Source organism: Sciurus carolinensis, chromosome 16, assembly GCF_902686445.1.
Source record: "Sciurus carolinensis chromosome 16, mSciCar1.2, whole genome shotgun sequence".
NCBI classification, from domain to species: Eukaryota; Metazoa; Chordata; class Mammalia; order Rodentia; family Sciuridae; genus Sciurus; species Sciurus carolinensis.
This window is the reverse complement of record NC_062228.1, coordinates 63,723,374-63,790,091: the sequence shown is the minus strand read 5'-3', so window position 1 is coordinate 63,790,091 and position 66,718 is coordinate 63,723,374. Positions and strand designations below refer to the sequence as shown.

At 49.4% G+C, this 66,718-nt stretch overlaps 1 protein-coding gene and 1 pseudogene across 7 annotated transcripts; both read left to right on the top strand.

The window, feature by feature from the left end:
• The first annotated feature begins 26,726 nt into the window (after positions 1 to 26,726).
• LOC124966219 (olfactory receptor 6C75-like) lies at positions 26,727 to 28,151 on the top strand (annotated as a pseudogene).
• An 11,974-nt stretch (positions 28,152 to 40,125) lies between these two features.
• On the top strand, positions 40,126 to 65,817 carry Nlrp12 (NLR family pyrin domain containing 12). 7 transcript variants are annotated; one of them, XR_007105533.1, is made up of 10 exons: positions 40,126 to 40,520; positions 43,129 to 43,209; positions 51,023 to 52,724; positions 56,367 to 56,537; positions 58,255 to 58,425; positions 59,556 to 59,726; positions 60,858 to 61,028; positions 63,243 to 63,413; positions 64,558 to 64,738; positions 65,535 to 65,817. XR_007105533.1 is itself a non-coding variant. In XM_047529762.1 (10 exons), exons 1-10 carry the CDS (start codon positions 40,232 to 40,234, stop codon positions 64,643 to 64,645), a joined length of 3,186 nt encoding a protein of 1,061 aa, XP_047385718.1. In that variant the 5' UTR covers positions 40,126 to 40,231; the 3' UTR covers positions 64,646 to 65,817. The 7 variants fall into 7 exon arrangements, 4 of the variants coding, with proteins under 4 accessions (XP_047385718.1, XP_047385715.1, XP_047385716.1 ...); XR_007105534.1 differs by having other exon boundaries at positions 64,558 to 64,749; XM_047529762.1 differs by adding an exon at positions 62,675 to 62,845 and having other exon boundaries at positions 64,558 to 65,817.
• Positions 65,818 to 66,718: the final 901 nt, after the last annotated feature.

Sequence of the window (66,718 nt, the reverse complement as noted above, 5' to 3'; positions counted from 1 at the left end):
GTTACCATCCTTCTCTGCTTCCATGAGTTCAGCAGTTTCCGATTCCACGTGGGTGAAATTATGCAGTATTTTTCTTTCTGTTGCCGGGCCTCTTTCAGTTGGTATAATGTCCTTCAGGTCGTCCATGCTGTAGCAAATGACAGGGTTCCTCCTTCCTTTTTCTTTTCTTTACTTTTCAGTACTGGGGATGGAACCCAGGGCACATGATAGGCAGGCACTCTACCACCGAGCTACAACCCCAGCCCTCTATGTTACTTTGAGGCAGGGTCTAGCTAAGTTGCCAAGGCTAGCTTTGAACTTGTGATCTTCCTGCCCCTGCCTTCAGAATAGGTGGGATTACAGGCGTGTACTGCTGCACCCAACTCTTTTTTTCTTTTTTGTGGTGCTGGGGAATGGAACCCAGGACTTTGCTCATGCTAGGTAAGCACTCTACCACTGAGCTACACTCCCTGCCCATTTTTTTAAGACTGAATAATATTTCATTGTGAATATATGCCACATTTTTCTGATGTATGTTTAGATTGTTTCCCTGTCTGGTGATTGAGAATAATTCTGCAATAAACAAGGGCGCAGACATCTCTTCAACATACCGACTTCATTTCCTTTGGATATGTATCCAAGATTCAGATCATTGGATCATATGGTAGTTCTATTTTTAATTTTTCAAGAATCCTGAGATGATAACATTTAAACTGAGAACTGAAGGAGGAGGAAGAGCCAGTCACCCAAAGATCCCAACAAAGGCTGGACATCTCAAACCCAGGGAAGAGCTAGCATAAGGGCCTACATAAGGGAATCTGTTTAAGTGCATGACAAGGCCCAACAGTTAATGGAGTTGGGGAGAGAAGGAGAGGGAGGGGAGAGGAATGACGGATGATGTAATGGGAGGTAAGAAACGAATCCAGCAGGAGCTGGATCGTGAAGGCATTTTAGGACATGGTAGAGAATCTGGCTTTTGTTCTAAGTGGAAAGGAAAGCAATTAGAGGCCTTTAAGCTGGAAATGACATAATCTGATTTCTGTTTTTGAAAGGATCTTGCTGGGTAGAGGAAAGATAGCAAAGAAGAAAGCATAAAGACAGGAAGTCCAAGCCCTGCTCAGTGGTGCACACCTGTAATGCCGGCTACTTGGGAGGCTCAGGAAGGAGGATGCCAAATTCAAGTCCAGCCTGGGCAATTTAGTGAGACCCCGTCAAGAGTAACAAATAAACCGGTCATGGTAGTGCATGCCTGTAATCCCAGCAGCTCAGGAAGCTGAGGAAGGAGGATCACGAATTCCAGACCAGCCTCAGCAACTCAGCGAGAGAGACCCTGTTTCAAAATAAAAATAAAAAGGGTTGGCGATGTGGCTCAATGGTTAGGCACCCCCGGGTTCAACCCCCAGTACCACCACAACTCCTCCTCCTCCTAATACGATGGCACTTTTGTGTTCTTTCGAAGGCACTGCCCACAGGGGCTCCTGAGACTTCGAGGGAAGAGGGTGCACCGCATGATGTCAGGCAGGGGTGTGAGCAACGAAGAAGGAAATCAGGGCACAAAAACCAGAGCCTCCGGACGCAGTTCCAGGCAGGGTGGGCAGGGAAGGCCCCTCTGAGGATGAGGCTTGACGTGGGGCCTCAGGGCCTCCGATGCCTGGAGGCAGAAGCGTGTGCGGCTCATTCTAGAAGCAGGACAATGGGCACGATGAGAAGAGTGAACTAGGGAAGAGGAGGAAGAAAGGAGGTCCGCGTTCCAGTGACGTCTGGGGAGTGGGGAAGAAACATTTGGAGAAAAGATCCCACAGGATTGGATTACGGAACCTGGCTGGGCTGTCCACAGGCAACGGTGTGGCCTGCTGCAAGTTCATCGACGGCTCTCACCCAGGTTACCAACAGCAAGGTCCCCTCACTCATGGCCTTCTTAATTTGTGGGGTTTTTCTTTCCCCTCTCCTTTTTTAGAAATACAAGTGTACACACACACACACACACACACACACACACACACACACTCAGTCTGATTAGAGGAGATTAGTATTAGTATTGGGAGTGCCAGGGGGATTAGTATTATCTAACATCTCCGTGAAATTCATATGTGGCAGCCTAATCCCCAAGTGATAGTATTAGGTGAGTAAGTCACTGTGAACCGTAGTCCATCCAGGGTTTATGGGTTGGGGTCATCTGAAGGACCCATTGACTCCAACACTTGGCTGGGAGAGACAGTCCTACATGTCATCACTGGATATACCAGGAACACTAGGCCCTGCCACTCCTTACCTGGCTGATTCTCAGGGTGGAGTCTGCCATCAGCAACCTTGATAGATGAGAGGAAGTCTCCCCCAGGGCAGAGAGGGTGGATTCTCCAGACTGTTCTGCTGTGATGCAAATCCCTGCGTGCAGGGAACCCCTCTGTGCCTCTCTGTGTTGCCCAGGTGAGACTTGGGGACGAGGGAGACAGACCCAGACACATGATACTCATGCTGCCCGATCTGCTGTGAGCTCTGACGTCCTTTGTCTCGGACCCAGGAGTCGCATCTTCTGCCAGCCTCCAGGGAACATGAACAGGATGACTTCTTAGTACACATGTACTATAAAGCCCAGACCTGATGAATGTGCCCTTGAGGGACAGACAGGCTGCTCATCACTCCAAGGTCTCTGACACTCTGAATTCCAGACTTGGAGAAATAGAACTGGTTCCCACTCGGGCTTCAGAGCTTGGTCTCTCAAAGGACTTGGAAGTAAAATGTTAAGGGAAAGTAACTGTCCTGAGAGTTCTTGCATTGCTATTATGGGGCATGCAGATGCATCCTGTAAGAGGAAGAAGCACTCATCTGGAATATTCTGTGAGGCCAATGAGCATATCCAGAGGATTTGGGCCCAGGTGCTCTGGGAGGCAGATGAATTTATTTGGGGATTTGGCTACTCACACTCAGAGGGGCTGCTTAGCTGGTGGTCGTGGCTAACAGGATGATGATTTCTGTCTACCTCCACTAAATGGAGAGTCCCAGGAGAAGGGACTGAAGATACTTGTCTTTGTCCTCAGAGCCCATCACAGAGTGTGGGACATGCTGGAGTGAAAGAATGCTGAGTCAGTGAAGCGATGGTTGAGAGAAGGGATGGGAGAAAACGAGAGGAAGGAGCAAGTGCAGGAGGAAAAGAGAAAGTAAAGGAGCATGTACAGAGCATAAACGGAAAGATGGAAATGTGTTCTCCTTATCTAAGTATTTCATTTATCTAATAATTTGTGTCTTGAAAACCATGGGTCAGCCCTGTACCTGTTGGTAAAGACACCATAAGAGGACAGAAAAATGATCCCTGCTGTCATGGAGCTTAGAGTCTAGTGGGGAAAACAGGCAAGAGTAAAAATTATGCAAACAAGTAGGGAAGCCTTGTTGGGAAAGAGGCGGCAGAGGCTGATCTGCAGGGCGGGAAGGGTTGATGGAAAGACTTGGAGGGAGGAAGGAGAAAGAAGACCCTGGCACAGACCAGGTCCCAGGCCCTGCACGTCTAGCTCAGGACCCCCACCTGCTGTACTGGGGAATACCAACACAAGTGCTTACAGAAAAGAGGCATTTCCTTTTTTTTTTTTTTTTTTTTTTTTTGGTGCTGGGGATTTGAACCCAGGGCTTTGTGCTTCCGAGGCAAGCACTCTACCAACTGAGCTATATCCCCAACCTGAAAAGAAGCATTTCTAATAATCTGGGGGCAAGACCGGGATTCAATGGTCTCTGGCCCTCATGCCCTTAGTGTGCATGATGGTTCTTCCATCAAAATGCAACATTCAATTTCCAAAACTTGCTAGCTCTTAGGAAACAATGGTATAGAATTGTTTGTGTGTGTGTGTTGCGGGGTGCTGACATTTCTTACATCCTGGCTCAAACTTGCCCCCAAAGAAGTGGGGTTTGACCAACCTAGATGAGGAGAAGGAATAGACCAGTCAAGGTTCTAGCAGAGAGGTAGTCCCACCCCGACGGAAACACAGATTTCCGTGGGAATCAGACCACAGCGGTCAGGGGAGCCACCCGCCCTCTGTGCAAGGCTGTTTGGCAGGTGGTGTTGGACATGCAGTGTCCAGGGCCGGCTACCAGGAGGAGGGGTGCACCTTACCTGGGGGAGGTGAAAATGAAATGGAACCAGCCCGCTGGGTGTGGGTCAGGGGCGGAGCACTTGCCGATCTGTGTGAGGCCCTGGGTTCCACCCCCAGCACCACAAAAAAAGGAAGGGGTTTGTGTCTCACTGCCTCTAAAAGATGTGGGCTGCTGGGTGACTTAATCACTCAAGGCACCAGAGTCCTCAGGTCACTGCCCAGCCTTTGGTAGCCCTGGAGACACTGCGGCCCTGTGATCATTCAGCCTGGAGACCCTGAGACCCTCTGGCCGGTCTCACCTCCAACACCACATGCTGCCACCTGGGGGCTCCTGGCCGCCAGGAAAATGGGAATCAAGACCAGATACCTAGCTTTAGTCAAAATTATAGTCAAGACCTGAGTCCAGCTCCAACATGCAGGGAAGAGGAGAAAACGCTAGGGCAAGCATTTTTGAGGAAATAATTACTGAAATTTCTATTTGGTATAAATACAAAGAAAATCACGCTCTGGTCTGTCACAGTCAAGATGCTGGTGACCAAAAATAAAGAGAAAACCTTGAAAGCCGGCAGAGCTAGGAAAGGCAGCCCTTCTGAGCCATGACTTGGATCACCTCTCACCGTGTGTGTGTGTGTGTGTGTGTGTGTGTGTGTGTGTGTGTTTTCCCTCTCCCACTGCTGGGGATCCAGCCCAGGGCTTCAGGCATGCTGGGTAAGTGTTCTACCACTGAGCTGCATCCCCAGCCTTTTTAATTTTATTTTGAGATAGAGCCTTGCTAAAATGCCCAGGTCAGTCTCAAATTTGTGGTCCTCCTGCCTCAGTCTCACAAGTCACTGGAATTATGGGCATGTGTCACCGTGCATGGTCCAGATGACATTTTTAATCTGCTGAAAGGTAAAACAAAAATCCAGCCAGGTGAGGTGGCCCATGCCTGCAACCCAACCACTCAGGAGGCTGAGGCAGGAGGATTGCAAATGTGAGGCCAGCCACAGCAGTTTAGCAAGACCCCTCTCAAAGTAAAAAATAAAAAGGACTGGGGATGTGGCTCAGTGGTAAAACACCCCTGGATTCCACCCCTAGCACGAGAGAGAGAGAAAGAGAGAAAAAGAGAGAGAGAGAGAGAGAGAGAGAGAGAGAGAATGAGAATTTGTGACTCACAGAGCCCAGGGGGATGGGCATACCCTGTAGGTTCCCCAGGAGGCAGAGGGAGCCAAGGAAATAAAGCAGACTGTCGTTTTCTTGGGAAGAAATGGGACCTGCAGGGCAAGCAGGGTCAGGATCGCTGGCTGGAATGATTTTAGGCCGCTGTGGGACATGGGGTTGCCCAGAGTTGTCCTGGTCTGCCCTGGGGACATGGGACGGTGAACGGGGCCCAGAGCATGAGAACCTGATGGAGGAGGTGTCTGGCTCTGGGCTCTGGATTGTCTGGCCTGCATAGGAGAGGCTCCTCTGTGGAAGGGGCCACCTCTAGGAACTGACCAGCCCTGGGAGGGATGCTCCCCCCACAAGAGTAAGGCCCCAGGGGTCAAAGCACAAAGCAGAACAGAAAGACATGACAAGTCCACCCTCCCAGGGGACCCCGCCACACCTCCAGACACTGTGTGGTCACCACAGGGGGAGGTGAGGTAGTGCTGTGGGGATCCAGTGAGCAGCCAGCAGGCGGGATGCTGCTCAAGGTCAGCAACACACAGGACAGGACGGAACCAAGGCTTAGAACCAAACTCAAAACCTCACTTCTTGATCCAGTCGATTTACTAGTTTCCTGATCCAGTAGACTTCCTGTGCTGGAACACCCTAGCCAACTCAGTGGTTGGGCCTGGGCCACGCCTTAGAGACTCCAACCCCATCTCTAATATAATTAACTGCTGACTCCTGACCCTCCCTCCCTCTTTCTTTCCTTCCCTCTTCCTATTTATTTACTAATTGACCCTGGGAATTGAACCCAGGGGTGTTCTACCACTGAGCTCCAACCCTCTTTATTTGGAGACAGGGTCTTGCTAAATTACTGAGGCTGGCCTCAAACTTGTTTTCCTCCTGCCTCAGCCTCCCCAGTAGCTGGGATTATAGGTGTGCACTGCCATGCTTGGCTCCATCCTTATTTTTTAAATAAAGAAGTTAATGTACATGTATGTACATTATGTACATATATGTACATGTATGATTACACGAATGGTGTGAATCTACATTGTGTACAACCATAGAAATGAAAAGTTGTAACCCATTTTTGTACAATGAATCAAAATGCAGTCTGTAAAAATAAAAAAAAATTAAAAAGAAGAAGTTAATGCAGGCTGACTGGAGTGTCACTCAGTGGTAGAGTGCTTGTCTAGTCTGCGTTGAGGGCCTGGGTTCCACCCCCAGCACTGAAAGTAGAAACAAACAAACAAACAAAAACAGGTGGCTTGCCCTGCCTGTGAATGTCCGTTTCACCTGGTAGCACTGAAAACTGCCAGCTACCTTGGCAGAGCTGAATCACTCCGCGAATGTTTGCTGAATAAAGCTTGCGGAAGTTTGTGTGGTGGATCAGCCCTGAGGATCTTAGAACGGGAGACATATCAGTTTCCCAGGCGGCCCCGCCCTTTGCCCTGGCTTGCTCTGGGCTGGCCATCACTCGCTCATAACAATCAGGAGGATTTCCTTTCCCTCCAAGAACAATGGCACCCTTGATTTGCATTTTCAGTGCTTTATTAGGTTTTCTGAACACTTGGCCATGTGTCTCGGTGGCCCTGCCCTCCTCCCCTCCCTGGCCCCTCCCTGCTGACTGAGGTGCCGCCTACCTGCCCTCCTCCCCTCCCTGGCCCCTCCCTGCTGACTGAGGTGCCGCCTACCTGCCCTCCGCCCCTCCCTGGCCCCGCCCTGCTGACTGAGGTGCCGCCTACCTGCCCTCCGCCCCTCCCTGGCCCCGCCCTGCTGACTGAGGTGCCTCCTACCTGCCCTCCTCTCTTCCCTGGCCCCTCCCTGCTGACTGAGGTGCCTCCTACCTGCCCTCCTCCCCTCCCTGGCCCCGCCCTATCGGCTGAGGTGCCTCCTACCTGCCCTCCTCTCTTCTCTGGCCCCGCCCTGCTGACTGAGGTGCCTCCTACCTGCCCTCCTCTCTTCCCTGGCCCCGCCCTGCTGACTGAGGTGCCTCCTACCTGCCCTCCTCTCTTCCCTGGCCCCGCCCTGCTGACTGAGGTGCCGCCTACCTGCCCTCCGCCCCCCCGGCCCCGCCCTGCTGACTGAGGTGCCGCCTACCTGCCCTCCGCCCCTCCCTGGCCCCGCCCTGCTGACTGAGGTGCCTCCTACCTGCCCTCCGCCCCCCCCCCCCCGGCCCCGCCCTGCTGACTGAGGTGCCTCCTACCTGCCCTCCTCCCCTCCCTGGCCCCTCCCTGCTGACTGAGGTGCCGCCTACCTGCCCTCCGCCCCCCCTGGCCCCGCCCTGCCGGCTGAGGTGCCGCCTACCTGCCCTCCTCCCCTCCTGAGGTGAGTCATTGCAGTTCGTGGTGTAATGCTTCCTGGCCACTTCCCCTGTTCAGTCTCCCTTCCGGTCTCAGCTCCCTCTGTGGGTGCCCACGATCCTCTGCGGTCACCGGCCAGCCCTGACTGAGAAACGTATGAGGCCCGTCTGGAAGACAATCAGGGTGCTTCTCCTTGTCCTACAAGAAAATAACTCCAGTTTGGATGGTCACCATCCACAAAAGGCCCACTGGAAGACCAATGTCTTTTTTCCTAATTGACTACCGAGCACTTACTCTTAAGATTAAAAGTGTTCATGATTTGCAGCTGCTGTGTATGAACAGGCTGAACGAAATCACTTGCCCAGACTGGGGCTCTGTCCATGTGAAGCCCAGATAAAGAACAAGCTACAGGCTGGGGCTGCGGCTCGGTGGTAGGGGGCCTGCCTAGCACATGTGAGGCCTAGCCTCAGAACTGAAAAAAGAAAAAACAAAACAAAACAACAACAACAACAAAAAAACAAAACCAACACTCTGGTTAAGACAAGATGATCTGATACTTTTAAGGAAGTCTAGAAGCCGAGCACACTGGTGCCCACTTATAATCCCACTGACTCAGGAGGCCAATTTGGGAGGATTGCAAGTGTGAGGCCAACCTCAGCAATTAGCAAGATCCTAAGCACCATAGTGAGACCCTGTCTCAAAATAAAAAATAAAAAGGACTGGTAGTGTAGCTCAACAGTAAAGACCCCTGAGTTCAACCCCCAGTACCAAAAAAAAAAAAAAAAAAAAAGTCTGAAATGTGTATTTATGGCATTAACTATTGTTTTCTTATCTGTATTTATGGCATTAACTATTGTTTTCTTATCTGTTGGGCTCCAGTGATACCGACGCTTATTTATTTATTTTTGTTTAGCCACTTGTCCTGTCTTTAGAAACCACAAAAATTCTGATTGATTTAGGGAGGAAGGAGGAGTATGAATCCTAGAGCAGGGAAATCGTAACATAAGCATGACTCCATGGCCCAGGGTTTGCTGCTTTACAGGTATCCAGTCTTCAGGGAGTTCTAGCATCTTTCCTTTTTCTTTCTTTCCTTCATTCTATCTTTTCAATTCTGGGGATCAATACATGATCTTTTCTAAAATATACATTTATGCACTCTTTGTACTTATTTATTTATATTGGTACCAGGGATTGAACCCAGGGGTGCTGAACCACTGAGCCACATCTCCAGCCCCTTTTTAAATTTTTTTATTTAGAGACAAGTTCTCACTAAGTTCCTTAGGGCCCTCCTACATTGCTGAGGCTGGCCTTGAACTTGCAGTCTTCCTGCCTCAGCCCCCTGAGCCACTGGAATTACAGGTCTTTTTATTATTATTGAAACCAAGTTGTCTTGTGATTGACAGCATGTTGCGCTGGTGTTAGCCAGGGGTGGCTGGGTCACAGCTGTCAGCGTCCATACAGGAGTGGACTTGCTCAGAGCTACTCATATTCTTGCACTGGGGACATAACACCTCGTTGAATGCTTTAAGAATATTTTCAATTTTTATTGATGCACAATAATTTCATATATTTATGGGGTACAGTGTGACATTTCAATACACAACATGTAATGATCAGATCAGGGCAATATATATACTCACCATTACCATCTCTTTGTGTTGGGAACATTCCAAATCCTCTCTACTAGCTATTCTGAAGTATCCAGTTAAGTGTTATCAACCATAGTTACCCTACTGTGCTATAGATGTTTAGAAGTTGTTCCTCCTGGGCCCAGGTGTAGCTCAGTGGAGAGCATGTGTTTAGCATGTGCAAGGCCCTGGGTTCAATCCCCAGCACTGCAAAAGACAACAAAAGTTATTCCTCTTATCCAACCATACCCCCATACTTGTTAACCACCCTCTCCATCCCTTACTACCCAACCCCATCTAATCAAATTTAATTGCTGTTTACCAATGTTTTCCAACAGAACATAATGCATGCTACATGTATCATAATTTTAAAATTTCTGGTAATTATCAAGTAGAGAGAAACAGATGAAAATAATTTCAATAATGTATTTTATTTAAAATCCAAAATATTATCTATTTTTTTTTTTCTTGGTGGAATTGGAATTGAACTCAAGATTTCTTGTATGCTAGGCAACTGTTCTACCGTTGAACTACATCCCTAGCCTTTTTTGTTTTTTATTTTGAGATAGGGTCTCTCTAAGTTGCCCAGGCTGGTCTTGAACTTGGGAATCTCTTGCCTCAGACTCCTGGTTAGCTGGGATTACAGGTGTGTGCCACCGTGCCCAGACGACATATTATCATTTCGACATGTAACAGATACAAAAATGTATTAATGAAACTTGTCACATTTTTCATACCAAATATTTGCCATCAGGGGTGTGTTTTACACTCACAGCATACCTTCCTTCAGACTTGCTACATTTCAGGTGCCCAATAGCTACTTGTGGTTGTGGCTGTTGTGTAGGACTATTGTTGTTGGGGAAATGGTAGCCTTGAAACCCAAATGTAGTCAGATCTGCTTATAATATTTTGCAAGTGCTCTGCTAAAACACAATCTATTTTCCCTTTTCAAATGGAACAACTCTATTTAACAAATGCCGGGTCCTCCCCCAACACCCCCAATACACAGCAAGCCAGTGCACTTGCTCCTCCAAGCTGGCTCTTCCCTCCCTGCTCTGTGCTCGCTCCTCTCTGTTCCCCAACTCTATATCTGGGGTCCTGGGGTCCATCTGCATGGTGCCTTTAACCCACACCCCCACACTTCTTCCTACTCCCCAATTGACTTTCTACCCAACAGACTTTATACCCAGCTGTGTGGTCCCAACATGCCCACGTTCTGCTTCTCTGTGAAGTTCCCTTCCTCACTAGCTACGTCCCTCTTTACCCAGCCAGATGCTCTTCCTCCCACAACCTTTCCCTGCTCTCCCTCTTTTCTGCCTCCTGTTCCTTGCTCTTTGCCTACCCCCCATTTGTCCTGGAACTAGCTCCTTCTCTCCTTGGCCAACACTGTGTCTTTCTTTTTGCATGCTTACTCTTTCCCTTACTCAGTCCTCTCTCCTCCCTGACTTATTATTCACACACTCTTTTTGCCCCCTTTTCTGCCAGATCCCAGGTAAGAAAAACGGAGCTGATCAGGTTCCCTCACCAAGAAAGCAATGACTGTCTTATGTAAGTCAGGAACAAAGAGCATGCACATTGTTATATAACCACATATCATGTCTGGCGTGCGGCTGGCTTGTTGTAATTCTGTATATAAGCTGAACAGGGGCTTCCTTTAGCATGGATTGGATAAAGGCATGCCATTGAATAAAGGCACGTCCGACCTCCCTACAGCTCTGCATATCTTCTTTAGGCTGCCCACAACTATGCACGACAGTTGGAATGGTTGGCAGGATTAGCAGCCGCCTGTCATGGTATCCTCTGCACCCGTGGAGGGCAGTATTGAGGAGTGGCCAGCCACAAGCATGTGGTATTTGGTTGTGAGCTTCCTGGCTACCTGGGCCCCTCCCCAAGAATGGGCAGAGGTTGGTGCTTCCCCCTCGGGGTTGGGAAAAGTGTTATGTCAGGTGGGAGAGAACCTGGAAAACAGGAGCGTATGGGCAGCTGCTCTGAGAGCAGAAACCACAGCAGCTGTACTGGAGGCTCCAGGGTGTGAGAGTTGCAAGACAAGGAAGAAGCTGTGGAGGCCAGAGATGGCCACTGGAGTAGGACCTGGGCAAAGGAAAGTGGGGGTGTCCCCATAACCGTAAGTCAGTGGCAGTCATATGCACACCTGGTCCAGGTACTGCACGAGCCTCGGGTGAGTCAGGCCATGCCTAACCTGTGTATTCACGGGTCAGGTGGTGAACGGTTTACAGCTGGCACGAGGACCTTGTGTTACAGAATGCCCCACCAACATCTTTTGGGTCCTGCATGCCCATCTAACTTCTTATGTGGGCTGCTGTATTACTGAGGTAACCACGGTGGTGGCCAGCCTCAGGGACAGGGGACAGATGCCAATGAAAGGGGGTCCAAGCCACCACTAAGGCCACTCCAGCAGTGTCTTCTCTGGTGAGAGAGACCCATTAAGGTCACAAGGACCCAAATGTGGATACACCTTTTGGGAGTGGGGGTCAATAGAATTAAAATAGATGACAAGCCAAAGCTGCATGTGAAGAGAGGCATGCTCCTGTGTCTGGAGGATCGTTGAGTCTCCTAAGGCATTGTGGGAGAAGAGGATAGTACCGTCTTCAAGTCTGAATAGGGAGCAGGTCAAGGCACCTGTCGGCCAGGGAAAGGCGGGGTCCAGAGGCCCCTGAGGGACTGACTGTCCTCTGGTCCCCCGCCATCTGGTAGACACTGGGCTGAGCGTACTCCGTTGTATGGTGACCTGGATAAGTCCCGGGGCCTGACACAGCGGGATGCAGAGGCTGCAGAGCTAAAGTGCCAGCCGTGCGAGGTTTTCACGGTGTCCTGCGGACTGGAGGAGGTCGCGTTCCACTGCTCCCTGGAGTGAAAGGAAGAAAGCAGACAGGCAGCCGCTCAAGGGGGCTGAACAACAACAACAAATCAGGGGTGCCTTACTGGAATTTAAAACTGGACATTCCAAGCAGACAAGGGGCTCAGGAGGTTGGATATAATAAAATAAGGAAGAAGTCCCCAGCGGCACAGCCACTGCCTCACAGGCGGAAGCACCAGCCAGAGAGGCCCCTCCGTGAGCATAGGAGAGGGATGAGGGAATTAAAGGAATCCACATTTCTGGGAGGCCCCTGTGCAGAGCTGCCGTCCCTCCAGGCAGCCTGTGGAAGACAAAGGAAGGAATCATTCTGAAGCTGCATGGGGGCAGACAGCTGAGGGGCCAGTTCCTGACAAACTGGAGTTTGGCCCAAAATACACACACTGCATGACACAGAGTGTGCTTAAGTGACCAGGAGAAAACCAAGCATGGAGGGAGGTTACGCCGGGGACAACTAGTCATGGAAAGCCACCCAGCTCTACCCCTCCCGCTCCAGTCCCCTGCTTGCAGGACCGGTTGGGAGAGACACATCTGGCCAGGGACTTGGAAGGCAGGGGTGGGAGAGACTGTTTGGAGACTGAACTGGAGACCAGGAAACTTGGGGACTGTAGGTAATGTGGGGGACTAAGAATTGGCTGCCCCACCACATGAGTGGAACCCAGGGGAGATCCCTGGGGCACAGTCTTCCAGCTGGACCAGCAAGCACTGGGCACTGGAGGTGCCTGATTAACATCTCCAGACCCACTGGCAATCAGCAAAGAGCCTGGAGCCTCCTCGCCTACACCCTGCCTCCAGTAACTCCGCCTAATGGATTACTCTCTGGCTCCGCTCCAGACAACCCCACCTAAAACTGCTGAGAAGAGACGGTTAGAGTATTTTGAACACCAAAGGAAAGAATTCTGTAACTTTTCAAGATTTTTTTAAAAATTGTTTTTCTCTGCTTAATTATGACCTTAATGGTACATAGACATTTATACATATTTATATTTGCTTTCTTCTAATTTCTAGCATTTCTGAAGCCATTTTTCATGGATTAGTTTTTTTTTTTTTTTTTTTTTTTGTGAACTAGAACATTTGGTATATTTTAATTTTGTGTTCTTTTATTTTTATTTTTGATGTTTAAAAATTTTTACTTTATATATAGTTTTTCTCCTACCTGTTTCCCTTGATTCTCTCTTTTCTTCTGCCAATCTCTATTGTTCTCCCTTTCACTCTTCCTTTAAGTTTTCACTTCTTCTCTCCTCCCGCCTCATAATCATCACATCCTATATCACTTCTCTTCTCTCCTGCCCACCATTTGAAATTCTAAACCATTTTGCAAACTTGCTGTTTTTATTGTAGGCAGTAACTGTAATGTATAAAGCTGCTCCCCCGCCCATCAGGTGCAGTAATTTTGCCCGCCTCCCAACCACTTGTCAATCTGTGAACATCCTGGCTAGCTATTGGTTCATCAGTCAGCTTGCAAGTATCCTTCTCCACTATTGGTCCCCTGTTAGCCCTGCGGAATTCAACTGTTTACTATAGCTTCCCCGCCATCTTTTCCATTCTTCTGTCTGTCCTACACACTTTTCTCTCCTCCTGGCTTTCCACTCTCTCTAGCGCACGCCCTTTCTTTTCCTTTCTCTCTTCCTCTCATTTTCTCTCTTACCCTGCAGGGAGACACTGTTTGCTTAATAAATTCTCTTATGTGATTTCCCATGTCCAGCGTGGTTTCGTGGAAATTCCCTTACAGTAACTGATCATATCATTTCTATTTATTGTGATAATTAACATTGTAGATGTCATAGTAGGAACAATTTGATTTAATGCTGTATATTGTGTTATTATTTGTCTCCCCCTAAACAATGAAGTACTGGAAACCTTCAGGGACACTATAAGTCTACAGAATAAAAACTCTATTGGCTCAGATCCATACTGTTAAATGGGTAGAAACACAAACAACATGAAAAAGCAAGGGAATAAATTACCCAAAACAAACCAAGATACTCTATCATATCCATGGTGGAAGAAATGTCTGAGAAGGAGTTTAGAATGTACATAGTCAAACTGACCTGCAAAGTAAAGGATTGTGTAAGAAATTAAATCAGAGAGAAAATACAGGAAGTGAAAGATCACTTCAATGATCTGGAGGGAAAAAAAACAAGTAGAAATCCTCAAAATGAAGGAAACAATAAACCAAACTTAAAATTCAACAGAAAGCATCACCAACAGACTAGACCACTTGGAAGACAGAACTTCAGGCAATCAGGACAAAATACATAATCTTGAAAATAGAGTTGACCATGGAGAAAAGATGTTAAGAAACCATAAACAGAACTTGCAAGAACTATGGGACAACATGAAAAGACCAAATTTAAGATTTATTTGGATAAATGAAGGCATGGAGATACAAACCAAAGGAATGCACAATCTTTTCAATGAAATAATATCAGAAAAATTTCCAAACCTAAAGAATGAAGTGGAAAATTAAATACAACAGGCTTACAGGATCCCAAATGTACAAAATTACAGCAGACCCACACCATGGTACATTATAATGAGAATGACTGACATATAGAATAAAGATAGAATTTTAAAGGCTGTGAGAAAAAAAAATCAAATTACATATAGGGAGAAACCAATTCAGAGCTCAGCTGATTTATCAACCCAGACTCTCAAAACTAGTAGGTCCTGGAATAACATATACCAAGTTCTGAAAGAAAATGGATGCCAACCAAGAATCCTATATCCAGCAAAATTAATCTTCAAATTTGAAGATGAAATAAAAACCTTCCATGATAAAAGTTGAAAAGAATTTGCAACTAGAAATCTTGCACTACAGAACATTCTCAGCAAAATATTCCATGAGAAGGAAATTTTTAAAAAATGAAAATCAGCAAAGAGAGAAACTATGCTAAAGGAATAGTAAATCAAAGGAGAAACTAATTCAAATTAAAACTAGAAATAAACCAAAATGACTGGGAATACAAATCATACCTCAATAATAACCTTGAACATTATTGGCCTGAACTTATCAATTGAAAGACACAGACTGGCAGATTGGATTAAAAAACAAGACCCAACAATATGCTGTCTCCAAGAGATTCACCTCATAGGCAAAGACTTCCACAGACTGAAGGTGACAGGTTTGGAAAAAACATATCACTCACATGGACTGTGTAAACAAGCAGGGGTTTCTATCCTTATATCAGATAAAGTGAACTTCAAGCCAAAGTTAATCAGAAGGGACAAAGAAGGACATTTCCTACTGCTTAAGGGAATATACATCAACAAGACATAAATCACAAATATTTGTGCCCCCCAAAATGGAGCATCTACGTAGATCAAACAAACTCTTCTCAGTTTTAAGACTCAAATAGACCACAACACATATATATTAACGTGCCTCTGTCACCACTGGATAGATCCTCCAAACAAAAAATAAAGAAGCTATAGAAGTAAAAAATACAGCTGATAATATAGACTTAACAGACATATAGAATATTTCATCCATCAATGACTGAATACATTTTCTTCCCAGCAGCACATGGATCATTCTCTAATATAGACCATGTTATGTGAGCTATCACATAAGTTGGCATGAAATTGTATTATTACCTTAATATATTTCTAGCATCTGTAGGGTTACTTTGGTAGCTTCCTTTCCATTGATATTAATTTTTGAGTTTTTGCTTTTTTCTTGATTAGACCTATTTTTTAATCAAATTTTAGCTCATATTTTTTTCTATTGCATGTATTTCTGTTCCTACTCTTATTTTTTCCTTCCTCCTACATAATTTGAAAATAATTAGATTGTTACTCTAGTTTCTTTCTGCTACAAGTACTTTATTATAAATATTCATCTGAGTACTGTTTCATCCCAGAGATCCTGATACTTTAAACTTTTATTTACACTTAGTTCAGAGCAGTTTTTATTTACATTTCTTGTGCTTTCTTCCTTGACCCCTGAGATATTTATGTGTGCCATTTAATTTGAAATAGTTGACATGGGGGATGGTTATGCATCTCAAGGTGATTGATTTCTCATGTAATAAATCATGCAGGAGACAGTCTACGTGGTTTCAAATTTTAAAAAAAGTAATGGAAATGTTTTTTATATTGATTGTATTGGTTACATATGTGTCAAAACTGATCAAATTGCATACTTCAAATATGTGCTTCAATTTTACCTCAGTAAAGCTACAGGGAAAAAAAGAAAAAAGAACTGTGAGCCGCGTGGACGTCCTCCAAGGCCTACGGTTGCAGCAACAGCAGGAGAGCCTCACCTGCGAATCTGAGCCCTAGAGACTGCGGTGGGGGCAGCGAGCATCCTGTGGTGCCGCAGGGCCACTGCCAGACACACCACCAACGCCAAGCAGTGCCACCTGCCTGGAGGCATGGAGACAGCTGCGGCCATGGTGGAGCTGGAGGTGGGACACAGTGCCCCCTGCCCATGGTGGCTTCAGCTCCCCAGTGTGGCTGCTGAAGGAACCGGAGAGACCCAGGAGAATGACCGTGGACTACTGTGGGCTTAGAAAAGTGGCTCCCCCAGTTCATGCTGCCGTTCCTGGGGTGGCTGACCCGATGGACCTGTTGACTAGCGATTTTCAGACCTTCCGTTATGATTTAGCTAACACCTTCTTTCCCAAAGGCATTGCTGCTGGTGGCCGAGACCAATTTGCTTTTGCATGGGACGGGTGGCAATGGACCATGGCCGTGCTGCCTCAGGGTTATTGGCATAACCCAACTGTGTGCGGTGGTCCTGTAGCCTCTGACTTGGCCCGTGGCCTAAGCCATCCACTGTGGTCTAGTCTGATTGGTGGTTTGTTACCAGGGATTCTTTTGCAGATGTGCTGTGTTGAAATTGCTAGTCCATCTGGCAACACGTGGTTGGTCTCTAAGTAGCACAAGTCACAAGGACCTGGATTGTCTGTCAAATTCTTGGGCGTTGTCTGACCCGGTAAGACAAAAGTCATTCCTGATACAGTTATTGATAGGACCCAGGCTTACCCTATTTCCACAACCATAAAGCAATGACAGACCCTGTAGGGATTGTCAGGGTTTTGGAGGGGTTTTTACCCGCTCTGGGCCAAATGACCCAGCCCCTTATGCCCTAGTAAAGAAGGGAGCAAAGTGGGACTGGACTACAGAAAGTGCCGAGGTGCTCCAGGGGGCCCAACAGACTGTGCAGAGTGCCCAGGGTCCCCATGTCATCACCCAGCAACAAGCTCTGCCTGGACCTGGAACATCATGACCCTTGGTGGACTCTACGGGGAGCTGTATTTTTGCGAGTGACTCTCTCACGACCCTTTAGAGTTACTCAGTGAGGGGTGGCATAGGATGGCTCCCTGCTGAAGCTGTAGGGCTTGACCAGAAGGCACCCCAGGGTGAAAACAGGGCAGGAGTGTCTGTGGGGTGGACCCTGCCAGCCTCGTGCAGTATGACGGTTAAAGGTTCTGACACTGGCAGCCATGAAATGGAAGTGTGCCTACCTGTGCCCCTAGGATATTTATGGGTATGTGGACAAGGTGGGTGGCCATGTTTAACTACCAGCTGGACTGGTCCATGCACTGGGGGAAGGCCATACCTCCCAGCAAAGGTTCCAAAGTCTTATCCAAGTGTCCATCCAGTTGGGACACTCTGAAGAGATGGCTTCATGTGAAACTCACTGCAGGGTGGTATTACCCAGTAGCCTGTTCTCCCCACAAGGGGCCACTGTTGATAATGGTCAGAGTGCTGGCACCACACACAGCCAGAGCCCTCGATGCCACCGTGAGTCCCTTGCCTCCTTAAATTAAGAAGTGTACCCAATGAGGAAAGCGGTGTAGGGAAATCGATGGCCCTTGACACCCCGGCCGCTGTTATGGGGCGCAACTTAAGAACAGACCGATCACCACTGAGAAGTCCAAATTTGAGAGTCTTTATTAAGCCAGCCAGCTGACTGTCTCACACAATGCCCCAAAAAATGGCTATTGGGAGAACAGCCCCAACCACAGGGTTGTAGGGGTTCTTATACCAAAAATCACATCAATCATAAGTGTCTATTGCTATGATTCAAAATTACACATTAACATCATGAGATCATTGACAGAGGGGGAAGTGGGTCAAAATGACCCTTACCTAGGTACAAACTAAAGAATGGTTGCTAACATCCACACATCACTGTTCACATGGTACATTGGTTAAGAGCAATAGAGGTCAAAGGAGAGCAATTAGTACTACATAGGAGTTGCCATTGTATATTATTAAACATGTCATGCTAAGTAACTGATGATGGGTACAAAGGTGGGGTGTTCCCATGGGAGAAGCTTATTTCCTACATAACATGGAGTCTCAGAGCAACATGGAGTCTGTTTAGTCTTCTCCCTTAGAGTCTGGCCTATGACATTCTCATGGAGTCAGATCTGTCAGCCCATCACATTCCCCACTGGTTTTTTGTACATAATCAAATCATTGATTTATTAGTAGTGTACAGGTGATTGCAGTGAGTGTGCAACCCCATTAGCTTAACAGACTGGATTCTATCTCTAACATATTTAAGTCCCAATCTCTTTGTCTACTTAAAGTTTTGAAATTCTGGTTTCCAGTGATCAGGGCAGTGGTTCCTACAGCTGTGGAGCCTGCTATACCTATTCCCACTTGGAGGGGAATTAGGACAGGGGCCTGTTTAGATCTTAGTCCCATATGTTCTCTCCCTCCCTCCCCATCATAATAGTACACCTGGGGAATGATGTGAACAGTAATACAAAATTCATCCCATTTGGTAATCTCAAAAAGTTGAACGGTTAAGCACGGAGTTATTCCTGACAGTTCAAGCAAGAGAAAAAACATGTTTAGCATTTTTTCATCTTATCTTTAGATGGTGGTTGGGGTCTCTGAGGGCTGTCCATTTTTCTGTTGTCTTGACTCAGATGTGATGAGTCCATGTTGTGAGTAAGGTCCCTCCATTTTAGCCGGGCATTAGTCCTTTTTGGAACCATTTGACGTAGACGTAGTCTTCTGACTGAAATGGGTGTTGGAAATTAGTGGTCTCTTGGGGCTGGTTCTCTCATAAGTTGAACCTGTTAGAGAGACTTAACAATAGGTTAGAACAGGAGCAAGTTCTTGGTAAGGGTGGAGGAAGGGCTCTGGAAGCATTAATATTTTAATCTCTCAGAGGTCATGTGTCTCCAACTTTCTGGACCCAAATTAGCCCTTATTTTTGTGATTTAACCCAATTTACCTATCTATATTGACTGTCTTTTAAAAATTTTTATTATTACCCCTCTAATTTTAGGGGCTTTTTACTGCTGTAAAGAAAAAGGGCAAAGACCACTCTTGCTGCTTCGAGCTGAGAGGGGGCGATGTGGGGTGGGGCAAGCAGTAAAAAGTTCCTTTCTAGGGGTAAAAGTCTTGTTCTATGAAAGAAATAAAAAACCACAGCATCTGGAACATGTCAATGAATATCATGAAGCTGATAGAAATTAATAATCTCTTACCAGGAGGTGGAAGAGCTGAGAGGCTGTTCCCATAAAAAGGCCTGACAAAGCCTAACAAGGCTGGAGAGGATAAGACCTCAGTTGTAAATCTTTAACACTGTCGGAGTTATCAGGAATGTAAGCACAACATAAGTTACTTAATGTCACCTGATTTTTGTAAAATATCTTTTTACTGGCATGATCTTTTTGTTTAGTAAAGATCCCTTTATTTTTGTTACTTAGGGTTAGAGAATCATACTAGCAAACATTAATTAAGTCTACTTGTACTGGAGGTTAGATGATCTGTAGGCCTTAAACTGACTAAAAACTTATAACTCTGGCCGTTTCTGTTGATAATTATCAGGCATTTTTCTCTAAGAATCTTTTTTGTTACCTCTAGTCTTACTTATTTTGGGGGGGGGGGGCTACCACAAGTGTACATCTCAAGTTACATTAAAATAACTATTGTTTAGTTTTTTAAATGTCCAGGAATGACTGTGTTTTAGTTTTAACTGTTTTGCTAGGTGTTTAAGATCAAGTTGGTCAAATTGACCTTGTTCCTATCTGCTGTTAAGAGTCAGCTGAGTTCCCACACGGTCACTCTTGGGGAACTTGAGAGCAGCTTCTTAGCTCCTTTAGTGCCATTCACCTGGTAGGGTCTCCTTGATGAGGTGGCTTCCTTTGGAAGCATTAGGGATGGCTCCCTTTCCCAAGGACCCTCCTTTGCAGCAGGTGCACTGATTGGCTTTTCATCCTCTAGTGGTCTCATCAATCTCCCTGATTGGAAGGTTGTGTGGCCCAGAGTTGCAAAGTTCCTTAGAGAAGTTCTCTTATTCCCTGGGTTTAGGCTGACTCTGAGGGCAAGAGCCAAATATTGATTCCCTTCACCCCTTTATTTTAATCTCAATCTTTATGTTTTGATCTTAAATATCCAGCAAGTCAGTTTCACCAGTCATACAGTAAGAGTACTGGGTTTTAATTTTAATGTCTATGACTTTATAGTCATTTACCCACTTTTATTAAACTGGGGTCTATATTATCTGTCCTATTAATTTAGATTGTTCTTGAAGCAGTACCTCTGTAAAACATTAATCAGTCAACAGTTACAGAGTTTACAAGGAAAATACAAAAGGCAATTCAAAGAAAGCTGAGAGAGTTTTAACTTTCCTTTTGTGTAGTAAAGCGGCAAAATGTTTTCCTGTTTTATGATATTAACTTTTAAACAGATCAGACCCTCATTATCTTTTAGAAATACATTTACATTTTTATCCCAGTGCAGAAGGTAACATAAGGTTCAGGTCCAGTTACAGAACACTAAATGATATAAATAAATCCCCAATAAAATTTCTTATTCTGATAAGTTTAAAATTACCATTATGACTTTAGGTGGAGAACACCAGCTTGATAACATGTTCTTTTAAACCTTTTAAAGACTTGTACCTGGAAGATATGAACACATTTAATATATAAAAAAGAGTAACAGAATCATAATTGCATTGATGTTTTTATATTAACCATGTTTAACTTTTAAAGAAAATTTAGACTTTGTAATGTAGTACAATACTCTAAAATAACAGTTACTGTTTAACCAGAATTGTACAAACCCCCAATTTTTAAGACGAGCTATTCTAGAGAATAAAACTTAACAGATACAATATCTTAGTCCATATGAGGCCGGCTTCATTCCTCGGGGCTCAAGGTGAGGCTGAGCATCAAGGTGGGAGAGGGTGGTAGAGGGAAGCAGCTCACATCATGGTGATCAGGAAGCAGAGAAAGACTCTACTCTCCAGACACAAAATATGTACCCCACAGCTGCACTCTACCTTCACTGAATCCCATCAGGAATTAATTCACTGATTGGGTTAAGACTCTTGCAACCCAATCATTTCTCCTCTGAACCTTCCTGCACTGTCTCACACGTGAGCTTTTGGGGGACACCTCACATCCAAACCATGACAGTGTCCCTGAACTCCTGCCTACTAGTGGTGCACACCTAATCCCAGTGACTTGACTCGAGAGGCTGAGGCAGGAGGATCACAAGTTCAAGACCAGCCTTGGCAACTTAGCAAGGCCCTAAGCAACTTAGTGAGACCCTGTCCCAAAATAAAAAAAATAAAAAGTGCTGGGGATGTGGCACAGGGGTTAAGTGCCCTGGGTGCAATCCCTGTTAACAAAAACAAACAAACAAAAAGAGCACACACATTCTTATAAACCCACGTGGCACATCTGGTGTGCTGCTGGCTTTGCTGTGACCTGGTAGGCAGAGCTGAATAGACTTTGAGCTGAGGGGTCGCCAGCCACTGATCAGAGCCATATCAGCGCTCCCTAGAGCCCGTGACTCTCCTTGGGGCTGCCTGGATCTGCAGTCCACCTGTCTGGGATAGAGCTGCTCCAGGCCCAGAACCCGCTGCCCGTGCTACCTTACAGCCACTTGATGGTGCACCCTGTCCCCTCCCCAGTCTTCCTACCCTTGCCACCTCCACACCCCATTGCTTCCCCCACAGGTCTCGCCCTTACTCTGCCTCTTCTCTCAGTGGAGCCTGATCATGTTCTATTCTTGGAGAAAAGCAAACAAAGGAAGAAAAGCAAAAAACATTTCCCAAAACTTGAGCCCCCCAAACAAGTTCCCATGAGCAACGTTTGAAAGAAGTTGAGTAATCAGTCCCTTAAGGATGATTAAAAGTTTTCAAAGATTTCTGGGTCCCGAGGCCTGAGCCTGTCCCACTTGGAGTCCCTGGAGGGTAGGGGGCGTCGGGAGACAGAGAGAGGGAAACGATTCTCCAGGATAACATTTGGGGTGTGACCTGGTCTCTGGAATGACAGTGGCCTCTGGAGAGAGACAGCTCAGTCCCCAGCAAGGACCTCCCAGACCCTGAGTGTTCTTCTCTCTGGGCCTGCTCACGGTCTCCCTGGCTTCTCACTCCCACCTGATTTTCCTTGACTTTTCAGTCCTTCCTACTCACGTCTCCCCTCTGCTCTGGCTTGCTGGCCCCTTGCTGCTTGGTCTGCGCCTCCTCAGCCGCCTCTCATCCATCCACTCCTCGGTTTCCCTGCCTTCTCTTTTCTTTCCGTGTCTGTCTGTCTGTCTGACCTGGTGTGTCCCTTTCCTCCCCGAAGTCTCTCTGTCTCTGTCACTTGGACTGGTTTACCTAATGACCTGCTCCTTTTGTCTGTTCCACACCATGTTCCTCTCTGGAAAAATTCTAGAATCAGAATTAGACCTTTCCTGATAAAGGAGACCGTGTGGGGCTGGGGAGATAGCTCAGTTGGTAGAGTGCTTGCCTTGCAAGCACAAGGCCCTGGGTTCGATCCCCTGCACCGCCAAAAAAAAAAAAAAAAAAAAAAGAGAGACTGTGTGAATTCCAGGTAAGACCACTGCTGTTACGTGGGCCCCCTTGGTGCCAACCCCCAAGAGCCTGGGGGCAGCGCAGGAGGGACCACTGAAGATGGAGGAGGACCAAGGTGGCGAAGCCCTCCTGAGTCAAGTGGGGTGAGGATGGAACCAGGTGGAGAGCGGTGGATGGCGATCCCCCTCCTGGAGGTTTGGAGAGACTTCCCAGTTGTCCTGGCCTGAGGAGGTGGAGGCAGCCAGGTGTCCTGCAGGACCGGGTCACAGACTTGGAAGGGAAACCTTCATCTGGACGGAAGCCATGCTGGGAGTGAACTGTGCCAAGAGACGGAGGAGATGAGATTATTTTACGGCCCTCCTGCTGGCCCCGCCTGTTCTAGCGGTGAAATGACTGCACGCACATGCTGAAGGAAACGCCGGAGCAGGTCTGAGAGGGGAACACTGAGGCAGATGGGAAGCCACCTCGCCACAGCCCCATCCTGATGCTCGGCCGAGCCAGGGCTCAAGTCTGGATCCGCACGGACCCCAGCACCGGACTGAGGAGGATCCCTCAGTGAACATACTGCACCAGGGCGCTCGGGCTCTGCTTGGTTTTTCACTGCAGGTAATGGGGGAGTCCTGTCCAGGATTCTGGGGGATTCAGGGCGTCTGAGCTTGGTAGAGTCATTCCTCAGTAGTCCCAAACTTCACATTTCCTCGGTAGCCTTATTTCATTAACTACTTCATTCAATGATTAATTTTCTCACATTCATCACTTATTTGATTTGGATTCACTATCCATAGAAATAATTACTCATTTGTTCAATAATTATCATTTATCGACTGAGCAGCTGTGATTCTCAGGCTCTGTGCTCGGTACCAGGGGCATAACAGTGAGTCGGAGAAGTCCTGACCTGTGACAATAAGGTCATGTGTACTTGCAGTGTGTCTGCATGTACATACGTGTGTATGCTTACTCAACATCATTACCTGTGTGCACTTGAGCTTGTGATGGTCAGGCTAGTCGCCTGTCATACCCATGTGTACATTCTCTCATACACACATGCATTCAACACAAAGTGATATAGATTTTCTCCATGGGTTGGAGAGTATATCGTGTGTAGAACAAAGATAATGTGATATATGATTTATATGATGATTATAAGATCATAGAATGAAATGCACAACCAAAATTTAGCTTACCTGGACAGTGGGGACGGCTGTCCATCAAATCCAGTTTTTGTTTCTACAACATATATTGACACCTTGCAAGCAGCTCCCCAGCCAGAGGCTGTATTTCCAGCCCCCTTGCAGGCAGGTGCCGCCCTGTGACAAGTTCTGTTCAATGGAGCGTTGGTGGGAAAGATGGGCACTACTGTCAGGCCAGGACGGGAAGAGGAGGTGCTCCCCAATCCCCCAGCCCTGCAGCTGGAAGCACAGGGTGGCAGGAGCCTGGATCTCCACTCACCTCCGGGAAGGCAGAGGTGCAAGACCAGCCACACCCCTGGGCCTTCAGTGAGTGCATCCTAGCCCAGCAGGATGCGGGTGCACACCAGTCCCTCAGAAGGCAGGCAGGATCGCAGTTTCCTGGTGACCTCTTCACACACAGCAAACGAACCCACTCAGACACAAGCTGCGGCCATGTTCTAAATTCTAAATGTGTGAATCATCTCCTTCCAATTCTTCAAACTTCATGAGAGGAAAAGAGTCTGTTTGAAATGCAGGCTTCACAGTGAGACGTTCTTACATCACCATTAGGTCCAGGTACAACTGCCTCGCTGACGGTTTCCGCAGACGTGAACAATGCCAACTGTAGACACCGCCCCTCCTCATTCTGTCTGTGAAGCCATCAAGACATCGGAGCAGTCCTCAGAAGTTTTCTCTTATCAGCAAGTATATTTTCCAAAGGCTCATATTGAAGATATAAAAAGTGTGATTCTATTATTTCAGGAAAGTGCTGTCTGAACTTCATGGTAACCCTCTGAATTTATGTCTATGCCTCAGTACACAAGGCAACTAACCATTTTGGTCTAACTTATTTACTGTCTTATTCTGAACTCCTATTTATTACTCAATGGGGACAAAGTCAAATTTTAAGTACAAGAGCTTTTTATTTTAGAACACATTTGAAAATGGTCTGAGAATAGAATCACGAAGTTACAAATTCCTTCCTAAAAGCTAATTTTTTTAGCTTAAGCCAGCACGGCGGCTCATGTCTACAATCGCAGCTACTTGGGAGGCTAAGGCAAGTTCCTGGTCAGCCTCAGCTATGTAGTGAGATCCTGTCTTAAGATAAAAAGGGCTGGGGCTGGGGATATAGCTCAGTTGGTAGAGTGCCTGCCTCGCATGCACAAGGTCCTGGGTTCAATCCCCAGCACCAAAAAAAAAAAAAAAAAAAAAAACCCAAAAAAGATAAAAAGGGTTGAGGATGTAACTTGGTAGTATAGCACTTGCCTAGCATGTGAGAGGCCCCGAGTTCCAACCCCTGAACTGCAAAACACACACACACACACACACACACACACACACACACACACACGTGCAAACTGGCTTAGTGACGATCAATCAGTACAGACTGAATAAATATCAATGATCTTATTACTGTTAATATATTGGGGACATACTTCTCCTCCCTTCAGGTGCCCAGGGCACCCAACGCTCAGCACTGCGAGGGGATGCAGAGTCCCCTCTCCTCCACCGTCCTTGCTGGTTGGGGCAGGGAGCATGGGCTTCACTCCCCCTCAACCAGCCTCCACTGGCCTCTATCGCTTTCTGATTCCAGTCCAGGAGCCTCAGCTCGCTGGTCCAGGGTGATGCCAAGCTCCTCCCTGCTCCTCTCTTTTTGCCCCTGGTCTAATTAAGCTATTGCTCACACAGGTGGTCCTTGAGTTGACACACTCAGGTAGAGACGGATGGACACTTGGTTTAGCCAGAGGCAGCCACAGGCAGAAGTGCTTGGAAGTGTGACAGGACACAGTGACTCAGGTGGTGGAGAAGAGGAGACGACTGGAGAGTGAGCTGGGGTCCCGTCAGGAAGGGTCTCGAGTGCCAAGCTGAGAAGCAGGGACTCGATTCTCAGGGAGATGGGAAGCCGTGGAAGACATCTGAGCAGAGGAGAGCCAGGGTCAGCTCTGAGAAGTAGAGAGATCTCTCTGAGGCTGATATGGAAGATGCAATGGAAGGGATGACAGTGGACACCCAGAGATCAGGGGAATGGAGAAATGGTCCAGACCTTGGCTGCCCAATATGGCAGCCAGGTCCATGTACTATTGAGATCAGAACCTCAGGTGTGCTGTGAATGTAATCCCCACTAGAAACCGTCCAGCAGTGAGAATGGAAAGAGACTTGTGCACGATTCCTCACTGATTCATGCTGAAATTGTTGTGGATATATTGAGTTAAATGAAAGACATGACTAAGGTTAATTCCACTATTTTCACTCTCTCTCTCTCAGCACGGGTGAACCCAGAGTTGCTCTATTGAACTGTACCTCTGACTTTCTATATCTTGAGACAGGGCCTTTGCTAAGTTGCCCAGGCTGGCCTCGAACTTGCCGTCCTCCTGCCTCAGTCTCCCAAGTTGCTGGGATGACAGGTGTGTGCCACAGCCCCTGGCTTTACTGTTTATTTTAATGCGACAAGTACAAAATGTTAAGGTAGGTGTGTGTCCCCTGTTTGTGGCCCACATTACATTTCCGTTGGGCGTTGCTGCTCTAGATTCGTGGGTGTGCATTTCAGAGGGAGCCGGGGAGGTACCTGCCAGCCACATTCTGCTCAGAGCCCTGATGTGTGGAGAGGTAGCAGTAGCTCAGAATGGTCAGGTTTTCCCTAACCATCCCGTCCTGGCCGCCTTGGGGAGGGTGGCTATGATTGCAGAGGCAGAGGGTGCTGCCCCTGAGTTTCTCCATCTTCTGGCTGGCTGTAAAGGCGTGGCCTATTTGTGGACACTGGGCAAAGGGTTCAGAAATGACGCTGGCCCTTTCCAAAGTGTATGTTAAATTACCATCCAAACATGCAAGCAAGCAAGTAACAGGGGAGTCCCACCAGGCAAAACCAAAAATCTCTATGATCTGAGCTAATTCCAAAGAGCGTTAACGCCTCTGAATGTAATAAAATCCCACGAAGTAACAGATCTTTCCCAAGGGGTTTTTCAAAGTTTTCACTCAGCAAATGGAAGGTTTCTTGGGGGAGCAGGAGGCAAACTCTTGAGATGAAAGGAAATTCTACTTCCTGTGGTTATGTCACCGCGGACTCCCGGAGCCAGTGTTCCTATTGTGTTCGTTCTGTGCCCAGCACGTTCTAAATGTCACTTGTTTGATCTCCACAGACAAGCGGGATAGACACTGCGTGTCCCCGCGTTACCGAGAAGCCACAGAGACCAGAGAGACTAAGGACAGGCCAGGAGCAAAGGCAGGGAGGGGCTAGGAGAGTGTCCACCGCAGGCCTGCGCGATGGGACCTCCTGGGCTGCTCCGAGGCCAACCGCGGTGCTGGACTTGGAGCTCTTAGGGGGTCACGGGACCTGTGGGGCCTCCAGCTCCTTCTCTTCGCGATACTCCAGGTCACCTATGTGATGACCTTCCTGGGCAACCTGCTCATAATCGCCCTGACCTTGGCTGACTGCCGCCTGCCCACTACTACTTCCTGCGCCACTTCTCCCTACTGGAGGTGGGGTTCGCATCCGCTGTCACCTCCTCATTGGCCGCGGGACCATCTCCGGCGCCAGGTGTTTTGCGCAAACAGGGTTGAACTTCATCCTGGGCAGGCCGAGTCCTTGCTGCTGGCCGTGATGTCGAGTCACCGCTACCGGGCCGTCTGCCGCTGACTGCGCTACCCGGCTCTCAGGACGCCCGCGGCCTGCGGCTCGCCGGTGCCGGCCTGCTTGGGCGCCAGCTCCTGGGCGGCGGGGAGCTGGGCAGCTGAATGTTCCCTCTGCCCTTCTGCGGCCCCCGCACCCTCAACCACTTCTTCTGCGACAGCGCCCCCTTGCTGGAGTTGGTGTGCGCCAACACCCAGCTCCTGCAGCTGGTCAGCTTCCTGGTGGCCGTGTGCACCCTGGCCAGAGCCGTGCTGGTGACCGTTTTGTCCTGCGGCTGCATGGTTTGCACCGTCCTGCGCCTGCGCGCATCTCGGCCGAAGCGAGGCCTTCTCCACCCGCTCCCCCCCACATCCTGGTGGGCTCGCTTATCTGTGGGAGCTGCATAGCCATGTTCCTCAACCCCAAGCCGACAGGGCGACTGACCCTCAGCAAAGGAGGGGCTTTCTTCAACACCACGGTGTCACCCCTGCTGAACCCCTCATCCACTGCTTCAGGAACGAGGTGGTTCAGAAAGCCAGCAGGAACCTGCTACTGACGGGAACAGCACTTTCTTCTAAGATGTGCAGTGGGTAAGCGTTCCAGAGCTCCAGGTCTAAGTCGGGCCGGGTGGTGCGCATCCGTGATCCCAGCGGCTTGGGAGGCCGAGGCACGAGGATCGCAAATTTGAGGCCAGCCTCAGCAATTTAGTGAGACCCTAAGCAATGTAGTAAGACACTGTAAAAAAAATAAAAATAAATAAATAAATAAATAAATAAATAAATAAAACTCCATTTTTTTTTTTGTTTTCTTTCATTTTGTTTTTCAATGAAGACGCTTTTACTAGAGTGGGGAGAGGGAAAAAATAGTAATTCAAAAACTGATGCTGGTAACTTTACAGGGGAGAAAACTGACAAACCCTTCCTGGGTCAGCTGATCAAGGTCAAGGTCAACAGGGACAGGTCATGTTGACATGTACCCTTACCACAGTGTGATGCAAATGGCACTTTACCTCCGTCATCTTCTGCCAAAAACCAGCGACCCCAATCTGATGAGAAAAACATCAGACAAATTCCAGTAGAGGGAGACCCTATCACATAACTGACCAGCGCTCCTCAAAAGTCTCAAGGTCATCAAAGATGAGGAAGGCCTAAGCACTGTCATGACCAAGGGGAGCAAAGGGGACACGCTGCTGAGTGGAGGGTGGGATCCTGGCTGGATTCTGAAGCAGAATCGCTCTAGTGAAACTGAGGAAATCTGAGTGAACCATGGACCTCAGCTACGAATGATATAACTACTGCTTTATTAGTTATAACAAATACACCATACTAATATAAGATGTTAACGTAAGGGAAAACTGTTGGGGTTTTCTGGACTATTGACTCAATTTTTCTGGACGTTTAAAAACATTTTAAGAAATAAAATTTGTAGTAGTCAGACATGGTGGTGCATGCCTGTAATTCCAGGGACTTGAGAGACTGAGGCTGGAGGATCACAAGTTTGAGGCCAGCCTGGACCACACAGGGAGTCCATAAGCAACTAAATAAAATCCTGTCTCAAAATAATAAAAAGGGCTGGGGTGTGACTCAGTGGTTAAGCACTCATGGGTTCAATTCCTGGTACCAAAAACAAAAAAAACAAAAAAAAACAAAAAAAACAAAAAAAAAAGAAAGAAAGAAAAATAAAGTATGTCAATTGTAAAAAAGGCTAATTGTAGTTATTTCAACTATATAGGAAAACCAGAAGATGGATCAACGACTCATTTGGTTAGGAAACAGCCTACTGACAGCATTGCAGGCCACTGATCATTGTGCATATCCTGAAATTCCAGTGACATTTCCCTGGCACCTGACCTAGCTTCCTCTGCACACTACACCATAAGCATTTTTTCATATGATTGCAAATGTTTCCTTTATGTTAATTATTGAATAAATCCATCACCTTCTGCCAAGTGACTATGCCATGATTAATTTAATCTGCCTCCTCTTTGGAAACTTTCACTGTTAGAAGTAAATCTATTCTGCAGGGTGTGGGGCCACACACCTGTAATCCCAGCAGCTTGGGAGGCTGAGGCAGGAGGATCAGACGTTCAAAGCCAGTCTCAGAAACTTAGTGAGGCCCTAAGTAACTTAGTGAGACTCTTCTCAAAATAAAAATATAAAAAGGCTGGGGATGAAGCTCAGTGATAGAGCACCCCTGGGTGCAATCCCCAGTACAAAAGAAAGAAAGAGAGAGAGAGAGAAAGGAAAAGGAAAGAAAGAGAGAGAGAGAAAGAAAGAAAAAGGAAAGAAAGAGAGAGAGAGAAAGAAAGGAAAAGGAAAGAAAGAAAGAGAGAGAGAGAAAGAAAGGAAAAGGAAAGAAAGAGAAAGGAAGGAAAAGAAAAGAAAAGGGAAGAAAGAAAGAAAGAAAGAAAGAAAGAAAGAAAGCAAGCAAGCAAGCAAGCTATTCTGGGACTGAGCTCAGCTCAGTGGTGGATCCCCTGCCTGGCATTTTAGAGGCCCTGTCCTCCGTCCCTGGGAAATAACAACAACAACAACATATGAATAGCTTGACTATTCATATCCCGTAATTTATATGTATTTCAAAACATAAATAAGTATAATTTTTACTTATAAGTTAAGATCAATTAATTAAATGTAAAAAAAAAAAAATAGTGCTATTATGGACCTTAATGAGAATAGAAGCTTTTCTGCATTTTGGGTGATTCCCTCATGACTGATTCACTGTTTGAAATGTGATTTTTGAGCAGAAAAGCATCAATGTTTTCAGGTCATGGTTTATATGATGATGAATTTCCCAAAATTTTTAAAAATTGATTTACCTTTGGGCCCACAGTTGTTGAGATGGGTTCCACCTTGGACATGTTCCTGGCAGAAAATGAAAGGAAGAGGGAGGGAGGCGGGGTGAGGAGAGGTTGTGGGAGGGAGACCAAGGAGTCAGCCACCGGGAGTGACTTTTTTGGTAAAATCTTTCCGTCTCTGTTGAGATGATCATTTGTGTCTTGTCCCCTTTGCTAAGGTGATGTAACGATGGTGTTGGTTGCTTTTTACAGAGGGTATTTACACCTGTATTCGTAAGGGATAGTGTAGAACCGGCCTGAGAGAATGTGTGAGGAAGGCTTCTATAAATAGTGATAAAACTAGGGTTGGTAGGCGTGGTGGTGCTTTAAGAGGCCCAGACAGGAGGATCCCAAGTTTGAGGCCAGCCTCAGCAACTTAGTGAAGCCCTAAGCAACTTAGTGAGGCCCTGTCTCGAAATAAAAATTCAAAAGGGCTGGGATGTGGTTCAGTGGTTCCATCCCCAGTACCAAGGGAAGGAAAAAGAAAGAACAGGGCTGGGAAGTGACTCAGTGATAGAGGGCTTGCCTCGCATGCAGGGGACCTGGGCTCGATCCCCAGTGCTGCAAATATGGTCGATTGATCGACTGATTTTAACCTGAGTTTGTTCCACCTGTGGCATGCGGCCTCCCTGGAGCTATCCTGGGCCTGCACACCCAGTTGGTCACGGAACCCTTCTGATTCTACGCTGTTCCTCCTTCCCCCTCCCAGAGCCCCTGCCCCAGCTCGGGCCTTGGCTTGCTCCTCCTGGAACACACGAGGCACTGCCAGCCCGCAGGATGGTTCCAGTGGTCATCTGCTGATTGGACAAGGACAGCATGCAAATCTAGGTCACAGCAAGCCCAGGACTCAGGGAAGGCCTGTAGCAGGCAGTGCTGTGGTGAATCATGTGTCCACCTGATTGTCACAAGAGGCCCAGGTGGCTGGCAAAACACTGTTGCTGGCTGTGTATGCGAGGGTGTTTCTGGAAGAGAAAAGCATTTGAATCCACAGACCAAGTAAAGAAGGTTGCCCCCCCCCCCCCGGGGTGTGGTGGCGATGCCTGTAGTCCCAGTGACTTGGGAGGCCGAGGCAGGAGGATCCCAAGTTGGTGTCCAGCCTGGGCAACTTAGTTGAGACTCTAAGCAACTCAGCAAAACCCTGTCTCAAAATAAAAAGTAAAAATAAAAAGGACTGAGATGTAGCTCAATGGCGAAACACCCCTGGGTTCAATTCCCAGTACCAAAAAAATCTTTAAATAAAGAAGAAGGCTGCCCTGGCAGGGCGGGTGAGCGCCAGGCAACCTCTCGAGTACCCGAGAGGACGACTGGGTGGGGAAGGGCAGGCGCACTCCCTTCCTGAGCTGCAGATTCATGAGGTGCCCTGCCCCTGAGGCACTGGAGTTCCTGATCCCGGGCCCTTGGACTTGGATGGTGGCTCTGCCTCCTGGTTCCCCGGCCTGCAGCTGGCAGTTGGGGAGGTGGCTAGGCCTCCATGACCGTTCCAGCCAATTCCCTCAATCGACCTCTCTCTCTCTTTCCCTCTGTGCTTGGTGGGTGGGCTTGCAGGTCTTTATCAATATCATATCATCTGTCTACCTGTTGACTCAGTCTCTGGGGAACCCTGAGGAGTCAGTGGAGACGGAGGCAGGGGCTGAGAAGTCAGGAACATTTTCTGGGTGCCTCCTTTTTCTCCTCATGCTGTTTAACATCAGCAAAGTGTCTGAGTCTTCCTGGTTGATTGGAACACAAGGGTGGAGATGGGAGGGCTGGACTGTTTGCTCATCCCTAAAACCCAGGGGGTGGGGAAAGCCAGGACAGGGCACTTCCTGCCAGGGTCAGCGGTCAGGGAGTGAAGACACAGCTTACGGGAGAGGAAGTTTCACAAGCTCAGGCCCCGATGATGTGTGACAGAGACCTTGGGATGGGGCCCTGGGCTCAGCTCGCCCCTCTCCTGGGTGGGAGCGTGACCTGGTGGGGGAGGGTGTGCACACACCAGCATGATCTCTGGAGCCAGACAGACGCAGGGGAAGGTCAGTGCCATCGTCTGCTACCTCTGCTGCAGGGGCCAGTCTCTGAGCCTCAGTCCCCCTCTGTGGGCTAGGAAGGATGATTTCCCCATTTCTGGCCGCTTGGCTGTGAGTTGGAAGTGCTGCTGGCGGGATGCAGCGGTGAGGGGCAGCACTCAGTTCCCCACACGTCACAAGGAGGTACGGAGACCCGAGAAGTGACGGCCACGGGGCTGGCCCTGGCCTCAGCCAGCGTCACCCACACACTCAGATCCTATCACATCCCAGGTAAAAGCAAGTCCAGTTCCACCACACATTACTGAGCACAGACTGCACTGACGCTGGGTTTAGTTGGTAGAGGACAGTGCTTCTTCATCTCTGCCGGGGAGTCAAACAATTTGAATTTCTACTGGTCACCTCCATAAACCAAAGTGTCTCTCCAGGCATCTGATATAGTGGGGTTTTTCCCTTCTTCTTCCTTCTACCTTTCTCCAAGTGGTCTGGAAGATCCCTTTTTATCCCCAATGATTTAGCTCTACAGCCAACAAGCACCCACGCCTCACGCGGCCCTCCCACAGACAGGTCTCATACACAGGTGGCTTTCTGATGTATTCCCTCAACAGAAGCTAATCTCTTCTGGAATGACAAAATGGGAATTCTGATGCTAGAAACATTTTTTCCCCCTGTTCCTTTACAGTTTAATGTAGAGAAGTGTTTCTGAGCAGAATCTCTCGGGGAGCTTTATGAAAACAAGCATTTGCCAGGTTGCAGTGGTGCATGCTGGTAATCCCAGTGGCTCAGGAGACTGAGGCAGGAGAATCTCAAGTTCAAAGCCAACTTCAGCAACTTAGCCCTAAGCCATTCAGCAAGATCCTGTCTCTAAGTAAAAGATAAAAAAATGGCTGGGGATGTGGCTCAGTGGTTAAGCGCCCCTGGGTTCAATCCCTGGTACCAGAGAGAGAGAGAGAGAAAACAAGCATTTGATGCTGGTCATCTCCAGTCCCTGCCCCACCAACATTGCTTCAGGAGGCCAAGGAAGAGCCCATATGGTATATTTACACATACAAGAATAAAATGCTTCATTCCATGTTTTTAAAAATGTCCCTGGTGATCATAATCTGCACTCCTAGCTAAGCACCTAGGGTGACCACCAACACCAGCTTTAGACAGGCTTAGCCTTGGAGCTGCCTCTTACTATTTTGGTCATGGGACCCTGAGAAAGTGATCTCAAAATAGATCCTTTTCTCAAGTATATAATGGTTAAAATGAAAAGTCCCTACATCAAGGGTTGCAGCGAGGTGTTAGTGAGATGACAGAATGAACTACCTGGGCACAAATTCCCTCACTCCTTCACGCCCTCACCCACTCATCCACTTACTCCGACATGGAATGAGCATCCTTCATGAACCAAGTCCTCAGGACCCAGAGGTCAAGCCCCAGCAGGTGCCCTTCGTTCTCATTTCAGAGGTGACGGCCTGTCTTCATTACCTCTGAACCCAGAGACAGCCCATAACCCCTGTCCATTGGCTCCCACTGGGAATCAGTCACAGCAAAACTGACCCCTGCATTGACAGTAGATCAGTTACGTAATCTGTCTTGGTCTGCCCTTACGAATGACCACACACAGACCAAGCAGGAAACACTCACTGCCCACAGTGGAGACTGGGGGGCCAAGATCAAGGAGCCAGCAGACCTAGTTCTTGGGGAACGCCCCCCTGGGCTCTGCAGATAGCCGATGGCGAATTGCCTCCTCGCAAGTGGAGAGCGGGCAGCCTCGCCCGGAACGGCACTCATCCCGCTGCGGAGGACTCCGCCGTCAGCACCTCGGTGCCTGCCCCAGCCCCAGCTCCAGATGCTATCACACGGGGGACTCGGGCTCCACATGTGAGGGGACCTGAACCTGCAATCCATGACAGCCCTGTAAAGGAGGCGTTGCCACAGCTCCGAGAAACTGAAACTCAGAGGTGGGAGGGGGTTTGCCCACGGTCACCCATGGGGCACATGGGAGAACCAGAATTCGCACCTGGGTCTGAGTCGGGTCCCACACCTTCCCTTCTGGGTGTCGTCGGAAACGAAACTCGGCACCTCGTTGGGGTCCTCCAGGGAAGTCCACTCACATCCATCACTCCTGAGGACAGCCGACTCTACTGAAGACTCGGGTCATCCCGGAGAAGGAGGGGATTTTACAACACAGAAATGGCAGGGCCTGCAGAACGTGCATCCCTGAGTGGAACGTCCGGGAATGCCCATTGCTTCACTCTTGCTGGGGGGCCCATCCACTCTTGCAGCCTCTCCTCTCTTCTCCACTTTTCTCCCTGTTCTATCAGCACCTCGCCTTCTGCAGTCAATCTTTTTTGGCTGACCAATCAGAGTCTCAGAAATAGGCACGTAACTGAGGCTGTCCAACGAACGCTCTGGGTGGGTGGAGCCCTTTCTGTGCCACCTAGCTGCGGGATCGGGGTTCGCTTAGGGATGCTGCGGGCCACTGGCTTGGGCTTGTTTGTTTAAACTGAAAGGAATGTCTAAGACGGCCCAGCCGAGGGGCCCCGAGGGCCCAGGTCGTTTATCTAGGCCAGCTGTGCCTGCAGTGTGGCAGCCTCTGAACGCTCCTGTTTCTCATTTTTTCTTTTTTATGGAGACATAACTCATATGCCACAAGTTCACCCTTCTAAAGTGTACAATTCAGTGACCTCTTTTGCACATTTGTGAAGAGGTCCAGAACATTTTAATCTCCTTTAAAAAGAACCCTAACCCTCCTGTGCCTCCTCCCCAGCTCATGACAAACGCCCATCTGCATTATGTCTCTGTGGGTGTGTCTCTTCTGGCCATTTCCTCCCTGTGGACTCATCTTTACCTGGCTTTTTCCTGTCTGGTTTCTTTCTTCTTAACGTTTTTGAGGTTCCTCCATGTCTTAGCATGAGCCAGGACTTCATTCTTTTCTGTGATTGAATAAAATTCCTTTGTATAACTAGACTGTTTTCTTGGACCACCCAACGGTTGATGGACAGTTGAGTGGTTTTCCCTAATTAGCTACCATGATTAATGCTGCTGCGAATATCCTCTTGCAGGTTTTGTGTGGATCGTCTTTAATTCTTCCGGGTATACTCCTAGGAGTGGAATTGCCGGGTCCTATGATAACTCTGTTTAACTTTCTGAGAATCTTCCACACTGTTTCCACAGCAGCTGCACCATTTTATTTTTTTATTTTTAAATTTTTAATTATTTTTTATTTGTTCTAATTAGTTGTACATGACAGTAGAATGCATTTATGCTTTTTTTTTTTTTTTTTTTTGTGGTACTGGGGATCGAACTCAGGGCCTTGTGCTTGCAAGGCAAGCACTCTATCAGCTGAGCTATCTCCCCAGCCCCAACATTTATGCATTTTGTTAAATCATACATAAATGGAGTCTAATTTCTCATTTTTCTGATAGTGTATATTGCAGGATCACATTAGTCATACAGTCATACAGGTACATGACATAACATCTGTTTCTCTCTACTATCATTCCCACCCGCATACCCCCTCCCCTTCCTTCACTCCCCTCTATTCTTCCCTAACGGCCCCCCTGCTTATTGTGAATTAGCATCCACATATCAGAGAAAACATTCGGCTTTTGGTCTTTTGGGTTTGGCTTATGTCACTTAGCATGATATTCTCTAACTCCATCCATTTACCAACAAATGTCATAATTGTATTCTTTTATAAAGTTGAGTAATATTCCATCATATATGTATATATAATGAGTAATATTCCATCATATTTATAATATATATAAAATATACCACATTTTCTTTATCCATTCATCTGTTGAAGGGTGTCTAGTTTGGTTCCATATTTTAACTATGGTGAGTTGAGCTGCTATAAACATTGATGTGGCTGTGTCACTGCAGTATGATGATTCTAAGTCCTTTGGGTATAAACCGAGGAGTGGGATAACTGGGTGAAATGACAGTCCATTCCATTTTCTGAGGACTCTCCGTACTGCTTTCCAGAGTGGTTGTACCATTTTGCATTCCCACCAGCAATGTGTGAGGGTGCCTTTTCCCCCACATCCTCACCAACATTTGTTATTGCTTGTATTCCTGGTCATTGCCATTCTGATTGGAGGGAGATGAAATCTTATTTTTGATGTTCGTTTCTCTAATTGCTAGAGATGTTGAACATCTTTTTATAAATATTTCATATATTTGTTGATCAGTTGTATATTTTCTTCTGTGATGTGTCTGTTCAGTTCCTTAGCCCTTTTATTGATTGGGTCATTTGTTTTTTTGGTGTTAAGTGTTTTGAGTTCTTTATGTATCCTGGAGGTTAATGCTCTCTCTGAGGTGCATGTGGTAAAGATTTTCTCCCAGTCTGTAGGCTCTCTTTTCATGTTACTGATGGTCTCTTTTGCTGAAATGGAGCTTTTTAGTTTGAGTCCATCCCATTTATTTTATTTTATGTGGTGCTGAGGGTGGAACCCAGGGCCCCACGCATGCCAGGCCAGCGCTCTACCACTGAGCCACAACCCAGCCCCCATTCATTGATTCTTTGATTTAACTTCTTGCGCTTTAGGGGTCTTGTTAAGGAAGTCAGGTCGGAGGCCGACCTGGTGAAGATTTGGGCCTACTTTTTCTTCTGGTCGTCAGAGAGTCTATTCTAGAGTTACACTATTTTATATTAATCCCTAGATCAACCTTTAGATTGAGCTGTGTTTTGTATTTTCAAATGTTTTTGCTTGTTTGCTTTTGTTTTGAGCCGGGCTCTGCTGTGTCTTCCAGGCTGGTGTCCTGGGAGCTAATCCGCCCGCCGCCTCAGGCTGTGGGCTAGCAGGACCGCAGCACGCACCCCAGGCCCGGCTCCGCAGTAAGGCTCTCGGCTAACGCGCTGGGCCTTGCAGGAGCAATACCACGCAGGATTTTTTGCCCTTATGTGAGAAACAGCTTTTCCCCTTTCTTTTTTGAATTTTTAGTGGTTGCTTTTATATGATTACATTAATGATATTAGTGAAATACTGATTTATATACGTCATAGCATTCCCCATAAAATTGTTTAATACAAATATGAGTACATTTAAACAACTAGCTTAATGATAAATAGTAGTAATAATAAATAATAGTAATTACTACTAATAAATAGTGTTAAGTGCCACACTGATATTTCAAGATTTTGAATACAGTTTTAGGAGAAGTTTGGAAAACACAGATCTATTAGAAAAAATTCTTTTCTAGGTCAACAGCTTTAGTCCTTATTATTAGCCAACAGCTTTAAGGCAAGTCATTTCAATTCTCTGTGCCTTTTATCTTTTTATTTTATTTTAGCTTTTCCCCTTTCTCAAAGCCAATGCTCATCCTTCTCCCCAACCTACCTGACAAGATTCTCTTCCAGCCACACACAGCTCCCCCGTCACCAGTCCCAGCCGGGTCACCACAGCGTGAAGAGCTCTGACCCGACGCTTCTCCCCACGTACTGACAGAGCGGAAGACTTCACAGTCCGCGTCTGGCCCTTTTTTCTTGGTGAGGACACACTTCCCAGGACACACTTCCGGTTTTCCTGCATTGGTTCTTGTGGGCTGGTCGTGGCTCCTTCCCTCCTGTCCCCTCTTGTGAGACTGCGATGACCCGGAAGGCAGCGAAGGATTCATTCTGGGGTTTCCAGGAATGGCACTGAGCCCAGAGACGGTCCCCACGAGGAGGGAGGCTCTCGTGAAGGGGACGCCTGAGACCCACAGGCGATTCAGCTTCCTCCACTCTCCTTTCTGAATTCCTAGACATCATGATGGCGATGGGGAAGGAGCGTGGGGGACTTGTTTGGGGAAGCTCAGGCCAAACCAGAGAGAACCCAGGCTGCGGCGCCTTCCTCCCCGCTGACTTCCACTCTGGCCGCTGGTCCCCTGCCCTTCCTCCCTCAGCCGTGGCTCCAGCGTCCCACTCTACCAACCCCCAAGCAGCCTTCCTTGGGTTCCCTACAGCAGCCCTGGTGAACCCTCTTAACCCAGATCCACTCTACCCGCCCTGCTCGGAACCAGTCCACACCCTGCAGTGTAATACTATCCAGTCCAAAAAAGAAACAAGACGCTGCTACATGCTGCGATCTGGGAGAAACCTGAAGACCTCACGCCAAGAGGAAGAATCCAGATGCAATGGTCCACATATGGAGAGATTTCTTTTATATGAAAGCTTCAGAGTAGCTGGTGTGACAGCACAGGCCTGTGATCCCAGCAACTCAGGAGGCTGAGGCAGGATTGCAAGCCCGAGGCCAGCCTCGCCACTTAGTGATTTAAGGAGACCTGTCTCAGAGCAAGAGATAAAAAGGGCAGGGGAAGTGGCTCACTGGTTAAGCACTGCTGGGTTCAATTCCTGAGAAAGAGAGAAGAAAGAAAGAAAAGGAAGGAAGGAAGGAAGAAGGAAGGAAGGAAGGAAGGAGGAAGGAAGGAAGGAGGAAGGAAGGAAGAAGGAAAGAAGGAAGGAAGGAGGAAGGAAGGAAGGAAGAAGGAAAGGAAGGAAGGAAGGAAGGAGGAAGGAAGGAAGGAAGGAAGGAAGGAAGAAGGAAGGAAGGAAGGAAGGAAGGAAGGAAGGAAGAAGGAAGGAAGGAAGGAAGGAAGAAGGAAGGAAGGGGGAAAGAAGAAAGGAAGGAAGAAGGAAGGAAGGGGGAAAGAAGGAAGGAAGGAAGGAAGGAAGGAAGGAAGGAAGGAAGAGGAAGAAAGAAGGAAAGGAAGGAAGGAAGGAAAGGAGGGAGGGGGCAGACCCAGAACAGGCAAATCCCTAGTGTGAGCCAGCAGATGGTAGACTCCAGGAGCTGGAGAGTGTCTGTCTTGGGGGTATGGATTTCCTTTTGGGATGAAGATGCAGTCCTAGAAATGGGGAGTGTGGATGGTTACACAACCTTCTCAATGAATTTAAAGTCCATGAATTGGCTGGGTGTGGAGGCCAGGCCTTTAATCCCGCAACGTGGGAGGCTGAGGCAGGAGGATCACAAGTTCAAGGCCAAACTGGGCAATTTAGTGAGACTCTGTCTTAAAGAAAAGGTGGGGGGCGGGGAATGAAGCTGGGGATGCAGATCAGTGGTAAAGGACCCTGGAGCCAATCTCAATACTCCCCCGCAAAAAAGAGTCCCTGTGTGGGAAAAAGCTGTAGGTTCAAGAGGAAACAGCCGGCCATCGTGAGGTGTTTTGGTTTATTTGATTTGTTTGTTTGGTCCAGGGGATTGAACCCAGGGACACTTAACCACTGAGCTGCCTCCCCAGCCCTTTTTATATTTATCAGAGACAGGGTCTCACTGAGCTGCTGAGGCTGGCATTGAACTCACCACCCGCCTGCTCACCCTCTTCAGCTGCTGGGATTACCAGTGTGTGCCCCCGCCCCCAGCCCTTCTCATTTTTTTATTTTGAGTCAGGGTCTCTCTAGGTGGCCCTGACTGGCCTCAAATGTGTGGTCCTCCTGCCTCAGTCTCCGGAGTTGGGGGGATTTCAGGGACGCGCGGTGCCGACTCCTGCAAAGCCTCTTGTTGAGTGTCCCCAGGCACGGCTGCCGCTGCTGTGATACCGCAGTCTACCACAGAACTGACGCAGGGCCAGGAAGAAGGAGGGAGGAACAACAGAGTGGCTGCCTTGTCCGGGGAGCCGGAAGACAGTGGACTGAAGGTCTTCTCACGGCCACAGACTCCGGGGGTTGCCTCACCCCTCAGCTTCCCCTTCTTCAGAGCCAACGCCCAGTGTGAGAGGGCAGAGGGGACCCAGTGGGGAAGCACTGTGTCTGCGGCTCTTTCTCCCTGGGCTGCAGCAGCCTGTCCTCAGCTTCGCCTGCCGACAGTCCACGGTGGGCATGCTGAGGCTGCCCCTGTCCTGTGCACAGAAGCGTCCAGGGGGCCCCCATGCGGCCAGCCACAGCCAGGGGCGGCCTCTGCCGCCTGTCCACCTACCTGGAAGAACTCGAGGCTGTGGAACTGAAGAAGTTCAAGCTGTACCTGGGGACCGCGACAGAGCTGGGGGAGGACAAGATCCCCTGGGGACGACTGGAGACCGCGGGGCCCCTGGAAATGGCCCAGCTGCTCGTGGCCCACTTGGGGACCAGGGAGGCCTGGCTGCTGACTCTCCACATCTTTGATCAGATCCACAGGAAGGACCTGTGGGAGAGAGGACAGAGAGAGGAGCTGGGGAGAGGTAAGGAGGTGGTGGGACCGTCAGGCCAGGACCCACCGGGTCCCTCTTCCCCCAGGGATCCCTGGGCCGGGGGACCTGGGGCTCTTACTTCACCCCTTGGTCTTTGTTCATTCCGTCTTCTGCCCCGAGCACACTCTACCTTCCATGCCTGGAAAGCTCTTATTTATCCACCAGAGCCTTGAAGACACAGGTCGAGTGTCTCTTATCTGAAATGCTTGGGATCAGAAGTGTTTGGACTTGGGATCACTTTGGATTTTGGAACACTGGCCTATGCACAGGGTGCGTGTGGGATGGGACTGACGTCTAAGCAGGAATCCACTGTGCTTCGTGCACAGCCTGCAGGGGTGTCAGGCGATTTCTTTGTTGTGTCTCAGTTTGGCACTGACGGTTCACACACTGTCAGGTGTGGAATTCTCAACTTATAGCATCATGTTGGCCCTAAAAATCTTTGTATTTTGGGTTATTTCAGTTTGAGATTTTCAGAATAGGGATCCTCAACCTAGGCACCAGCTTCTCTGCAAATTCTTCACTCCCTGCTCCTTCCTTCTCCTGCCGCTGACACCCTACCTGGTTCAGCAGCCCACTCTTCGGCCTCCTTAGCATTCTTAGGCGTCTTTTGTTCTGTCTTCCACCTTATGAAATAATCGCGAGGGAGAAGACGTGTGTCCATGGCTCCCTGCGCCTTGTGCACTGTGACGCAGGGCACGCTGCAGATGCAGGGTGAGGCTGGGCGGGGTGGTCTGCAGCCTGCTCCCAGTAACTGGGGAGGGTGAGAGAGAAAGTCCCAGGGCCAAGGACAGCCCGGGCAGCTTAGAGAGACCCTGAGCAACTTAGAGAGACCGTGTCACCAAATACAAAATAGAAAGGGCTGCACATGGAGCTCAGTGGAAGAGCACCCCGGCTCCATCCCAGTATTGAGGACGCTGGGCCCTGTGACACAGATGAGCAGGCGGAGGTCCAGAGGAGAGCATGACCTGCCTCAGACAAGCTCATGACGCCCAGCACCTGCAAAGGGCTCAGCACACAGGCAGCAAGGGCTGCATGGGACAGAGAGGACACTGAGCTGCCTCCTCTCCCCTCCTCAGGAACAGGGAGGGCCAGGCACAGTGGAACACGGCTATAACTCAGGAGTCTGAGGCAGGAGGATCAAAGTTTGAGGCCAGCCCTGGCCATTTAAAGAATCCCTGTCTCAAAATAAAAAATAAAAATAAAAAGGGCTGGGGATGTAGCTCCGTGGTACTCAGTGCCCTGAGCTCAATCCCCACCCCACTACCACACACACACACACACACTCAAACACACGCGCGTGCACACACACAGGGAAAAAAAGAAAGGAAAGAAAGGAAAAGGAAGAAAGAATGCAGAATGCCCTTGGTCATGCATCTGGCCCTCGCCACTCAGGTCTCACGTCCACTGTCTCGTCCCCGGTTGTGAGCACCTGCTACTCACCCCATTCATGAAGGGGAGATCTGTCACCCCACCTGGTATGAGGTGGCTGGCAGGGGACACCCAGCACTGGGTGGATGACACTGACAACAGTTCATTGGCCACATGCAGTGGTCCTGCTTACCCACAGGGGTCTTGCTCCAGACCCCAAGAAGGAGCCTGAAACTGCAGTTAGGACTAAACCCTGTATATTCCAGATTTTCCCCCTGTACACACATACCCATAATAAAGCTTAATGAATCAGATGCAGTAAGAGATCAACAAGAACCAACAGCGAAATAGAATGATTATAACAAGATTCTGTCATAAGATTCACGAGGCACATCCAAACTGCCAGCACTGCTACTCTCGTGCTTTGGGGCCACTGCCCAGTAAAGTAAGGACGACCTGAACACCAGTACCGCAGGGCTGCAGCGGTGGCTCTGATGACTGAGCGGGCTCGAGAGGCCTGACGGGGAGGTGGCACACACAGGGTGGACCGCTGGACCAAGGGCGGTTCACATCCTGGGTGGAACGGGAGCGTGGCCTCAGACTTCTCCATGCCGCTATGATGCGGGCAACTGAAAACTTAGCAATTACTTATTTCTGGAAAATTCCAGTTAATATTTTCAGACCATGGTTGACTGTGGGCCACTGAAACCACAGAAAGTGACACAGAGAAGGGCGACCCCTTAGGCCCATGGCCTGGGGGATAGGGACGCCACCCACCAGGAGGAGTCACACAAGAGTCACACGGTTACCTGGGGACTGAGTGGACCAGCAAGGGCAGGTGCTGCCTGGCTCTCAAGAGAGAATGGGATTGGCTTGTTTGAATGATTTCCTGGGCTGGCGGGAGGGAAGGCTGTTGGGTTGGCCACCAGGCAGGGTACGGCTGGTCCCCACAACAGGAGAACTGGCCCCTGGGAGCCATCCCTGCCCCAGGGCCCAGGGTTCACACTTAACTTCTGCCACTCATTATCTGAGGTCACAGTGGCTGTCGATTTCCTTGCACCTGCTCCACACAGCACTGGAACACAAGCTCAGGGGCGAGGACAGGCTGGGAGGTGAGGCGAGTCCCGGACGCTCCGGGCAGGGGGTGCTCAGGGGAGCGAAGCAGCCTGGAGGTGTAAGAGTAGCTACTGTGGCCTCTGCGCTTGCTGATCCCCCAAAGTTTCTCTTCCAGTTACTCCAGCGGGTGGTTGGTGCTCACTTGGAAGTCCATCAGCAGGCCTTGTGGAAGTCTGTCCCGACACTCCAAGGAAAGGTGAGGCTGGCACCAGGTGCCCATCAGTCACGTGGGACCACCCACCTGGCTGAGGGTTAACGCCACCGCAGACGGACTTCCTCCTGTGCTTCAGGTCAGGCAAGCTCTGTCTGTGGGCACGTGTCCCCACACTGGTCATCTCAGGGCTGGATGATGGCTACGAGGACCTCCCCCAGTGAATCCTGAGCAGGGACCAAGGGGAGGGCCAAGCCCTCCACCCTCAAGGGCTCAAGAGTCTGTCACTTAGCCAGGGGTGGTGGTGCACGCCTGCAAATCCAGACACTCTGGAGGCTGAGGCAGGAGGATCCCAAGACCAAGACCAGCCTGGCCAACTCTGAGACCATGTCTCAAAATAAAATAAGAGATTAAAAGAGTCTGTCACTTTATCCAGATGAATTCCCTGCAATGAGCTCTCTGGTCCTTAGCCGTCATGCTGGTGGGGCTACTGACCAGGACTGGGGTCCACACACATCCCAGACCTGCCACTGGTGTAGGGAGCAAGCCTGCTCAGGATGGCTTTGGCAAGCTGTAGTTCACCCTCTGGGGCTTGTGAAGGGCCAGCATTCACCATTCACGAGGACCGTGGTCAGCATCCACTGCTGAGAGAATCCTGTAGGTGGGGAGGAAACGGGGCTCTGGGTGCTTGGATGTGGCTTCCGGGAAAGTGCTTGGCCAAATGCAGAGGATCTGGGTTCCATCCCAGCACCCAGAAAACAAAACAAAAGCAAATGAGCGCATTCAAAAAAAGAAGTAGAAATCAACAAATAAACGACTTAACACTACAGCTCAAAGCGCTAGAAAAAGAAGAGCAGACCAATACCAAAAGTAGTAGAAGACAGGAAATAGTTAAAATCAGAGCCGAAATCAACGAAATCGAAACAAAAGAAACAATTGGAAAAATTAACAAAATAAATAGTTGGTTCTTTGAAAAAATAAATAAAATTTATAAACCCTTAGCCACACTAACAAAGAGAAAGAGGGAGAAAACTCAAATTACTAAAATTCGGAATGAACAAGGAAACATCACAACAGACACAACTGAAATACAAAACATAATTAGAAGCTATTTTGAAAATCTATACTCCAACAAAACAGAAAACCTCGAAGACATCAACAAATTTCTAGAAACATATGAATTACCTAAACTGAACGAGGAGGACATACACAACTTAAATAAACCAATCTCAAGCAATGAAATAGAAGAGGTCATCAAAAGCCTACCAACAAAGAAAAGTCCAGGACCAGATGGGTTCTCAGCCGAGTTCTACAAAACCTTTAAAGAAGAGCTCATTCCAATACTCCTCAAACTATTCCATGAACTAGAAGAGGAGGGAACCCTCCCAAACTCGTTCTATGAAGCCAATATCACCCTGATACCTAAACCAGACAGAGACACATCGAGGAAAGAAAATTTCAGACCAATATCCTTAATGAACATCGACACAAAAATTCTCAACAAAATTTTAGCAAATCGCATACAAATATATATTAAAAAGATAGTGCACCACGATCAAGTGGGTTTTATTCCAGGGATGCAAGGTTGGTTCAACACTCGGAAATCAATAAATGTCATTCACCATATCAACAGACTTAAAGTTAAGAATCACATGATAATTTCAATAGATGCCTGAAAAGCATTCGATAAAATACAGCATCCCTTCATGCTCAAAATAATAGAAAAAATTGGGGTAGTGGGAACATTCCTTAACATTATAAAGGTCATCTACGCTAAGCCCATGGCCAATATCATTCTAAATGGTGAAAAACTGAAAGCGTTCCCCATAAAAACTGGAACAAGGCAGGGATGCCTGCTTTCACCACTTCTATTCAACATCGTCCTTGAGACTCTAGCCAGAGCAATTAGACAAACCAAAGAAATTAAAGGGATACGAATAGGAAAAGAAGAACTCAAACTATCCCTGTTCGCTGATGACATGATTATATATTTAGAGGAACCTGGAAATTCCACCAGAAAACTTTTAGAACTCATAAGTGAATTCAGTAAAGTAGCAGGTTACAAGATCAATGCTCATAAATCCAATGCATTTTTCTACATAAGTGATGAATCTTCAGATAGAGAAATTATGAAAACTACCCCATTCACAATAGCATCGAAAAAAATAAAATACTTGGGAATCGGTCTCACAAAAGAGGTGAAAGACCTCTACAATGAGAACTACAGAACACTAAAGAAAGAAATTAAAGAAAACCTTAGAAGATGGAAAGATATCCCATGTTCCTGGATAGGCAGAATTAATATTGTCAAAATGGCTATACTACCTAAAGTGCTATACAGATTCAATGCAATTCCAATTAAAATCTCAATGATGTACCTTGCAGAAATAGAGCAAGCAATTATGAAATTCATCTGGAAGAATAAAAAACCTAGAATAGCTAAAGCAATCCTCAGTAGCAAGAGTGAAGCAGGGGGTATTGCAATACCAGATCTTCAACTCTACTACAAAGCAATAGTAACAAAAACGGCATGGTATTGGTACCAAAATAGACAGGTAGATCAATGGTACAGAATAGAGGACATGGACACAAACCCAAATAAATACAATTTTCTCATACTAGACAAAGGTGCCAAAAATATGCAATGGAGAAAAGATAGCCTCTTCAACAAATGGTGCTGGGAAAACTGGAAAACCATATGCAATAGAATGAAATTAAATCCCTATCTCTCACCCTACACAAAACTCAACTCAAAATGGATCAAGGACCTTGGAATCAGACCAGAGACCCTGCATCTTATAGAAGAAAAAGTAGGTCCAAATCTTCAACTTGTTGGCTTAGGATCAGACTTCCTTAACAGGACTCCCATAGCACAAGAAATAAAAGCAAGTATTAATAACTGGGATAGATTCAAACTAAAAAGCTTTCTCTCAGCAAAGGAAACTATCAGCAATGCGAAGAAAGAGCCTACAGAGTGGGAGAAAATCTTTGCCAACCATACTTCAGATAGAGCGCTAATTTCCAGAATCTATAAAGAACTCAAAAAACTCTACACCAAGAATACAAATAATCCAATCAACAAATGGGCTAAGGAAATGAACAGACACTTCACAGAAGAAGATGTACAAGTAATCAACAGATATATGAAAAAATGTTCAACATCCCTAGTAATAAGGGAAATGCAAATCAAAACTACCCTAAGATTCCATCTCACCCCAATTAGAATGACGATTATCAAGAACACAAGCAACAATAGGTGTTGGTGAGGATGTGGTGAAAAAGGAACACTCATACATTGCTGGTGGGACTGCAAATTAGTGCAGCCACTCTGGAAAGCAGTGTGGAGATTCCTTAGAAAACTTGGAATGGAAACACCATTTGACCCAGCTATCCCACTCCTTGGCCTATACCCAAAGGACTTAAAATCAGCATACTACAGAGATACAGCCACATCAATGTTCATTGCTGCTCAATTCACCATAGCCAGATTGTGGAACCAACCTAGATGCCCTTCAGTTGATGAATGGATAAAGAAACTGTGGCATATATATACAATGGAATATTACTCCGCAATGAAGAATGATAAAATTATGGCTTTTGCAGGCAAATGGATGAAATTGGAGAATATCATGCTAAGTGAGATAAGCCAATCTCAAAAAACTAAAGGACGAATGATCTCGCTGATAAGCGGATGAGGACATATAATGGGGGGTGAGAGGGGTTAGCATTAGGTTTAGGGTTAGGTTTAGGGTTAGGGATAAGGAGAGCGGTAAGAATGAAGGAAAGAAGGACTGTATAGAGGGAAAAGAGGGGTGGGAGGGGTGGGGGGGAAGGGAAAAAAATAATCAAACATCATTGCCCTATGTAAACGTATGATTACACAAATGGTATGCCTTGACTCTATGTACAAATAGAGAAACAACATGTATCCCATTTGTATACAATAAAAAAAAAAAAAAGAGAGACCATTGCACAAATATCTGTGATAGGCTCTGCTACTTGATGGTGGTGAAATTGCTGAGTCACTCCTTATCTGAGCTTAATCTCCCACTGCCCCTCGACCCACCCCCAGCCCCGCCAAAAAAAAAAAGGAGATTCAAGCATTTGTGTTAATTACTAACCAGGTGCACTGTGAGAACCAAAAGCAAGATATATGAAGAAAACCCTTGCAGCAGGCACAGTGGTGCCTGGAATTCCAGCTATGAGGAAGGTTGAGGCAGGAACTTCCCTTGAGGCTGGAAGTTCAAGACCAGCCTGGCAAGATAGAAAGACTTCATCTCAAAACAAAACAAAAACCCTCAGAGGTGAACAAGTTTTAAAACAAGTCTACTAATGGTTGCAACAGAAGAAACCTCTTGGAAAATTATGTGCTTTTTCCCATTTAGACCACACTGTGTATCTCTACGTTGTGAATCATTCCCACATGAAGTCCACTGTGGAGATATTTAAATTTGAAGAACAACAACGTTCTCTCATACACCTGAAAACCATAAAACATGAACTTCTCACGAGTGTGAATGACATTGTGGTTCTTGGACCAGAACAGTTCTATGCCACCAGAGACCACTATTTTACCAACTACTTCTTGTCACTTTTGGAGATGATCTTGGATCTTCGCTGGACTCAAGTTCTTTTCTATAGCCCCAAACTGCAGATATTCTAAAAAGTCTACATGTTTGATAAAAGTAATCCTGTATTACATAATGAGTTGAACTGTAAACACATAACACATACCATCAAAAAAAAAAAAAAAAAAAAACAAATGAGGGGTTGGAGATATAGCTCAGTTGGGAGAGTGCTTGCCTTGCATGCACAAGGCCCTGGATTCAATACCCAGCATCAGAAAAAAAAATGAGATTAATTTTTTGGGAGGGTACTGAGGATTGAACTCATGAGCGCTCAACCACTGAGCCACATCCCCAGCACTACTTTGATTTTATTTACAGACAGAGTCTCACTGAAGTTACTTAGTGCATTGATTTTGCTGAGGCTGGCTTTGCACTTGTGATCCTCCTGAGCTACTGGAATTACAGGCATGTGCCACTTTGTGCAGCAAATGAAATTAATTTTAACAGACCATTTCATTTAATTCAATACACCTCAAGTATTATTTCAACATGTGAACAATATGAAATACTATTGATTAGGTAATTTTTTCTTGTACTGGGGATTGAACCCAGGAGTCCTCCATCACTAAACCACATCCCCCAGCACATTTTATTTGACACAGGGTCTCACTAAGTTCCTTATGGCCTTACCAACGTGCTGAGGCTGGCCTTGAACTGTGCTCCTCCTGCCTCAGCCTCCTGAGTCTCTGGGATCACAGGTGGGCTCCACTGTGCCAGGCACTAATTCACATTTTTTCATACTCTCTTCAACATCTGGTGTAGCTTACACTGAACACACACCTCATTTCAATTTCTAAATTTTAATTCATCATACTTGGTTCATATTTAGGTTTCATAGGAATTCGAGTTGAAAAACGAGACTCACATACACAAGTTGTTCAGTGGCTTGCACCAACTCTCAAGTTTTATCTCAATAGAGTCTCATTAAAATTGCAGGGTGTGGTGCAGGCCTGTGATCCCAGCTCCTCCGAAGGCTGAGGCAGGAGGATCCCAAGTCCAGGCCAGCCTGGGCACCTAGCAAGAGCCAGTCTCAAAATAAGAAGCAGGGAGAGCTGGGATGAAGTCGGTGGAGCAGCCCTGCGTCCCAGCCCCGCAGCTAAGCAGTAAACACTGAGCTAGGGTCCAGTCCTTCTTGCACTTGGCACATGGCAGGGCTGTGTCCCGGGGCCCCTGGCAGCCCCACGCTGACAGCCCAGCTGAAGTGCCAGCAGGCAGAGGAGGGACAGACTGGGCCAGGAGCTGTGTGGCCCAGCCCTCAGCTGGAGCTCCCCTCTCTGCCCCCGCGGCAGGCAGTGCTGGACAACCTCCCTCTGGCTGGAGAGCCTCAGTGCCCGTCTGTGTGTCGTCAGAGTCTGTTTCCCCTCCAGTGCGCTCGGCCCTGGTTTCCACTGGGGCCTGTGTGCCCCTCCCTGCCGGGGCCCTGGAGCAAGAGCCTGGGCAGGATCCAGCCTGTGGGCTGAGGTGCAGGGGCTGGCAGGTCACAGCCCTGAGGGGGACAGCGGCCCACAGTGTCTGGCCCAGAGACCTGTGTCCTCCAGGCAGTGCAGAGCATGAGGGGTTCCGCTGTGCTGGCTTGTGTTCAGTGGTGTTGGTGGCTGGGGATGGAACCCAGGGGCCTGCACACATGAGGCCAGGGCTCCGCCACTGAGCCACCCCAGCCCCATTAATATCATGTTTAACTGACTCGTCATCATCGTGTACATTCAAGGGATTCCATGTGTGATTTGGATACAGGTACACATAGTGGGACGACTGAGGCAGACTAATTAGCATGGGCACACAGTGTTCACGCAGCAGTTTTGTGGTGAGACATAGGAAATTCCCTGTGAAGTTTGCATCATTGCCAACTAGAGTCACTCTGCTGCACCATAGGTCTCAAGACTGTTCCTCGGGCTGCCTGACACTTGGTGCACTTGGCCACATCCCCTCCACAACTCCAGGCTCTGGTTCGGCTGCCCTCGCTCCTGCCAGGCAGACTCCACACACAAGGGAGATCTGCAGAGCCTCTCTGTGCCCCATGTTCTAACTTAGCATGTCCTCCAGGTGGTCCCTGTTGTCACAAATGACAGGATTGGGGCTGCCGATGGCTCAGCAGCGTTCCATGGAACCCTACCACATTTCATTACGTGCTCATCTGACTCTGGGCACTGAAGCTGATTGCTTATCTTGGCATTGTGAAGAGAGCTGAGGTCACCCCATTCACTGTCCTAGACTATTTATAGACGTCCATGCAAGCAGGCTTTCCCCCAGTGATGTACAAGTGTGATGTGTGTGAGCAGCTGCTGAATTTCCCAGGTCGGATTCCATAAACAACAAAGACACTCACTTTATACAAGATAGTGTTTATTTAAATAATAATATAGAAGCAATAGCAAAAGCAAAAATGCAAATGCAAGAGTGAGAGAAGAATATATGGCACCAGATCCAGGAAACACCCAACACCTGAAGCCATGTACCTGGGGAGTCCCAGGGAAGCTTTTCAGGTCCCAGCTGGAAGCCCCAGGCAGAATGTCTTTCCATGGGTTAGACGCCAAACTCCTATTCCCAGGGGGGCTCCTGAAATACAAGTCAGAACAGAAAGCTGTGTTCCAGCAACCTGCATCACCTGGTATGCCCTCGAGGACACTTCATGTCCCCAAAGACTGGCCAGAACCTGGAAGGGAGGAAGGGATGGTCTCCAGATACCTGATTGACTCAGTTCTCCTGGGAGAGTCACACCCACGAAGAAGGCAGCATTCTGTAGATGCTCCATCACGGGTGTGGGAAGGTCTCAGCAGGCACATGCAGAGGGAAGATCTTTCATGCTTTCTTTAGCCTTTGACCCCCTGAGACCCTCAGCAGAGGATTCCTGGAAGGGATCGCTCTCCTCCATGCAGGAATGCACCTGCTGGTTGCCAAAGGGGGTGCAGAGAAGGGAGCTCTGCTTGCCCAGCTAGTCAGGGGTTCTGTTGGGATGCAGGCTCTGTTCAGCATCCAGCCAGCTCCCTGGAGATGCTGTTGCTCGGAGGACTGGCGACTGAGTAGGAGGCACAGGGTGTGTTCTTACCTACAAGGGCACGTTAAAGCCTCAGCTTGCAGTGACTAGGCAAGGTGTCCATAGAGAAGAACCAAGGTCCTCAGACTCTGTCTAGAAAATGGTTCCAAGGACACTGCAGGACAGGTAGGCGCTAGACCCACAGTTGATTCCTTGCTGATGAGTCTCCCACGGATCCCCCCTTGCTCCCCTCTAGATCCCCGGGAAACCTACAGGGACTATATCCGCAGGAAATTCCGGCTGATGGAGGACCGCAATGCGCGCCTCGGGGAATGCGTCAACCTCAGCCGCAGGTACACCCGGCTGCTCCTGGTGAAGGAGCACGCCGATCCCATGCGGGCCCAGCAGAAGCTTTTGGACACAGGCCGGGGACACGCGAGAGCCATGGGACACCAGCCCAGCCCCATCCAGATAGAGACCCTCTTTGAGCCAGACGAGGAGCGCCCAGAACCACCACGCACCGTGGTCTTGCAGGGGCCAGCGGGGATGGGGAAGTCCATGCTGGCCCACAAGCTCATGCTGGACTGGGCGGATGGGAGGCTCTTCCGAGACAGGTTTGATTATCTTTTCTACATTAACTGCCGGGAGCTGAACCGGAGCGCCGACGAGCAGAGCCCGCAAGACCTCCTCTCCGGCTGCTGGCCGGAGTCCAGGGTGCCCCTGCGGGAGCTCGCCTGCGCCCCCGAGCGCCTGCTGCTCATCCTCGACGGCTTCGACGAGCTCAAGCCTGCTTTCCACGATCCCCAGGGACCCTGGTGCGTCCGCTGGGAGGAAAGACGTCCCACCGCGCTGCTCCTTGGCAGCCTGATTCGGAAGAAGCTGCTGCCCGAGATGTCCCTGCTCATCACCACGCGGCCCTCGGCCTTGGAGAAGCTGCACCGCTTGCTGGAGCACCCCAGGCACGTGGAGATCCTGGGCTTCTCCGAGGAGGAAAGGGAGGAGTACTTCTCCAAGTATTTCCGCAGTGCCGAGCAGGCCAGCCAAGTCTCGAGTTTCGTGAGGGACAACGAGCCCCTCTTCACCATGTGCTTTGTCCCCATGGTGTGCTGGGTCATTTGCACCTGCCTCAAGCAGCAGCTGGAGGGCGGGGAGCTCTTGAGACAGCCTTCCAGGACCACCACCGCCGTGTACACGCTCTACCTCCTGAGTCTAATGCAACCCAGACCAGGGACCCCGACCCTCAAACGCCCTCTTAACCCCAGGGGGCTGTGCTCTCTGGCAGCAGAGGGCCTGTGGCATCAGAAAATCCTGTTTGAGGAGCAGGACCTCCGGAAACACGGCCTGGATGGGGTGGATGTCTCTGCCTTCCTCAACACCACCATCTTCCAGAAGGACATAGACTGTGAAAAGTCCTACAGTTTCATCCACCTGAGCTTCCAGGAGTTCTTTGCGGCCATGCACTACGTCCTGGAGGGTGGGGGAAGTGGGCCAGGCCCAGGCCAGACCCTGGCTGGGCTGTTGACCGAATACGGGTTTTCAGAAAGGAGTTTCCTTGCGCTCACAGTCCGCTTCCTGTTTGGGCTACTGAATGAGGAGCTGAGAAGCCACCTGGAGAAGCATCTTTGCTGGAAGGTCTCCCCGCACGTCAAGATGCACCTGCTGGAGTGGATCCAAAGCCAAGCTGGGAGCCAGGGCTCCACCCTGCAGCAGGGCTCCCTGGAGCTCTTCAGCTGCCTCTATGAGATCCAGGAGGAGGAATTCATACAACAGGCCCTGAGCCACTTCCAGGTGGTGGTGGTCAGCGACATCGCCACCAAGATGGAGCACATGGTCTGCTCCTTCTGTGCCAGGAGCTGCAAGAGGGTCCTGGTCCTGCACTTGAATGGAGCTGCCCACAGTGCCGACCAGGAAGGCAGCTCCAGGAGGACTTCTGGGACATGGGCATCCTCAGTGCGGTCGTAAGTACCCTCGGGCTGGCCTCCAAGTTCACACCCTCACCTAGTGGTTCTCCTAGGGGGATTTGCAGCCTTCATGTCATTATTGTCAAGACACTTGGCAATGACCTGGACACATTGGGAGATAATTGGGCAGCAGAGTGACTTGACTGACATCTAGTGGTGAGAAGCCAGCGGTGCTGCAGAGCATCCCACAAAGCACAGGCCAGTCCCAGAAAGATGTGGCCCCAGAATAGTAATGCTAGAGCTGAGAACCTGCTCCTGAACAACTGGCACTGGGATAGACTGGGGTCGATGGCAAGGAGAATATTCCACAAGAAAGGCCTCCAGGCACGGGACATGCACGGGTAATCCCAGGGACTCGTGAGAGCGAGGAGGGAGGTCACACGTTCAAGACCAGCCTGGACAATTTAGTGAGAGGCTGTCTCAAAATAATATAGAAAGGGCTGGGAGTGAAGCAGAGGCAGAGCACTTGGCAAGCAGGTGTAAGGCCTTGGGCTCAAGACCAGTGTCGCAAAATGAGAAGAGAGAGAGACAGAGAGAGGGGGGGGGGGGGGGGAGAGAGAGAGAGAGAGAGAGAGAGAGAGAGAGAGAGAAGGAAAGAGAGAGAGAGAGAGAGAGAGAGAAAGGAAGGGAGGAAGGAAGGAAGGAAGGAAGGAAGGAAGGAAGGAAGGAAGGAAGGAAAAGAAAAAAGAAAAGAAAAGGAAAGGAAAGAAAAGAAAAGAAAAGAAAAGCAGCAAACAGGGCAACAAGCCATCCAAAGAGTGAGAGTTCCAGAGAGGGGTAAGTGCTTGAGGAAACTCTGCCAGGATGATGGAGCAGGCGGTGGGGGTGGGGAGGTGGACCCTGCAGCTGCTCACCAGGTGGGAGGTGCTGAGGAGGCGCAAGTGGTGAGAGAGGAGAGACTTGGTTCTGTGTAGTCCCAGCTCCTCAAGGGCCTGGGACAGGAGGATGACATGTTGGAGGCGAGGCTCAGCAACTTAGTGAGACCCTGTCTCTAAGTAAAACAAATAAAAGCTCAGTGGTTAAGTGTCCCTGGGTTCCATCCCCAGTTCAGGGTTGGGGACGGGGGTCCCTGGGCTCCATCAGAGAGAGAGAAAGAGAGGGAATGAAGACAGGAGGGGAAAGCAGCATCTGGGAGGATCCAGCTCTCCTCTGCCCCACTCAGCAAGGGAGCCAGCTCCATGTCAGTGCTGAGAACTTCAGGCTGGCACTGAGCTCCGGCCCTCCCAGGCAGCCCTGCAGACATCTACTAGGGACATCAGTGGTGATGAGCGGGAGACAGCTGTGGAGAATTCAGGAAGGAGGGATTGCAGGAGGCAGGAAGGGCGACCCCGGGCTGCAGGGGAGGCTTGGACTGCCCACAGCCTCTCTGACTTGGGCTCATTTCCAGCAGTCAGACTGCCTGGCTGCTGGAGGCTCTGCCCCTCCTGGAATCATGATTCTAACTAGATCCCTCACTGGAGAGAAAGGCCGCACACAAGTGTCACGTCTTTCTGTCTCTCGCTCTCTCTCTTTTTTTTAGGGCCGAGTGTCAAGGACTTTAAATTATTGGGCAGGTGGAACGTCCATCCCCCAAATGCTTGGGACCAGAAATGTCTCAGATTTCAGGTTTTTTAACTTTAGAATATTTGCAAGTACATAAGGAGGAAGCTCAAGGACGGGAACCCAGTCTAAGCACAGAACCCGTAGGTTTCACTGCGCCTCATTTTCCTCCCTCTGCAGTGCTGAGGGCGGCCCAGGGCCTCAGGCGGCTCAGGCTGGCCTCCTACTCACCAAGGCCCAGCCTGCACTGCTCTCTCCCCAGGAAGTCTCCCAGTGAGTCGGTGTTACTCTTAGTAAACCTGCAGTCTTGTCTTCCACATCGCTACTGGAGCGTCACAGTTGAACATAGCAACCGGTTCTGTTGCCACCTGTCCGCATGTCGCACCACACGACAGTACAATCTGGCCAATATCACTCCCCTGTGCTTTCCCCTCCCGGCCCTCTCACCCCTGGGCCCCTCTCCTCTCCTGATCTCCCTTCAATTTCCCTGAGATCCCCCACCCCACCTTTCTCTTCCTTTTCCCTCTCCAGCTTCCACATGAGGGAAAACATGTGACCCTTGACGTTCTGAGTTTGACTTATTTTGCTAACATAATGTTCCCCAGTTCCATTCATTTTCCTGAAAATGCCATAGTTCCTTTCTTCTTGATGTTTGGATAAAACTCCATTTTTGTGCACGCACGTGCCAGTTCTTATCCATTCTCCCTTTGAAGGACGCCTGGGCTGGTTCCGTAGGCCGCTGTTGTGGACTGTGCTGCTCTAACACGGGTGGGCCTGCCTCACTGTAGCATGATGGCTGATCTTCAGGGTCCAAACTGAGGAGCGGTGCAGCTGGGTCACATGGCGGTTCCCTGCCTGGTCCTCTGAGGAACCTCAAGCTGATTTCCTTAGTGCTTGTACTGATCACAGCCCCCCCACCGTGTGAGAGTGGTCCCCTTCCTCACACCCTCCCCAGCTTTCCTACTGTCTGTATCTTGATGGCTGCCACTCTGCCTGGTGCCCACACTCTTCATATCGCACCTGCCTGAGGCTGGTCGCTGGATGTCAGCCGTGGAAGTTTCCAGTTGTGGCTTCATCCTGGCCCTGCAGAAGTTTTGTATTCTGGAGTCTTTTGGATTTTCCCATTGGGGATGCCGAGCGCGTGTGTGGGGGACAGTAGGAGTGGTGACTAGTAGCCTGGTCTCTGCCGGGAGCAGTGGAGCACTCCTGTAATCAATCCCAGTGACTCAGGAGGCTGAACAGGAGAATCGCAAGTTCAAGACCAGCCTCCACAACTTAGCACTATCCTGTCTCAAAATGAAAAAGTACAAAGGGCTGGGCTGCAGCTCCGTGATGGAACGCTCCTGGGTTCCACCTGCAGTGTCTCTGCCCACCCACTCCTCCCAATAGCCTGCGCTGTGGAATCCAGACTCCCATTGGGTGGAATTCCAGCTCTGCTGCTCACTAGCTGTGTGACCTTGGGCAAGATGTGTCTCCCTGTAGAATCACTTTTTCTGCTTGGAAAATGAGAATTTTAACGTCTATCCATTAGATAGGGTGATTGTTGTGTTATTCTTTTTTTTTTTTTTTATGGTGCTGGGGATTGAAACCCAGGGTCTTGTGCTTGCAAGGCAAGTACTCTACCCACTGAGCTTCATCCCCAGCCCCATGTGTTATTCATTTTTTGCTTCTGCAATGAAATCAATCAGAGGGAATCTGTAGATGAAATCTTCTCCATCCCTGATCCAAGGATTCGAGTCTGACTTGCTGCTCACTAGCTTGGGGACCTGGGCAGATAACCCAGTTCATTCAGAAGCTCAATTAAAATAGAAATGGCCAGGTGCAGGCAGTTGACACCGTCCTATAATCCCAGCAACTTGGGAGGCTGATAGGGGACCTCAAGTCCAAGACCAGCTTCAGCAACCTAGTAGGACCTGGTGCCAACAACTAAGAAGGGCTGGGGATGTGGCTCAGTGGCAGAGTGTCTCTGGATTCAGTCTCAGTACCAAAAAATAAATAAAAGAAAATACTTAAGAAATTAGGAAGTGACATACAAACTCCAAACGTAGAAATCGTCAGGTGACTAGTAAGGCAAGACACTGACCGGTCTCCCTCACGCAGAGCTGAGAGGAGCCTGCTGCCGGATTCCTACAGTGAGCACCTTGCTGTGGCGCTGAGCACCTGCCCTGACCTGACAGAGCTGGCTTTGTACCGGAATGCCCTGGGCAGCCGCGGGGTGCAGTTGCTCTGCCAAGGACTCAGACACCCCCGCTGCCGGCTGCAGAACCTCAGGTGAGTGTCCACTGGCCTGTGACCTTCTGGCCTCCTGGCCACCCCTCTCCCCAGAGTCCCGGTAGCATGGTGTATCAGTGCGCACGCGCTGCTCTAACAAAGAGCCTCGGGCTGGGAGGCCTCAACAACAGTTCTAGGGGCTGACGTCCAAGATCAAGGTGACGTCGGGCAGGTTTCTCCCGAGCACTGTCTCCTTGGCTTGCAGGTGGCTGTCTGCTCCATGTCATCCCTCTCCACGTGGCTCAAGTTTGTGTCCGAATCTCCTGTTTCATTTCTGCAATGCTGAGAGTTGAACCCGGGCTTTGCACGTGCTAGGCAAGCCCTCTACCACTGAGCTACAGTCCCGGCCCTTTCTAGTTCTTACTTTGAGACAGGGTCTCACGGAATTGCCCAGCCTGGCCTTGAACGTGGAATCTGGGTGCTTCAGCCTCCAGAGTCACTGGAGTTACAGGAGGCCATGCCTGGCATCGCATCCTTCAGAAGGAACAGCTGGCATCGTGGCCCAGGCCTGTAATCCCAGTGACTCAGGAGGCTGCAGCAGGGGCCACAAATGCAAGGCCAACCTGGCAACTGACTGAGATCCTAATTTAATAAAGAAAAAAAAGGCAGGGGTTGTGGCTCAGTGGTGGAGCACTTGCCTAGCATGTGCGGGACCCTGGGTTCGAGTCTCAGCCCACCTATAAACAAATAATAAAGGTCCATCAACAACTGAAAAACTTTAAAATAGAAAAAAAGAATAAAAAGGGCTGGGGCAGTAGCTCATGAGAGAGTGCTATCCTAGCATTACTGGAAGCCCTGGGCTCAATCCCCACCAACGACAGTAAGAAAAAGGAGTCTTAGGGGCTGGGCTGCGGCTCAGTGGTGCAGCGCTTGCCTCTCCTGGGTGGGGCACTGGGTTTGGTCCTCGGCACCACATACATAAGTGAAATGGAGGTTTTGTGTCTATCTATAATTAGAAATTTTTAAAAAGCGGTCTTAAATTTCTCTTTTGAGGACAGTCTCTGTGAACGCATTTCATTGATCATAAAGCGCTGGACGAGCAAGAGGAGGCCCTGGTTTGATCCCCAGGGCTGCACAAAAAATAAACACTAAACGAAAATCTATGTGATTGCAGAATGACAAAATCCAGCTACTCAATATATTACCTTAGAAAGCTATCATCTTTATGGTGAGATCATTTAAAATCTACTCTTAGCATTTTTCAGGAATATCATTTTGTGACTTTATTAAAAATCAAATTCACATATCAGAAAATTCAGTCCATGTGTCAATGTTGAAGCATTTTAGCATATTCACACTTATGCAAACTTTATCACGACGTCCATAACACTTTCCAGTCTCCAAAATGAAACCCCATACCCATAAGGAGCTCTCCACCACCACACCCCACCAGTCCCTAACACCAGAATGTCCTTTTATTTATTGGCCCTGGGGATTGAACCCTGGGGTGCTTAACAACTGAGCCACATCCCCAACCCTTTTACTTTTTGGAGACAGGGTCTCACTAAATCGCTGAGACTGTCCTGGAACTTGCAATCCGCCTGCCTCAGCCTCCGGCCTCACTGGAGTACGGTGTGCACCACCACACCCCACCTGTTTTACTTGTGCATTGCTGGGCCCAGGGTTTCATGCATGCTGGCAGGTGCTCTACCTGCGGAGAATCCCCAGAACTGCTGCCCAGGAGCTGACCTGGCTCTTCTCCTTCCTTCCGCCCCAGGCTGAAGAGGTGCTGCTTCTCCAGCTCTGCCTGCCAGCACCTGGCCACAGCCCTCACTGCCAACAAGAATTTAATCAGGATGGATCTGAGCAGCAATAGCCTGGGGCTCCCCGGCATGACCTTGCTCTGCGAGGGGCTGCGGCACCCCCAGTGCAGGCTGCAGATGATTCGGTGAGTCCTCCTCCCTGGCAATACGTGTTTGGTTCATCTTTTAAAATGAACATACTCATCTGCACTGACAGTGTACATATACTGGGGTCCAGTGTGATATTATATATGTACTTGTGGGGTCACTGATCAAAGTAGCCTCGCTCTCCACCCTGCCCTGGGATTAAGCTCTCAAACCATGAGTCCTCCAGGCAAGCTCTCCACCTCCTTGGCTGGAACAACACCAAAAGCTGGAGACCCCAGGTCTGTTCCTCATCCCCAGGCCTCACACCACTACCCTGAAGCTAGGCACTCCTGAGGGCCACACTCTGTCCTCTATCCCTACCCCCTTCTGCCTGCAAGGAGTCCCTGGGCGACCTGCCCACACAGAACCCACATCCTTCTACTGTCGTGAGTGTGCAAACCCCAGAATGCCTAATGGAAGAGACTTGGTTGTGGGGTTCCTATTTCCCTCAATGCCACCCGCACCCCACTGCTCCCGAGAATGCTGCTTGTCCCTTGAGAACCAGCCTGACTCCCTGGGGCTCCTCCTGGGCAGCTTGCCCTACGTGCGAAGTGAGGCTGGGACCCTGCGACCGGGTTGCTTTAACAGAGCTCGCTGTCACGGTCAGGCCCAGGCCGAGTTCTGCTTCTTCCACGCTGGGCTCATCTGACCCTTGCAGCCTACAGAGGCAGGCCTGCGACCATGCAGAGCTCACGCAGCCAGGAAACGCACAACTGCAGGTCCAGGGCAGGAGGGTGGCCAGCTGCATGCACAGGCAGGGCTGGGCTAGGATCCCCTCTGCAGGAGGGTGAGGGCCCTGCGGTGGTGCACAAGAGGGGGCTGAGGATGTGGCTATTAGAGCATTTACCTGGCTTGCATGAGACCCTGACTTTGATCCCCAGCACTGCAAAATAAAAATAAATAAAAATTTAAGGATAAAATACATAAGAGAATGTGCACAGATTACATGAACACCAAGTCATTTTATCTCAGTGACTGAGGCTGTGGGTACGGTGTCCCCGAGGGGTGCCAGAACAAGTCCCCAAGGATGCTGCATGACCATGGTATAGGTCTGTGCAGAGTGATTGACAGGTGGGGATGCACAAGGAGGAGGCAGAGAAGGTGGCCTCCTCACCCCTCTTCCCTCCAGGTTGAGGAAGTGTCTGCTGGACGCGGGGGCTTGTGGGGAGATGGCCTCTGCGCTGAGCGCCAGCCCACACCTGGAGGAGCTGGACCTGACAGGAAACCCCCTGGAGGACTCGGGCCTGCGGCTGCTGTGTCAAGGCCTGAGGCACCCAGGCTGCAGGCTGCGCACCCTGTGGTGAGTGCTGGGGGGCAGCCCAAGGCCAAGCCCTGCCCCCCAGTGGTGTGCAGGGTCGACCCACCCGGGCACCACTCCCAGCAGGACCCCTCACACAGCCAGAGGGGGGAGGCAGCTCGGGTCCTCGGAGGCAGGACTGCGTGAACAACAGGTGGTCCACACTCTGTCAGTTTTAGGTAAAAAAGGAGATGAATCAACTTGGTCCCGTGAAAAAATTAACGTGCCACTTTTTAGGGGGGTTTACTGAGTATTGAACCCAGGGTTCCCTAACTACTGGACAACACCCCCAACCCCTTTTATTGTCTCACTAAGAGACTGAGGGCCTCCCTAAGTGGCCGAGGCTTGTCTTGAAAGTGCAATCCTCCTGCCTCAGCCTCCAAATTTCTGGGAATACAGGCATGCACCAGTGCACCTGGCTAAAGTGCCTTTTTTTTAGTTGTAGGCGGACATGATGCATTTATTTTATTCATTTATTTTTATGTGGTGCTGAGGATCAAACCCAGTGCCCTACACAAGCTAGGCAAGTTCTCTACCACTGAGCTATAGCCCAGCCCAAAGTGCCACTTTTGAAATCATAAATTCAGGGGAGGGACACAGCATGGGCAACATACTTATAACCTGTCTCCTGAAAAGAGAGAGAAAAGGAAGACGAGGCCTGGGACGAGGCTCAGGGGTACGGTGCTTGCCTGGTACGTACATGGCCCTGGGTTCAACGCTCAGTACCGTAACAGGAAAGTGTCCTATCCCCGCACTGCGATCTCATCCTTGCTTACAGATGAATGACTTCCGCTACAACGTGCACCCTGAGGGCTCAATGTAAGTGAAATTCACCAGACAGGAAAGGACAAAGGCTGCAGGATTGCCCACGTGTGAGATGCTCAGAACAGTCAGCTCCATGCCAGGATCAGTGGGGCAGGCCTGTCACCCCAGCTACTCCAGAGGCTGAGGCAGGAGGATGCAAGTTTGAGGCCAGCCTCAGCAATTTCAAAATAGAACATGGCTGGGGGTGTAGCTCAGTGGTAAACCTCCAGGGTTCAATCCCCAACACACACACACACACACACACACATAAAAAGTACCTTTCAGATGGAGTGAGGGTGAAATTCAGATTTGCTGTTGGGTCTTGTGCAGGTTGAAAATCTGCCACCTCACAGCTGCTGCCTGTGAAGACCTGGCCTCCACCCTCAGTGTGAACCAGGGTCTGACAGAGCTGGACCTGGGGCTGAACGACCTGGGGGACCCCGGGGTGCTGCTGCTGTGCGAAGGCCTCAAGCACCCCAAGTGCAATCTCCAGACCCTAAGGTGAGGGCCACTGTGCTCACCATTAGGAGGCACACCCAACACACTTGCACACTTCTCTGAGCCCCTGGAGGCCAAGTTGCCTCCCCTCCCCACTGAATCTGACTACTTCACCTCCTTCAAAGACTCTCTGCCACAGGGCCTTTGCACAAGCAGTTCTTGCTTCCTGGAATGCCTGTCATCTGTGCTGTCAGCTGTGCTGTCCTCTGCTGTCCTGCTGAGAAGGCTGGCTCATCTTTTAGGATGCGGGACAAGTTGTCTCTTTCCTATGGAGGCTCTCTGCCACCCCTAGACAAGTTCTGGATTCCAAGTTCCATGACACTTTATAACCTTACTCTTCCTCTCAGGATCACTTCACAAAATTCGTAATTCCTGCGTGTTCTGTGTGGCATCCCAAAGTGCAGGAGCAGTGTCCCCTCTGACTCCAATGGTTAGGGCGAGACGTGGCTCAGGAGATTAAAATGTGCTTTTATAGCGTTTTCCTCCTACAGTTGTCATGAGGAGCAAGCGAAGTGACACTTGTGTAACCTGGTGCTGTGGGTTGAATTGACCTCCCCCCACCTTCCTGTGTTGAAGTCCAAACCCAGGAATCTCAGAATATGGAGACTGTGTTTTCTAGAGCTGGGAATGGAACGCAGTGCCTCACCATAAAGTCCTGTCATGAGCTCTACTGCCCCAGTCCCAAGAATGTGACCTTATTTGGAGACAGGGTCTATATTTTGAAGAGTCTGGAGCTGCCCTAAGGAAAGAGTCAGACTGAGCGGTTTGGGTGAGAAATTCACCCTTTCAGGCTCAGGAGGCCGGGATCTGGGCTCAAGGTTTGGAAGATTTGGTTTCTCCTGAGGCCTTTCCTGGTGACTTCCAGGTGGCCACCTCCCTGTGCCACCATTTGGCCATCCCTGTGCCTGTGTCCTGAGGTCCTAAAAGGAACTTGGCCATGTTGGATCAGGCCCATCCCAGTGACCTTTTTTAAAGCTCAATTGCCTCTTTCAAGACGTCCCCAAAACCAGGGGCTGCTGGGAGTGGTGCACACCTGTAATCCCAGCAACCTGGGAGGCTGAGGCAGGAGGATCTCAAGTTCAAAGCCAGTCTGGGCAATTGAGCAAGCCCCTGTGTCAGTAAAACACAAAAAGGAAAAGAAAAGAAAAAAAAAATGTAAAGGGCTAGAAACGTGTGTCAGTGGTAGAGTGCCCCTGGGTTGGACCCCTAGTCCTGGAAAAATATCTGTAAACAGTTTATTCAGAGCCGTCCTGGTTGGCGCAGGTCTGTGATCCCAGCCACTAGGGAGGCTGAGGGAAGAGGATTGCCATTTCAAGCCAGCCTTAGCAACTCAGTAAGACCCTGTCTCAAAATGAAAACTAGAAAGTCATTCACGGGAGCGGGCGCCTGTAATACCAGCGGACGGGGAGGCTGAGGTAGGAGATGGCGAGTCAAAGTCAACCTCAGCAATTTAGCGAGGTACTGAGCAACTCAGCGAGTCACCGCAAGTGCTCCGTTTCTGTTAATGGTCCCCAGCCTGCACACTCCGAGCTGCTTCGTCCTCCACTCTTCCTTCAGTCCCTTCCTCTTCTGGATGTCTCCACCCGCGCCAGCCCAGGGCTGGGCGCAGACCGGCCGTCGGGCAGCAACGGTGTCCCGCGTCCCCCCAGGTTGGGCATCTGCAGGCTGGGCTCCGCCGCCTGCGCGGGCCTCTCCGAGGTGCTGCGGCTCGGCGGCCGCCTCCGCGAGCTGGATCTGAGCTTCAACGACCTGGGAGACGCGGGCCTGCGGCTGCTGGCCCAGGGGCTGCAGCAGCCCACCTGCAGGCTGCAGAAGCTGTGGTGAGTGTCTGCCGGGCAGCGTGGCCCTGAGGCGGGGCATCGCCCTGCCTTTCCCATGGAAGGGTCACCCCTCCCTCACCTGCAAGATCCGCGAGTACAGGGGCGGCATCCTCAGCCAGGCGTCGCCAGGTTCACACTGGTTGAGGGCGAGGCGCGCCTTCATCGCCCATCAAGCCTTGCTTTCCAATGTTTCTTTGGAAAAATCTCTAGTTCCCTTGGGCAGCTCCATGGCTTTTTAGTAAAGTCTAGGCAAAGAAAACTCAGCCTCCTCACGTGGCTCAGTGGGAGAGCACCTTCCTGGCATGCAGGACCTGCCCTCCGTGCCCAGCACTGCCAAAAAATGAGGACGTCCCCAAACAAGTGCCCGGGGCGGCCTTAACCGCTGCTTCTTCCCCAGGCTGGACAGCTGCGGCCTCACTGCCCAAGCCTGTGAGGACCTCTCCTCCACGCTGGGGCGCAACCAGACCTTGACGGAGCTCTACCTGACCAACAACGCGCTGGGGGATGCGGGCGTGCGGCTGCTCTGCCAGGGCCTCAGACGCCCGCGCTGCAGACTCCGAGTGCTCTGGTGAGGGGTGTCTCCGGGCTCTCTGGAGGGCAGGACACGGGGTTTCCAGCTGGGAGCCCGGGTTAGGACTCACACTTGCAAAATCAATCTAGAAACCTGGAAGTACTTGAGAGCTTGCAATCCCAGCGACGGGGCACCTGCGCCACCTGCTGGCTGAGCCTCGCTCCACTTCCCAAGTAACTGGGGCCACCGAGGCTCAGGGGGACTCCCTGCTCTGCCAGGGTTCAGGGGCCTTCACTTCAACTAGGTGACTATTTGTAAGTTATTCGAACAGTCGGCACCTTCAATGCCGTGCCTGTGTAATCCGAGGGAAGGAGTTGCTTCCTCCTCGGGCTGTTCTGGAGGAGACCATGTGGGCAGGTAAGATGGGGAGCCGTGCCAGTTGTGGTGCCCTCCTGTGATCCACGTCTCAGGAGGACCGGGCAGGGTTGAAGGCCCAGGCCAGAGCAGGCCTGCTGGAGTGAGGGAGTGAGGCAGGGGATCCCAGTCCAAAGCCAGCCTCAGCAACTTCATGAGGCCCTAAGCAACTTTGGGGGACCTGTCTCAAGATGGAGAGTGATACATGTGGGCATGCGCCTCAGTGTTAAGCAGCCCTGGGTTCAATCCCTTAGCAATAAAGAAAGTTCAACACAGCCTCAGCACTGAGACCTTGTCTCAATAAGAACATAAAGGACTAGGTGATGTGGCTCCAAGGCGGGAGAAGGGGGGTTCCCTGGTTTGATTTTGCAGTCAATCCCCAAAACTGCAAAAAAGGAGAAAAAATCAGAGTGGAGTAGGGCCTGGGGTGTGGCTCATACCTAGAGACTGAGGGAGGATGGCAAGGTGGAGGCCAGCCTCAGCCACAGAGAGCACATCTCAAAACAAAGGGCTGGCCATGTAGCTGAGTGGGTTCAATGCCCCACCCGACCCCCCAGCGGGACTAGCAGAGAGCACAGAATAAGCCTGTTCTCTAGCAGTGAGGGTCAGTGGAAGGTGCTGGAACTCCTCACCACAGAGGATGCACTCAGTGGGCTGGGCGAGCAGCAGGTGGAGGGGGCTGGCTGCAGAGCTGGAGGCCTGGATCCCCCCAGCACACCAGCTGAGACCTGCCAGTGTGTCCCTGTCACAGCAGGGATGGCAGGAGCGTGCCCACTGTCTTCCTCAGGTTGTTCGGGGTGGACCTGAGCGAGACCACCCACAGGCGGTTAGCAGCCCTGCGCAGGTCAAAGCCCTCCTTGGACCTGGGCTGCTGAGGGCGCTGCCTGTGCTCAGGAAGACGCAGCCATGTCCACTCGCCACCCCCAGGACCACTGTCCTCAAGGACTGCAGACCAGAAGCCCTGTCAGGTTTGGAGCCTGTGAGCGGCCTGTGATGGAACGTTCACGTCCTTACACAGGGACGTGGGGCACGGATGGGGAGCCCCATTGGAGGCCAGCCTCAACTACCTACCCAAACCCTGTCTCAGCAAAAGCTCAGGACTGGGCTGTGGCTCAGGGGTACGAGCCTTCTGGCTTCAGGCCCCAGCAGCAACCCCTAACCGGGGCGTAAAACCCCTCAATGATCAGGAGGCTGTTTTGGCCTCCGGGAATGCTTGGCCAACTCAGGAGACCCGGTCACCGCCGTGGTGGATGGGAAATTCACACCCACAACTCACTCCAAAAGATCCACTGTGCCAGCTGTTACATAGCATTTCCCTTGTATTAGGTATCATAAGTAACGTAGAGATGGTTTAAAGTACACTGGAGGCCCAGGGTGGTGGCCATACTCTAAACCTAGTGGCTAGGAGGCTGAGGATGGAAAGTCAAGGCTAGCCCAGGCAATATGGTGAGACCCTATCCGGAAATCAAAAATGAGATGGGGATGTAGCTCAGTGGCAGAGTGCCCCTGGGTTCAAACCCAGTAACCAAAAAAAAAAAAAAAAAAAAATGTAGGACGACTTTCCTTCTGAGGCCAAGGAAGAGGGACGAGCTTAGGTCATTCCTGGGAAAGGAAGGTGGCCTGTGAGTTTGTGCTTACAGAGTGACAATTTTTCAGTGCCAGGGGACTCCACGTAAGGGAAGGTGAAATAGAAAAGAATGAAAGCAACCCACTTGGTTCTGACCTGACTCCGTTGTGTGCTTGCTTACAGTGTTTTCTTTTCAGCCTCCTGAAGCTGCGTCTATGTTGACAGTTCATCGGGACCTTCCCAAGTCCCTGACTCTGGCCCTGATCTATAACAAAAAGACTCTGAGACGTATAATCAAAATGATTCTCTTGCTTAATCAGAATATCTGTCTCAACAGGGTCTTTCTGACCTACATGTGCCTCAATTATTCTAGTGGGTTTTGTGGATTTTGCCTTTATAAACTCTGTTCTTCCAAAATTCAGGTGTTGGGAGATCTTTGCCGCATCAACCTGCTCCCAGCCTCTTGTCTGGCTTGCTCATTAAAGGACCTTTGTTCCCTTTCAATTTGTCTCAGTATCTTGGACTCATTCACTGACTTGAACGCCTTGGTTTTCTTTGCTTTCTCCCCTTCTGTTTTATTGGTGCATTATATCACGGGCGATGGCGGATCCCTGGCACCATATTCCTACAGCGCACAGTGCAGCCATATAGTTTAGTCGGTATCATTCCCCACTATTTCCCCTTTTGCTCTCCTCCTCCCTCCTTGTCTTTATTTATTCCTAAAATGTATTTCTTGTTTGGTCCTGGGGATTGAACCTCGGGGTATTTTTCCCTAAGCTATGTCCCCACCCTTTTAATTTTTTATTTGGGAAAAGGGATTCTGGAGCTTCTGCCGAGCTTCAGGAGGCTGGGATGAGGGCACCACCACATCAGATCAGCACCCCCATGCTAAATTTCTACCTCTTCCTCTTCTGGGTTTCCTACTAGGCCTCCAGGTCAAGGGTCAACTCTGGGGATTTTATGAGGAAATGTTCCCCATTCCCCCCCTTTTTGTTTTGGCACTGGGGATTGTTACCAGGAATTCTTAACCACTGAGCAACATCCCCAGCCTGTTTTTATATTTTATTTTGAGACAGGGTCTTCCTGAGTGACTGAGGGCCTTACCAAGCTGCTGAGGCTGGCCTTGAACTGTGCTCCTCCTGCCTCAGCCTCCTGAGTCTCTGGGATCACAGGTGGGCTCCACTGTGCCAGGCACTAATTCACATTTTTTCATACTCTCTTCAACATCTGGTGTAGCTTACACTGAACACACACCTCATTTCAATTTCTAAATTTTAACTCATCATACTTGGTTCATATTTAGGTTTCATAGGAATTCGAGTTGAAAAACGAGACTCACATACACCAGTTGTTCAGTGGCTTGCACCAACTCTCAAGTTTT

Excerpts from the sequence above, each read along its gene's own strand:
- Nlrp12 (XM_047529762.1), top strand. The coding sequence starts at position 40,232 with ATGCGGCCAGCCACAGCCAGGGGCGGCCTCTGCCGCCTGTCCACCTAC. Across the intron at positions 61,029-62,674 it reads TGCAATCTCCAGACCCTAAG|GTTGGGCATCTGCAGGCTGG; the intron begins GTGAGGGCCACT and ends GCGTCCCCCCAG. Across the intron at positions 62,846-63,242 it reads TGCAGGCTGCAGAAGCTGTG|GCTGGACAGCTGCGGCCTCA; the intron begins GTGAGTGTCTGC and ends CTTCTTCCCCAG.